General features: G+C 39.2%; 3 protein-coding genes across 7 annotated transcripts in view; all 3 read left to right on the top strand.

The window, feature by feature from the left end:
- The window catches only part of LOC131301732 (two-component response regulator ORR21), an 8388-nt gene extending 2859 nt beyond the window's left edge, over nt 1–5529 (top strand). For 2 of the 5 annotated variants that reach the window (XM_058328129.1, XM_058328128.1), the window contains exons 5-7: nt 1435–2176; nt 2342–2595; nt 5039–5529. In XM_058328129.1, coding sequence (XP_058184112.1) covers nt 1435–2176; nt 2342–2595 — 996 coding nt within the window. In that variant the 3' untranslated portion in view covers nt 5039–5529. Of the gene's footprint in view, nt 1–1434; nt 2823–3634; nt 4304–5038 lie in introns of those variants that run through there. The other 3 variants (XM_058328126.1, XM_058328127.1, XR_009191414.1) reach the window with 2 other exon arrangements.
- A 7379-nt stretch (nt 5530–12908) lies between these two features.
- Nucleotides 12909–23787, top strand: LOC131301731 (uncharacterized). The gene is made up of 7 exons (XM_058328124.1): nt 12909–13744; nt 16208–16294; nt 16419–16463; nt 16575–16670; nt 16845–16946; nt 23156–23310; nt 23398–23787. The coding sequence occupies exons 1-7, from the start codon at nt 13178–13180 to the stop codon at nt 23477–23479; spliced, it is 1134 nt and encodes a 377-aa protein (XP_058184107.1). The 5' UTR covers nt 12909–13177; the 3' UTR covers nt 23480–23787.
- A 10058-nt stretch (nt 23788–33845) lies between these two features.
- Nucleotides 33846–46025, top strand: LOC131301682 (probable RNA-dependent RNA polymerase 1). Its single transcript, XM_058328062.1, has 5 exons — nt 33846–33902; nt 38786–39335; nt 41820–43696; nt 44432–44582; nt 44969–46025. The coding sequence occupies exons 2-5, from the start codon at nt 38805–38807 to the stop codon at nt 45788–45790; spliced, it is 3381 nt and encodes a 1126-aa protein (XP_058184045.1). The 5' UTR covers nt 33846–33902; nt 38786–38804; the 3' UTR covers nt 45791–46025.
- The last annotated feature ends 26064 nt before the right edge of the window (nt 46026–72089 follow it).

Here is a 72089-nt window from a genome sequence, read left to right as displayed (position 1 = left end):
TCATACATCGCCTGTCCATGTAGCACCAAGCCCAACGTCTTTTTGTTTCTTTTCATTCATTGCTTGAAGACTGAGAAAATAAGAACGGTAAAATCCTCCACCAGGTGGATTGAGCTGCACTCGAAATGGGACAATATAGATACTGTCTAGCACCTTAGACCTGTGTCTCTGGCATAATTTGATGTTCATGGAATCATGTAATGGTTAATTCCTCTTAACTGTTAAAGAGAAAAGGTCTATATCATAAGGAACTTGCCAAAGATGTATGTGATTACCTTTGGCATAATTGGATGTTCCTGGAATTATGTGTTGGGTGGAGATTTATATATTTAGGAACTAGTCAAAGATTTATAAGCGGGTTTTGAACTTTTTAATTTGGAGCAGGCAACCTGGCATTGGAGGACCTTTCCATGTTCTGTGGTGACCTAAAGTGTTTTAGAAGGAAAGGAATACAAACTGGAAAACAGGAAGGGGTTGGACTACCTCGAATTTTATAAGCTCATTGAAGAGAGTTTCTATCATGGGTCATATTGATTATGCTTCGCAGAATAGGCCTGTAGAGTAGTTTCTTTTAGTGAAGCTTATAGGATACATTCTCAGTATGAGAGGCAGAATCCTCGCTTCGGTGAGAGAGCTGATACTGACTGTGGCAACCCAATCCCACATCTGTGAAATATCGAAATTAAATTCGATATATAAGGAAACCCAAGCAGCTATTGTATAACCCGGGGTTAATCTTTTGAGCCACGTGGTTAGGCTAAGGATTGGCAGGTCAGTTGGCTTGGGCGCGGGTCGTTACAGTTGAAAAAATTAGAGCACAACCCTGGTCTACATGGTTGGGGCCACCTCTAGAATCTGATACGAGGCTGATGATGTGTTGTACATGTGAAGGTTGTTAGGCAAATGCAATGCAACGAGGACATTGCATTCTAAGGTGGAGAGATTGTGGCAACCTAATCCCGAAACGGTGAAATACTGAAACTGAATTCGATATATAAGGAAAACCAAGTTGTTTAACTTGAGGTTAACCTTTTTAGAGACATGGTTAGGCTAAGGGTTAGCAGGCGCGTGTCATTACATTGACCCTACCTGTTGTTATTTAGAAAGAAATCAAATACTGGTTTCCTAAGTAAATTGTTTGTAGTTCTAAGGCCATTAGAGATCTTAGTCACTATCTTAAAACACGATATAAGAGAAAAGTGTGGACCCTTTCTTTCTTTTTGGTATATTGGAGGCCGTATTGAGTTTTGAGGTTCCAACTGATTATTTGAGTTCTCAGCAATTTGAGAGGTTTTGCATTGTATGTTTGCCGTGATGTGATTGGTGTTATTGGGTTTTACAAATCTGCAACTAGACCATATGTAACTACTGCTGCATATAATGCTTAATAACTCCTTATGTTTGCATTTGTCATTTCTGAATCGCTGTATGCAGAAGTTCAGACTATATTTGAAGAGGTTAAGTGGAGTAGCGCAACAGCAAGTTGGGATTCCCAATTCGTGTTGTGGGCCTCTAGAACAGAATGGAAACCACAGTTCCCTAGGAGGATTTGATATTCAGGCTTTGGCTGCTTCTGGTCATATTCCTCCACAAACATTGGCAGCTCTGCATGCTGAGCTTCTAGGTCGACCAACTGGGACCCTAGTCTCCCCTGGAATGGACCAGCGACTACTACAGGCATCCTTTAAGGGACCTGCAGGAATTTCTATCGACCAGGGTGTGGCGTACGGTCAGCCTCTGATTAGATGTCCATCCAACATTTCTAAACAAGTTCCACAAAGCATCATAGCTGCTGAGCATGTTAATACAGCACATGGCGGATGGCCACCTAATGGCCCTGGTAATGTGGGACCCCTCACCAATCTTGGTGGTTTGGGTGCTCAAAGCGGTAATATCTTAATGGGTATGTTACAGCAGCAGCAGAAACAGACCTTACAATCAGAACCCAGCCGTTCAATTAATGTGCAGCCTTCTTGTCTGGTGGTTCCCTCTCAACCATCAGCAAGTTTTCAAGCAGGAAAGAACCCTGCTTCAATGAATCAGAACTGTAGCTTTAGTAGAAGTCCTGCGATCAATTACAGTCTTGTTTCTCCTCAGTCAAATAATATCTCATTTGGTGCTGGACAAGTATTGGATGGAAATCTGAAAACACCAAGTGTGCTGAATGGGTACTCAGGTGCTGGTTCCATTTCTCCTTCCATGTTATCTTGCTCAATAAATGCTGATAATATTCCTAATAGGCAACTTCAGAACTCAACATTAGCATCTACTGCTGCCGGGCAATTGCCAGGGTTTGCTCGTAATGTGTCTGATACCCAAGGTTCTTATGGCTTCAATTCAGGTCAAGTGCTTGATCAGGGCCCACTGAGAAATCTTGGATTTGTTGGTAAAGGCAATTCCATTCCGAGCAGGTTTGCAGTGGATGAAGCTGAATCACCAATGGGCATCCTGGACTATGGAAAGTTCCAAGGGGGGAGTAATGGGAACAAAGTGAAGCAGGAGCCAAGTATGGATTTCGTTGAAAATGGGAAAGTTTGCATCCCCATCATACAAAATTTTTCACCAAACGATCTCATGAGTGTTTTCTCAGAATAGGTATGCCTAGTTTGCTTTGGTATTTAACTTTATGCTTTAAGAATATTCTTTTAATTACTTTACTGTTACTACTGTACTACTTTTACTTGTTATGTGCTATATTTTATTAACCAAATAGCTCTAGATAATATGAAAGTCATCAGTTCATTTACTGTTGTAAAATTTGCAGATTAATGAGGTTTTGTTGTTTTCACCGGTGATAAAGGATGATTGGTTTGTTTTGGTAGGTAAGCAACTATGAAGCACGGATATGGATACGGATACGGGATACGGATACGACACGATACGGATACGGCGATACGTCAAAACCTAAAAAAATAGGATATGGATACTTCGGGGATACGGCTGTATAAATTATACATTTTTATAATTATTAGTCTTCTAGGCATAAAAGTGAAGTCATAAGAAATAAAAGAGTAGTTGAATTGCTAATACCAAGCATGAAGTACATGTCAATCTCAAAAGAGTAGGAACTTATCATCCAAAAGATTAGAATTTTGTAAAAAAGAAAAAAAAATACAGGTTAGTAGGCAATAGACTAATCGGTATGCATATAATATACTTCATATATATACACATATATCTATGTACCAGTGTATGTATTAGATATAATTTATTATATAATGTAAACAATAGAAACCCACACCAATAAAACAGAGAGAGAACCTTGTGATCAAAGGTTCAAGCGATCTAGGGTAGGAAAATATCGTTCGGTTCATGGAATGATCTATCGATGGGCATAATTTCCTAAGTTTTATATTTTTAGTGATGCTATTATTACAATTTTTCCCTTTTAATTTGTACTTGATTCTTTAAAAAATTTCATTTTAACCCCTGCCGTATCCTAAATGTATCCTGCCGTATCCCCACGTATCCCTCGCATATCTGAAACGTATCCGAAATAAAAAATATTTAATTTAAATGCAGGATACTTATTTGCCGTATCCGATACGTATCGGGGCGTATCGGGCGCGTATCCGTATCCCTCGCGTATCCGATACTCGTACGTGACTAGTTTCGGAGTATCCGTGCTTCATAGGTAAGCAATGATTGAGAACTTGATACTCTGTCTAATGTCAAACGAATGGGCTGTCTAATTTGTTATGGTGGCATTTGTCCTTTTTTATTTTTTGTGGATACAAACAAAGCAATATCAGTACCATGTAATCCCCACTCGATCAGGTGGGGGACCGGAAACAGACCAAACATTTGACAATATTATATGCACAAAGTTGCTCATCTCTGAAAGTTTTTCCCTGGAATATCGGTCTCCCTATAACTCCAAAAATTGAGGAACTCAAGGGACGTTATGCCGTGGAACCGTGACCCCAATTTCTGTGGAATGAAACATGGTTTCCTTACATGCCTAGATGCACGATCTGTGTGTTACGAAGGTGGAGGTGTAGTGGTGCCACTAGTGGATTTTGGCTTAGTAGCTATGAAGCACCGACACCTCTAGACGCCGAAGAATCGCAGTGTCAGGACACGGGGACACGGCGGGACACCTCGGAGATACGTACTATCATATTTTAATATTAAATTTTGAGGGGGACACGGTTGGGGACACGGCGGGGACACCGATGGGGACACGGCCGGGGCCAAACTGCGATTTTTTTTAAAATTTTGGGGGCCAAACTGTAATTTTTGAAAAAATTGGGGGTCAAACTGTAATTTTTTTTTAAAAATTTGGGGCCAAATTATAATTTTTTTAAATTTCTGGGTGTTAAACAATAATTATTTATTTATTTATATATATAAATAAATAAATATACACGTGGCGTGTCCCCTGCCGTGTCCGTGTCCCCATTTTTTTAAGAATTCCCGTGTCCCAGTGTCGGTTTCGGTGTCCGTGTCCGTGTCCGTGTCTGTGCATCATAGCTTGGTAGTAGTTAGTGCTGCCTCACTGGCCGCAGTTGTCTGTTATGGTGTTGGTGTGGTGGCCTGGTAGTGGTGGGCGTACCTCATGGGGTAGGTCTTTGGAGGGGCATTCAGTGGGGTGGGAGACTTTGATGAATATCTTCTTCGGAAGGGTGGTCATAACTTTGGTAGGAAGTTCAAGATTGGGAGGTGGAAGACTGCTGGTGCTCTAGGCTAGTCTTATGGTTTACAGAGGTTTGGGGAGGGGGAGTATGCACTGTAGTGGAGTCACTGGACTCACTTCTACTGGCATTTTTCAGTTGTAGTTCTTTCCTGTGAATTATGTGGAGGACATGATTCCTCTTTCTCGTGGAAGCTCTATCATGCCATCCATGAATATGTGGAGGATATTATTTCCCATGTTGATTAATTCATGTGGGTTTTGAGTTTTTGACACTGACAATGTTGGTAGTAATTAGGGACTCTTTAGTGAGTGATTTGACTGTGATATTGTGTCCATTGTGTATTGCGTGTATATTTTCATATCATTGGTTAATGGTCTGATTCTAATCCTTTCCAGTAACAGGCTTGCAGAGCAGAACTTCTGATTTTTATCGTAGGCGTGTATCAATATCAGCCAAAAGTCAGGAGAGATTGAAGTTAAAGTCAATTTTTTTTTTATGTTAGGACTAAAGTGCATCAGTGCTTCCATTCAGACTCAACAAAGAAGGGAGGTTAAACATTGCAAGAATGCCCCGTTGAGAAGGTGGTTGTCTGAAATTGCTTGGACAGGTTCTTTTTAATACTTCCATGCAAGTGTTATTGTCGTTTTAACTAGTCTTTAGGGAATAAGTTGTGTCAAAAACTCCAAGTTTCAACAGATTGAGCTGGTGCCGGACACAAAGGCATCTTGCCAACATAATTGTGTATTCTGGGGCTGGCCTATGTATTTATTTATTTTCCATTGAGTTGTGAACCTGGAAGGTTTAGTAGTAGTTGTAGGCTTGTAAATTGTTGAAGCATTTGTTCCATGTTGGATGCTTGTAGAAAATAAGAAACTATAGATTGCGATGTTCATTTGATCGCCCACCTTGCCGCACTTGGTTATGAACTAGTGCTCCGTCCCAAATTTTTTTGGTTATTTTCTCACTTTTTGATGTTTCAATAGTTTGTCTATTTTTAAAAAGGAGAAGAAAAAATAATTTGTACTGTATTTTGCGTTTGCCCTCTCCTCTTCTATTGAAGTGACAAGTCCAGTTTGAATTGATGGGCATTTTCAGAAAGATCAAGCAGAATCGAAGGGAATGGGATGGTGTTCCCTGAATAAGTTGGATTCTAGAATATGGGCAAATAAATTGGGATGGAGGTATTATGTTTATGGACCAGGGTACCCTTGTATCAGTGTATGTACGAGTTAGTTCTCATGTTTGGTAGATGGGAGAATATGTACATTCCTTGGAATGTTTTTGTTATTTCTAAGGGAAAATTTCAAAACGGCACCTGATTTTTCGCTCCAATGTCACAGAAACATCTAAACTTCACTTTATATCAATTAAACACCTAGACTTTCAAAATCTCCAAATTAAGATTCCTGCCTTTGTTTTCCGTCCAATTTGTCAACAAATGTGGTGACGTGGCATTTTTCTCTTGTTAACTGTCCCATTGGCACACAACAATCAATCATTGCAAAGTACACGATCAAAATCCCCTTGTTTTCTCTCTCTTCACGCCCCCCTCCTTTCACCGGAACTCGTTTTTCTACACGCCTCTCTCACTCTGGTTAATCAATTCTATTTCAACAGCTAAACTTGGTTTTTTTTTTTCACAAATAATTTTCCTCTTCTTTTTCTCCAATTTGTTCCACAAAACACAAAACTCAGGAACAGAAAAATCACAAAAAGTATCACAACTATCCAAATCAAAATCTTTCTCTGGTTATTACTGGAACCGGAGGAATTGACAAATTGAAACTGAAGAAACACTGAGCCATACCGTGATTGGCGGAGCCAAACCGGTTGGCGAAGGCAGCGGCGTAAATCGACGGGTACACGGTGCAATCAGAGAAGTTCCCGATGGATCTTCCAGTTAGATAGTACATTGGAGGCTCATGGTACACGATGCACACGGCGCACTGTTGTATAGTGACTGGGATTTGGTGGTGATGTACAGAGAAAGAAAGAGAGTGAGTGAGTGAGAAAGGCAATGGAGTTAACCGCTTCTACGGCAGCCTCGGAGGAGGAGTAGGAGTGGAGGGGAGTTGGGCGGTGGATGGGAGAGAGAGAGAGAGAGAGAGAGAGAGAGAGAGAGAGAGAGAGAGAGAGAATAAGGGGATTGTGTGCAATGAGTTTACTTCCTAACATGTCAAGTGGGCCCATTTAATGCCTGAAATGTGCCACTTCAGCAGATTTGTGAAGGAAATGGATGGAGGCTAAGGGCAGGTGTCTAGATGTTTTGGAAGTCTAGGTGTTTAATTGATATAAAATGAAGTTTAAGTGTTTCTGTGACATTGGAACAAAAGTTCAGGTGCCATTTAAAAATTTTTCCTATTTCAAATATTGATCATCGTGGCATGGTGCCATATTGTACTTCATTTCTATATGCAAAGCATGTGAGCTCCTATGCATGGTTTCACTTAGTTGGAGTGCAAAAATGCTGCTACCTCGTCATGTGTGAACTATATTCTCTTTGGCTAATGTCCGGACAAACAAGGTCTCTTCCTTTGCCCGATTGTTTCCCTTCCGCCCTTTGTACAATTTTGGTGACTTGGTATGCAAATATGCCCTCTTCGTATTGTTCCTTCGAAAATCTCCCCCGTTAAACCCTACGGTGCTAATCGAGACGTTTTGGCAAAGCGAATGAAACATGTTTATGCTTAGAGTTTGTGAGAACGTAAACCTGTCATTGGTAATATATGTTGACAACTTAGTTCAATTCGCGCTTGGGTTATTTTTTAAATAAAACTTAGACAAAAATCCTACAATTTTGAAACAAAATTTCTCTCGGAAACTCCCCCTTAACGCCACCCCCACTCCACCATCCCATCTCACATTTCCCATCTGTGGAGGCTTCGGTAATTGTCTCGATAATATAACCGGACCACCATCAACCGAGGCCTCATATTGACATGGGCCTGTGTATATCTTTCTGTTTACTCGCTCGGCGTCAAGTCTCCTGTTTACACTTCGGTTAGTTACCGAGGTGTGGATTCCGTTTGGGTTTTTTGGCAGAATGCAGCATAGCAGGAGGGGACCATGAGCGATACGTGGCGAAAAGGATCATCTGCCCATGTGCTTCGTAACCGTCTTATCCCGTGGCATCATCTATGATGTCACCAAGGGCGGTTACCTAATCGTGACCTCCACGCACTGGCTTGGAGCCCAAGTTAACCTAGGTCTATAAATACAAAGGGATATTCATCTTTGAGAGGTATGCCATCTTACCCTAACCCTAGACCTAAAAACATCTCTCCTTACATCTAACTTGATCGTCGGAGGGTCACTAGGCTATTCCAGCCTTAGTGACTTGTTGCAGGGTCAGCAGCGGAGGAACGGAGTAGCGGAAGTGAAGTACTAATTCAGGCGAAGGTCCCATCTCCTAAATCGAACCCCCACAATTGGCGACTCTGCTGGGGATCTAGCCATCCTTTCAACTTTCACCTCCCCCCATCTGCTCCGTTAAAACATCCAGAATCAAACATGGTGGAGATCGACGACGCACATCACGGTGGAACCGCCCACGGGCTCGGTTCCCTCGTGGACCACAGCCTGGCTTCTGGCGGAGCGGCGGCCCATGGAAAGAACCACATATCCATCGGAGTTGGCGCCGGAGCGTCAGCTCCAGACGCAGGCCCATCCTCCGAGCTCCACTCCTACATCCGCCATCTCGAGCGCAAAATCGACGATCTCACGACGGTTGTAGACCGCGACAGACACGTCCGAGACGAGTTGGCGGAGATCAAACACCTCCTCATCTCCCCATCTCATTCCTCCGGGAGCCGCGGCGGAAGAACAAACCGTCGCACCCCCCCACGCAGTCACGAAGCCGGTCACCTGCTAGAGCACAGATCCCGTCCTTCAGTCAAGGATCGTCTTGAGTCACCAAGACCGGTGGACACACGAGCCCCAAAAGAAACATCGCGCAGGGACCGTTCTCGCTCTCCTGTGCAACTTCGAAGGAGGCCATCGGCCTTTGACAGGCTCGGTGGTGGGAGCGTCTCTGCCTCCTCCACCCACTCCGTCCTTGTGGGCAGGACAGGCCGGGAATCTACCCCTAGCCTCACAAGGGCATCCAGGGGAGATGACGGCCTTGTCGAGATCCAGACTAGAGGATACCGGGAGCGCCTGAAGGGCCCCCGAGCCAGAAGTCCCATCGTCTCGCACCCCGGCGGCGCAAACAGCAGGAGCCCGGTCACCGAGCGCCTCGAGGCTTCCGCTCGGGATAGCTACCGACATCATCGCCAGGAGCGTTTTCCCAGAAAATCGGTTAGTATCGATCCAAAGAGAAAGGAGCACGAACGATTGGACAAACTCGTCCCCAAGAAGTGTACAGCGACTGAGCGTCCAAACGGCCCCGACCGTTCGATCCGACCTCATCGCGATGCGCGACTTGCACGACTCTCGACCTCTCCATTCACAAGAGAGATCGACTCGGTTACCCCCCCCAAAGGATTCTCCCAACCCAAGTTCGCCAAATACGACGGCAAGACCGAGGCGTACACTCATCTGGTCCAGTATAAAATCGTCATGTCTCTGTTTCTTCGGAATGAACCCTCGGACGATGCTTTCCTGTGCAAAGTGTTTCCAGCAAGCCTCGGCAACCTGGGCCTCACCTGGTTCAATCAACTCCCGGCTCGGTCAATCTTCTCGTTCGACTCCCTCTGTGACGCCTTCATGGCACGGTTCGTAACGAGCAACAAGCACGAGAAGGAGATCGACTCCCTCTTAGCCCTCCGTAAGAGGAACGACGAAACGCTTCGGCAGTACGCCGGCCGTTATTGAGAGTTGTTCAATGAGATAGAAGGTTGCGACGGTGTCATCTCTGCCCGAGGATTCAAGCTCGGTCTCACATCCCAGGACGAGCAAGTCTACGACGACCTCGCTCGCCATAAGCCGAACTCTAAAAAGGACCTTATGACTCGAATCGAGAACTGGTGTCAGCTCATCGAGTCCAAGGCAGAGAGAGGCATCGGGAAGCCTACAAGTTCAAAAGCGTTGAACACTTCGGTATCCATACCGGCCCCCGCACCTGTCTCAACCCCGAAGAAACACGTCAACACAATCAAGCAGTCGCCGAGGAGGGGGCCGAAGCCAAGTGACTTCAACGCCGAAAAGACCGTCTTCACCATTCCCATCTACCGGATCATTGATCAAGTGAAGGATCAGCCCTTCTTCTCCTTCCCCAATCAAAAGCTCGGAACCGAAAATGGGAAAATCAAGAATCCCATCGTTCGATGCAGCTACCATAGCGAGCAAGGTCACTTCACCACAGCATGCAAGCCCTTCAAGGCCTACTTGGAACAGCTTGTTGCTGGTGGCCACCTCGGCAACTTCATCGATCACGAGAAGACGACGGCTCGGACACAGAGGACCGAATCACATACCGAGGAAGAGGTACAGACAATCAACGTCATACACGGTCCCTTGAACCCCGAAGCCGCTCGAGTCATCCGGGCAGAATTGAATGAAGCCTCCTCCTCCAAGCAGGTCATGCTAGTTGGCCCCGAACCGAAGCGCCCCAGAACCGACGACGGCTCCAAATGGACGATAACGTTTACCGAGAAGGATCTCGACCGCGTCCAGCTTCCCCACAACGACGCCCTCGTGGTCACGCTACGCATCGGAAATTTCAACGTCCGTCGCGTCCTCGTAGACCAGGGCAGCTCGGCCGAAGTCATGTACTACTCCCTTTTCAAGGATCTGAAGATTCCCGAGACCGACCTCCGTCCTTCCGAAGTTCCCCTTATCGGCTTCAACGGAGCTCCTGTCTGGCCCATCGGTATGATCACTCTTCCTGTCCATGCCGGCTCGGTAACGCTTGAAATAGACTTTGTGGTGGTCGACGTCCCTGGCCCTTACAACGCCATTGTCGGTCGAACCTGGCTGCATAGGCTTAAAGCGATTGCCTCCACTTATCACCAAGTGGTACGTTTCATCGGCACTAATGGGCACCAGGAAGACCTGTACGGAGACCAGACCGCGGCCAAGCAGTGCTACGTCAACGCTGTCCGAAGCACCAAGCAGACCCCCCGGGTGAATCTCATTGAAGCACCAGAAGCCCCAGTTTTGGAGGACGTCGGCAGATCCCCCGACGACAAAACCGTCGAAGATGTGGCCACAATCTCAATCACCAAGGACGGCTCCCGCTTCTTCCTTGTCAGTTCCTCACTTAGTGACACTGATCGGAACGAGACGGTAGCTTTTCTCAACCGAAACATTGAAGTGTTCGCCTGGACTCCCTACGAGATGCCGGGGCTCGACCCCTCTTTCATCTGCCACGAGCTCAACATCGACAAAACCAAGCGACCGGTCGTACAGAAGGCACGACGGTCCTCTCCTATTCACTCCGAGGCCGTCATTGAAGAAGTCAACCGACTCCTAAACGCTGGGGCAATCAGAGAGGTCCAATACCCCAAGTGGTTGGCTAACACCGTTGTAGTCAAAAAGAAGAATGGCAAATGGCGTGTCTGCGTCGACTACTCCAACCTTAACGACGCTTGCCCGAAGGACTTCTTTCCTCTTCCCCGAATCGACCAGCTTGTCGACGCCACCTCTGGTCACGAGCGACTCAGCTTTTTGGATGCGTACCGGGGCTACCACCAGATCGCCATGAGCGAAGGCGATATCGAGAACACCGCCTTCATTACCCCCCACGGGATCTTCGGTTACCTCGTAATGCCCTTCGGTTTGAAAAATGCCGGAGCAACCTTCCAACGAATGATAACCAAGATGTTCGAGCAATTACTGGGCGACACTATGCTGGCATACATTGACGACATGGTGGTTAAAAATCTTCGCGCCGGTGATCATCTAACTCACCTTGCCGAAGTCTTTGAGATACTCAAGCGCCACAAACTCCGCCTCAATGCCGAGAAATGCGTCTTCGGCGTCAGCTCCGGCAAATTTCTTGGCCATCTCGTCTCCCGGCACGGTATTGAGGCCGATCCTTCCCAAATTCGAGCAATTGATCAGCTCTCGGCTCCCCAAATTCGAGCAATTTACCATCTATGTATAACCAGAAAAAACGTTCAAAACGCTAAATGGGATTGTCAATACCGTACTTCTCTTTCTTTTGAGGACAAATTAGCAACAAATCCGTACTATGCATGAACTAAATTAATGCAAATTAAGTGAATGGAAATGAGCAATTTTATATATTTATGTTTGTCAGGAATGCTATGAGATTCGTGGAATTTGAAACTAAAATGAGAATGTGTCGTCTTAATGGGATAATAATGCAACCTTAAAAATCGAAACTTTAAATTTTAAGATAAATATAATTGAATAACCGATGATTGTTAGACCAATGGAGCTCTAAAAGAGCACTCCTCACTAACAGACCGATGATTGTTAATAGTTTAGTTGTGTTAGTGCAAGGTCCGTGTTTAATATGTTCTTTTTGGTATAAATATTCTTGGCGAGTTCCCTAAAATGAACAAATTAGTTCATTCTGAAGTTGGGTTGGGAGTGGACCCAAAGCGTTTAATTCAGGAGTTCAGTTGAGATGAGAATTGAAATTTTTCGCACAAGACAAAATCCTAAAAATGTAGGCCGTAATCTTGTACCCCATGTAGCCATACTTCCAATTATGAATCAAAATAGTTCGCGAATTGCACAACCCATACATTTTTTTTTTCAATTTTCTTTATCTTAGCATGAAATTGCATCTTGTTAATTGTCTTAGTATTTATTTTAGTTGACCAACCACACGATGAAATTGATCTCATGCTATATTTATGCCAAGTTTTGGGAGTAAAGAAAAGCAGAGAGAGAGAACAAAAAGAGACGTTTTCTTTCTCTTAAAATTTCCAGTTTTTTATTTGACCTCACGAGATAAATTAGTGAAAAAATAAAAGGAACAGATACAATTTAATAAATTATTGATTTATCAAAAAAAATTGCTTTCATATGGTTTTTTTTTTTTTTTTTTGGTTTACAAATTTGATTTTGGGGAGGTTTCACTTTCACCTGGAGTAACATATTTCTTTTGATTCATTTTTATCTTTTGCAAACTTTTTATAAATTTTCTCTCTCTCTCTCTCTCTCTTGCTCCACTCATTATTCTCAAAAATCTTCTTCAAAACCTAAACTGAACAAGGCCTTAGGTACTTTGAATCAAATTCTTTTAAAAATCTATATAATTACTTTTCATTTTTCCATTTTTAATAATCCTGTGCTGACAAATAAATAATTTAAAATCTATTAAAAAAAAATCATTAATCCAATTCAAAAGTTGGTTCCACAAAAGACAAGTATAGCCGAATTCTTCTCTGACTGCAAAACCCTACCAACCAAGTCAAGATACAGCCGACACTGCACTCAGCCGCCCAGCCTCCTCAACTCTTCAACCCCCACTCCGCCACCCAGCGCCGTCTCCCTCTCTCTCTCCAGATTCCTCATACATTGCTTTGTGCTCGAGTGGAACCACGTAAAACTTTGTGATCTTGTTCTGATCGTTTGTTGGTTTGTTTATTCTCTTCTACTCTGTGGCTGTCACAAGCACCACCACCATGAATACCTCAACCATCCCTCACCACTGCCTCCTCGCCCGCACCGCAACCTTCTCCCGCCTCCCCGCCGCCCTCCGCCCCCACCCCTCCCCCTTCACCGTCCGCATGTCCCTCAGCGAAACCGCCCCCTCCCTTGCCGTCGTCGGCGTCACCGGCGCCGTCGGCCAGGAATTCCTCTCCGTCCTCTCGGACCGCTCCTTCCCCTACCGCTCCATAAAATTGCTAGCCTCCAAGCGCTCTACCGGCAAGCGCATCACCTTCGAGGACCAAAGCTACGTCGTCGAGGAGCTCACCCCCGAGAGCTTCCGCGGCGTCGACATCGCGCTGTTCAGCGCCGGCGGATCGATCAGCAAGGAGTTCGGGCCGGTGGCGGTGGAGTGTGGGTCGGTCGTAGTGGATAATAGCTCGGCGTTTCGGATGGATGAGAATGTGCCCCTTGTGATACCGGAAGTGAATCCCGAGGCTATGGCGGGGGTTAAGTTGGGGAAGGGGGGTTTGATTGCTAACCCTAATTGCTCGACTATTATTTGCTTGATGGCCGCCACGCCTCTTCATCGACGTGCCAAGGTAATTGAACAAAAAAGCATATCCAGAATTATATTGATCTCCTTACCCGTTTGGATTGAGGTACTTGATAAGAAAATGAAAGAAAGGATTTGTGTTTCTAGCCAAATCAATTCATTTGGGTTGAGTGATTTGGTGAGAAATGGTGAGACAAGTACAAAAGTGATACTCTCTCCGTTCCTAATTGTTGGTTCATTATCCTATTTCGGGATGTTCCAAATTAAAAATCTAGAATTGGTAAGTTTCCAAAATTATTCTTATTAATATCTATCGCTATAATTCTGTAGGTGAGCTACAATGAAGGGTAATTTGAAAAATGACACCTTGAGATGTGATGTAATTGTAATGATTGCATGTACTTTGGGAGTATTTTCTATTGGCTTCTTCTTCGTTCTTGTCTCACAATCCGAAGGGGCTGTTATTAACGGAATGAATTGAGCTTTCTCACAAGCCAAAGGTGCTTTTATTAACAATTAAGAATTGGGCTTCTCACAAAATGAAACCTATATAGTGAGATTGATGGGAAAGAAGAAGGAATCAATTTAAAATAGTTCGTTAAAATTTGTGTGCCTAAGGTATAAGATTATCCTTTCTTTGTATGTTACGTACCATCTGAGTTTTAACTTCTCAAACGAGTTGTCCATGTAAGAAATCGTAAAATCCATCCAATGTACTTAAGAACATGAGAGGAAAGAAGAATACGAAGAAGACAAAGGAGGTGGAGGTTTTGAGAGTCTTTAGGAAAAATGACTTCCAAGAGAAACATCTGTACTATGAGTGATGGACGTACAGCTAACTTTTCTCATATGCGAAGATGACAAAATTGCTTAAAGGTCTTCCCCTCTCCTACCTTGCAAAGGTTCTTTTCATGCAAAGGTTCTTTTCACATCATCTTAGACCCCTGTGTCTCTAACCTTGTTTTAGGGGCCCGTGTGTTTCTTCCCATCCCTAAGCTCAAAGTGCCTCACATTCTTAGATTGTGTCCAGTATCTCTTCATCCAATCCTTCCTACTTCGGGCCGGCTCATAGTAGTGTCTTCTTTCTTACTGGTAGTTTATGCTGCACCGACGCGGACACGACGCCTACACTCTGACAGTAAATTTTTCATCATTTATGTGTGTTTATGATCTATAAACTATCATCAGTCACCCAAAAAACATGACGTCTCTAAGTTTTTCATTAGCTCTACTTATTGCAGTTACCACCCCTGACTTGTTTTGCGAGTCTCCCGAGTGTGTTTGAACCATTTTTTAAACTGTCTCCAGAGTGTCCATTCGAAAAATGTTGAGAAAAAATGGTACACGTTGGATTAGAGTTACGGACAAAGTGTCAGTGCTACATAGCAGGTAGTTATTTCATTCCCCCATTCCTTTAGTCTTTTCAACAGTACTTTGAATCTTAAGTCGCTGTCATGTCTCGCCCGCTCCCATGAATGCTTGTTATTGCGTAATAGGAACTCTAGATATTTCTCTCTTAGATGAAGAGAATTCTGAAAATAAAGATTTGTTTGAAGTAGACCCCGAATCTTAGTGGGTCTGCTACTTATTAACTCCTCAAGACAAAAAGTAACTATACTCGTCAAATTTACAAATCTGAATATTGGAATATCATAATCTTTAGAGTTACTGATAAACTTTGTATTATGAGAACGAAGTTCTCCTGCGCGATTCTTCCTGGGATGTTTTGCATCCCGAGCAAGTTAATTTTTCGACTTTACACAATAGTAACTCTAAATTAACAATTGATAAAAGGGAAAATTTTAAATAGTTTGATACAGAGAACACAAAGAAATCAGGAGCACAGTGAGAAGTTGTTATCCGATTGTTACCTTTTTATATATGACCTCGGCATATGGAATAGGAATAACCGTCTCCAAAAATAGGAGAGTCCACCTTAAAACCAGGTTTAGGGCTCTGATGCCTCTCTGTGCTCATGAGCTCACCTCCTGTCTCGACCTTTTCCTCCAGTGGAACGCTCCCTTTTCTGCAGTTTGAAATCCTCAGTGCCCCTTGAAGGCGATGTCTAAGCACACATGGATCCCCTTCTTAATATCTTGTTTCCCTCCTGCTTGTTGACTTCGACATCAATGGTAAGCTTGGCTATAAACCTGGCTGATGTGTCCAATCCTGGCAAGCAGACACTAGAAGGTGGCGTGTGCCGTGATGTCCTTCTCGGATCCGACTCTCTTCAGACACACCCAACACTTGTCTTGCAACTCTTCAAACGTGTCTTATTAATGTTATTTGTTAGAAGTAACGAAGCAAACTTTGCAACCTAGGAGGACAAGTGTCCAGTAGATAGACTACTTCAAGCATGACCCACCAACTTCTTCTTTGCTTCTATATGTGTGTGTAGGGAAGTCTCAATCAAGAGAAATGTATCTATTATTATGATGCCTAACCCTACTAGTTGTTTGAGGCTAATGTTTTACTTCATCCATCGACTATCACATACATGATGATGCAGGTGTTGCGCATGGTTGTGAGTACATACCAAGCAGCTAGTGGTGCTGGTGCTGCTGCAATGGAGGAGCTCGAACAGCAGACTCGTGAGGTGCTTTTTTGTATCTTAAGATCTTCTCTATAGTATTCTATTAACTTTTGTATTTAGCAAATTTGGGATAAGTTGGTTAGTCGGCTTCAAAAAGTTTGATTTCTTTTCTGTGTGTTGTGATAAGGTCTTGGAAGGAAAACAGCCAACTTGTAAAATATTCAGCCAACAGGTTGGTCTTTGTTCTTTTCTTTTCTTAAGTTCTCATTTACTATGAATTTGGACGATTATCAGTTATTATTGATTTGTCTAATTTTCCTCTTCATACTTCAACTACCTGCAGTATGCTTTTAATCTCTTCTCACACAATGCACCTGTCCTGTCAAATGGCTACAACGAAGAGGAAATGAAATTAGTAAAAGAGACAAGGAAAATCTGGGTAAGTGTATGCCATGGTCTTTCAGATTTATTTCTAAATATTTCAATTAACGGTGTTTTTTTCCCTTTTCCTGGAGCTTTATGACTAAAGTATGTGTCCAAATTTTGGTCAATTTCTTTAGTCTGCATGGTGATTCTCGTTTTCAGTGACAAATACTTCTATCTGCTGTTGTAGAATGACATGAATGTCAAAGTAACTGCAACTTGCATCAGAGTTCCAGTTATGCGTGCACATGCTGAGAGTATAAACCTCCAATTTGAGACGCCCCTTGACGAGGTATTATTGCATTTCAACTCAATTTTCTGTCTGAAGTTTTCAGTCCTTAATTATTGTTCCTATGCATGTTTCGGTAGAATTTCTATCCTTAACTTTTGTCAGTGGTTGATGGATAAGTTCTTGAGACTTGAGCTATAGATAGCTTTCGTGACAATTTTAGTGTTCTAACTCAGTAGTTCTTGCTGTTTGTTTTGAATCACTTCTAGGCATAAATAAATAAATTACGCAAGACGAACGTGAGGCGACAAAGCCCTCATTGAAGCGAGGCGAGTGTTTAAAAAAAAAGAAATATAAACTACATAAATGACCAATATTCACTCCTACCATCAAAACAAGAATAAACATCACCATATTGCATGATAACCAACAATCCAACATACGAAATACGTAAAATATGCTCATAAAATAGGATTGATTCTATTCGACATCTACAATATATACACAAACAAAGGAGATAAAATATGATCAACAACAGTAGTATTAATATATACAAACTGATTATTCATTACTATATATAAATATATATATATATATATATATATATATATATTATGTGTGTATGTATAAAAAAAGAGAGAAGACCCAGCATGTGTGAGATATATATATATCTATATATATATATATATATATATATATATATTATGTCTGTATGTGTAAAAAAGAAAAGGAAAGACCCAGCATGTGTAAAAAAAAAAAAAGAAGACGACCCAGCATATACGTGTGTATGTGTGCAGCGGTTGCAGCCCACTGATGAGAGAGAGAGGTGCGTGTGTATGTATTAGAGGTGGCAATCTCAATTAATCATTACTATATATAAATTTATATATATATATATATATATATATATTATGTGTGTATGTATAAAAAAAAAGAGAAGACCCAGCATGCGTGAGATATATATATATATATATATATATATATATATATATATATATTATGTGTGTATGTGTAAAAAAGAAAAGGAAAGACCCAGCATGTGTAAAAAAAAAAAAAGAAGACGACCCAGCATATACGTGTGTGTGTCCCACTGATGAGAGAGAGAGGTGCGTGTGTATGTATTAGAGGTGGCAATTTCAACCCACATTTTTTGAACCCTCCTAAATCCGCCCGTTTATAACCCAACCCAACCCGCCCATATTATAATATGGATTGGTATAGGTTGAACCCATATCAACCCCTATTTACATGGGTTTAGATGGGTTAAAATGGGTTTTATATGGGTTGAAGTTAAAATGGATTACGAGCTGAAGTGTGAAGGAAATCTCCACTTCATTGCTTCCGTTGTGCTGTCGGTCCAATAGATCTTAGATCCTCTGTGCAGTTTAAGCAATCTCCACCTCTTTTTGCCAACTCTCTCTCTCTCTCTCTCTCTCTCTCTCTCTCTCGTCCACGCTGCCAGCCCCGACGAGGACACAAGCCGCTCATCACTGCCTAGTACTCCATTTGTTAATTGTTAAGATGGTCTATTTTAATATTTTCTCATCACCGCCTTGATTTTTTCACAAAGCTGGCTTTGAAGAGATTTTTTCAGAGTCGGGTGGGTACCGCGTCACTAGGTTGACGTGGTGTCTGAGCAGGCACATCCGAGCCGTCCAAAAATGTATTGGACGGCCTAGATTGAACAACACCTAAGATATAATTACAGTTGAGGCTGCATTTTGGGTAAATAAACTAATTGGCTTATGGCTGGATTTTGGGTAAATAAACTAATTGGCTTATTTTTTGTCCTTATTTAAATTTTTTTTGCATTTATTAATTTTTCTTCGATTTTTTGTGAATTATCGTGTTTTCGTGATGGGAGGAATCTAAAATATAAAAAATTACGATCGAAATTCTGAATTAGGACAAAACGGAAAAAGGGAGAAAATGGAAACGGGTTGGGGGGAAAAGAGAAGGGAAAGTAGGAAAGGAAAAAATGGGAAGGGAAAAAAAAAAAGGAAGGAAAATGGGTTTGGTCGGGCAGGTTTGACTTGACCCATATTCGACTCGATCCATTTCAAGCCGTTCACTATTTGACCTGTATTCAACCCGCCCATTTGCCACCTCTAGTGTGTGTGTGTGTATAGGGGAGGGATCTAGGGACAAAACTTTTGCCAAAACAATAGACACTAAATCCTAGCCATTAAAATGGACGGTTGAGATTACAAATTAAAAGGCACACTCTCTCGCTTCCCCATTCACATCTCACGTGTTTTCCCCTCTCTCTCTCTCTCTCACTCATGTTCTCTCATTGTGCTCTCTCTCTCTCCCCTTTTTAATTTTAGTAAATCTTAAAATGTGTATAACTTTTGTTGTACAAATTCAATTTTCATAAATTTTATATTTCTGTAATCTACTTGACAAAATCTACAAAATGAGATCTATAATGAATGTAAAATTATGTAAAACCAATTTTTTAATTTTTCTGTGGCAATAATTTTTTTGGGATTATGTAGAGGAATTTGTTGGGAAAACTATTTTTTTTATATCTTCTCAATGTTCCTATTTTTCCATGAGAATAAATGAAAAGGTAACAGAAAAAGAGAGAACAATATAAGCTTCTATTTTCAAAGAAACAAATTAAGAAAAAAACATTCTCAAGAAGTGAAAATTACTTCAAATTCTGAGGGACTTAGAGATCGCAAGAAAATTAAGGATTCAACATTCACAAACAGACGTGGAATCGGACAATAGTCAATAGAACACATAATGGTTTTTTTTTTTTAATCGGCAAAGAAAATTTTATTAATCTTTGCAAAGATTAAAAGAAAATGGGGAAGCGGCATCAAAACAAGCAAATAATGGAGCACTCTCATCATCTTAGAGCCCAGCTTGCCTCAGACAAAGTATAGCGCTATGATCGTATCAAGCCTGATTGGCACTTGGAAAACTTAACGATAAGACTAGCAACCCTCTTGACAATCTTCATCCATCATGTACTGCTAGAAACAAGTAAAAGAGACAGCATGATGTTTTTTAGGTTTCAAATCAGTGAAACTCGATCTGGATTCAAAATACATTAAGGTTGTACATACACCAGTACAAACTATGCACATCCACTGATTCTCATGTACCCAAAGAACAAAATGTCTCGAAATTCAATATGAAAACACCAATGATAATAAAAGTTATCACATAACCATGACATTGAGATACATATTTCTCAATCCTCCACCGAATTTCAAGAGGAAGCTCGTGCGCAAACAAAAAATAAAAAATATTCACACCAAATCTCAATCCTCCACCTAATTTCAATTTTAACTGGACTCAAAAGTTTGCATTAGTATCAATAAGCAAACCACTTTGTGGCCTTTCCTTCGACTAGCATGCTTCAAAATCTTGCAATAACAATTGACCAACTTCTAGCTCTTTTCTTTGGTATCCCTTTCCCATCTTCCTCTGTCTCATCATTCTCCTCCACGACACCATTGTTCTCAATCTTCGCAGCATACTTTCCTTCTTTTGCGCAAACCAATAGCACACTAGTCACTTCATTAGACCAATTTCGTCCTTTGCATGAAGTCCTAGTACGAATCCAAAAACCATTTTGCCTACCATAATCTTCATAATACTTTTGTGCTTCTTCAATTGTCTCAAAAGACATCCCACTTGATGGGGCTTCTAACCCTTTGTCTACTTCGAAATCATTTAATTCAAAAGGTTCTTCCATTGCTCACCCTTCATAAGGAGCAAACAAACTCTTTTTTTTTATTGTTTTCAATGTAATCCCAATGAACTTTTTTAATGTAAAATAAACTACAATCATATGTCAATAAACTATATTATAGCTCTAGATTGGAAGCCGTTGGATTGCATATAAAAGCTATCGTCTAGATTGTTTGCATCTGACGAGAATCACCCAGCTTGGGATTACACTGTTTTGAAGGAAGATAGCCAACAATTTAAAGTTTTGAAGGAAGATAGCAAACAGTGTAACCCGACCCGTTGGGTTGTCATATAAAAATTTGCATATAAAAGCGTCCAAATTGTTTGCTTTCAATTTTTTTTTGGGCCATTCTGTCCTTCAAATTGAAACAAAAAATCCCCAAAAATTACCTCATCAAGAATTCGAATCAAGAAATTACCTCAGTGTCGACAATAATTAGAGGTATTCACAGGAAAAGCTATTGTCGCCGGAGCTATTTCACCAGAATTAGGGCTTCGATTGGGGTTTTGAGAGGGGTGAGATAGAGATACAGTTTCCGGAAATAGAGAGCACTCAGGCGGATTTCATTCGTTGCCGGAGGCCGGAAGGTCAGCAGAAGATGCTCGATTGCCGACTGTGGGAGTTTCTGGGTGAAGGAGCTTGAGGGAGTAGTGTAGAGATAGAGGGAGAACAGAGAACCGTAGAGAGAGAGAGTGGAAAACACGTGAGATATGAATGGGGAAAGTGAGAGTGCGCCTTTTAATTTGTAATCTCAGCCGTCCATTTTAATGGCTAGGATTTAGTGTCTATTGTTTTGGCAAAAGTTTTGTCCCTAGATCCCTCGCCATATATATATAAACTTCTTATAAGGGCGCCCTTACCGTATTAAAGTGAGGACGACCCTTTCCTGACCAATTTGTGATGATCCGAGTCGGTCAATGTGTTTAGAATGTGATTTTAAGGGTAACTACTAGAAATCAACAAAAAAAAAAGACCGGGAAGGGCTTCATCCGAGCAGTTTTTGTTTGTTTTTTATTGAACAGTTCAAATAAAAACTGTTCGGATGAAGCCCTTCCCGGTCTTTTTTTTTGTTGATTTCTAGTAGTTACCCTTAAAATCACATTCTAAACACATTGAGCGACTCGGATCATCACAAATTGGTCAGGAAAGGGTCGTCCTCACTTTAATACGGTAAGGGCGCCCTTATAAGAAGCTATACACACACGCTGTCGGCAAAAGAAGAAAAGGAGAAGAAAATAAGAAGAGAGAGGCGTTCGAGAGAGAGAAAGAGATCTGATCTTACCTCTGAGATTTGAAGAAGATCTGATCGCATTTGACGCCGCAGAGAAGAGAAGCAAAGAGTTATGTCCTGATCGTGTTTTTGGAATATAAGATGTCTTTAGTTTGTATTTTGCCCTAATGACGCCTAGGCGCGATTTTTAAGTCGCCTCGCGACTAGTCGTTTGTTCAACTCACGCCTAGTCGCCAGCCTCTCCCAACCTCGCCTCGCCTCACACCTGTGACGCCTCACAGGCTCGCCTCACGCCTAGGCGCGCTTTTTCAATCACTATTGGCTTAAACTTACAACTTGTGTCTGTGGCTAGAAACTTTTTATCCTGCCTTCCCTTTCGAATTTGCCTGCAACGTTGCGAGCATGGTCATGGCTTTGTTGACTTGATAAAAGACTATTTGTTTCCTCAAAGATCATAACATGAAAGATCCCACTTGGTTTCATTAGTTCTTCTGCTTCCACTTCTCCCTGTCTTCAGTTCTAATGCAATTGCAGTTACCCACCCAAACCTCTGTGGTCTGGAGGATATAATTGGAACTGATAATATGGTTTCCCTTTGTTAGGCTTGTTGTGAGTTATAACAAGGAAAAGGTCCATGGTTCTTTTGCTAGAGCTAAAGTCAAACATCTGTTAATCCTAGTTATAACAAGGAAAAGGTCCATGGTTCTTTTGCTAGAGCTAAAGTTAAACATCTGTTAATCCTTTTTTACAATGAGTCTATATTTTCACAGTACAGTACGCTCACATCAAACTTTGACTGGGTGACTCGTGAGTGTGGTTTCTTTCATAAGCGAGAAAAAATTGACATGTTTCTTTCGTTATCAACGGAGGATACTAAATTGTAGAAGCCCCTTGTACTGTTTATGACCACATGTTATTCATTTAGCCCAATCTAAATTCCCATTGTTGGGCTCTTCTAGACCTCTTTCGATTCCGTTTGTTAGTTTCAATTAGCCCCAACATCTGATTATTAATGCTCTTTTAATGAGGAAAACAAAACAAGTAATTCCATCTCCGTTTTGGACAATGATAATACCACAGTACCACTGATGTGTCTTCTTGACTGGCTAATTACTGTAAAACCAAATATTGACTACACAATGTTGCAATGCTGAGTAGTCATTCAATTGTTTTATCACAACGCAATTGAGTGAAGTCCTTAATCATCATGATGGGTACTGGTTTTTTTTGGCATTCCAAATGTATCCTTGAAAGGCCTCAAAGAAATTTTTTTGTTCTTAATTCTCTCTGAAGAGGACTGATTCTCGATTCAATATTGCGTTTTTCAACCAGGACACGGCAAGGGATATTCTTAGGAGTGCTCCTGGTGTGGTGGTTATTGATGACCGGAATGCCAATCGCTTCCCTACCCCCTTGGAAGTGTCGAACAAGGATGATGTTGCAGTTGGCAGAATACGCCGTGATGTTTCTCAGGAAGAAAACTACGGGTAAATTTTGACTACAGTACCAACCAATTGTTTCTCCCCCTTGTAATCATTTTCAAACCCTCAATCTTGACTGGGAACTTTGAACAGGTTGGACATTTTTGTTTGCGGTGATCAAATAAGGAAAGGAGCCGCTCTTAATGCTGTTCAGATTGCAGAGATGTTGCTATAGTTCAGGTCTAATACTGCACGGCATGTTATATGAAATAGTATTTATTTTCGAGAAGTAGTGAATTTGGCAAGGGTACACCATGTTAGCGGAAGAGGAAAAAATTGACCACTTGTAGCAGAAGCTGTTAAGGTTGCGAAGTTGTGTTTGTTAGTCCTAGTTTACCATATTCTTTTGAGGCGCGGTCGTCCATAAATAGCTCTTATCGAGACAGTTTTGTAACATTAGTTTTTTTCTTTGAAATAATTTTATTCCCTTGTATGTGAGCATTATGTTGCATTCTTTTCTTGAGATCAGAACTTTCTGTTGCATTCGACGATTTACCATATGATGATGATGAAAGGATTGGAGTCCCTAAGTAGTCCAGTATCGGCCACGCGACGTCTGTTACTGTGTTTAGGTAGAGTTTATTGGAATAGGGCAAAATTTTGCTAAATCATACTCCAGTATATTAATATTAGTATTTACTTTTAAGAGATGATAATGAAATCAATAAATCTTTATCGCTGTTTAATTTGTACGCAGTTGTGAGAAGGATGATGTCCTTCGCACTCCAAAAATTACCTTTTGTGCCGCATTGTTTGGTTCTAAGAAAATTTTTTGCGAATTGATTCTAGAAAAGGAATTGATATTCACACTTTTTTTTTGTTATCCATGCTCCCTTTTTTGTCTTAACAAAAAAAGACAAAATAGGGAGTGTGAATATCAGTTCCCTTTTAGAAACTACGACAAAAACATACTTAGGATTTACAGATTCAATTTTTGAGTAAACTGGTCAAAGAATATATATCTCTGTGCTGCTCATCTACCATAGTATGTTTGGCCAGAAAGAAGTACTCTACCAGAAAAGAAAAAAGAAATCCAAATTTGGTCCTAAACTCTATTGGGCTTATTTCTTTGTCACAGGCTAGATTTTTCAAGTTCACACATTTTACTTGTCATCTGCCTTTTAGCTCATGGGTTCTCTTATTGACAGTTCACTGAGTTACCATTAAGCAGATTAAAATATCCCAATACACCCTAAATGCATTGTTTATACTTTTCAATATATTTGGACGCATTGATGTATAGGTTTTTACAAATTGCAACGGATTTTTTTAACCTCAATTGGATTGTTTTTAGCATTTTACTTGGGTCTTGTTCTGCTCAGGGAAATAAGTACTTGTTTGAATTAAAGGTGATGTATTATAAGAGAATGACCTATCTAGTAAAACAAAAAATAAGTATGTAAAAAATAAGAACTTCAACGGAACGGAGCCTTAATTACTTATAATGGGGGAATTCTCGGTAGAAAACTTTCGAATTGGTTATTCAATAAAAAGAGATTGGTACGCCATCTATGGATTCTTTTATATCCAAAGCAAGAAATGCAGAGTCTCATGAGATTTGTGACCAAATTACTTGTCTATTTCAAGTGAATCCTTTTAACTACTCTCCTTGTTTTTACTCCCAAGTCCCAACTAGCCAAACATGGCCTATTTACATGTCCTGCCAACCCCTTGTAAAATCAATTAGTAATATATTTTTATGGAAATTATGTCTCTTGAAATCATGGTTGTACTGGATGTGGTCCTCCACCACGTAGGAGTAACTAACTAAGGTCCCGTTTGATAAGGGTATTAGCCTTTAGGATTGGATTATCAATCCCAAGGGACTATCAATACTTTGTTTGGTAATCCAAAATGGGTTGAGACTATTACTCCTTTGGACTACCAAAGTGGGCTTTAGGGGTATACACAATACCCTCTCACACTTGGTATTAGGGGCTCGTTTGGATGCCACACTATGAAGGGATATTGTCCAGTCTCCCATTCTAATCCGTGGGATTGGTTCTATGGTGAGGTTTGGGAAGACAAAAACCGAGGGATTTGATAATACCCCCTCCTCCATAAGCTCCCCTAATACCTCTTGAGGGGGGCTTACATATGGCTAGGGTTTGAGCCGGCATTGTGAAATCCCCCTCCTAATACCCCATATCTCTTCTATTTTAACTACAAAACAACATTATCTCCACATTTTATCCCTCATCCAAATCAAGTATTATTTAATTCTCTCGTCACATCAATATGGGCCCACCCTTCTTATATAATACCCCTGACTATCCAATCCCTCATTTTTACATAATACCTCCAAATCTAATCCCGCATCTAATTGAGGTATAATAATCCAATCCCAACACAAGCCATACTAAATTACTTTCTTATCTTTGTTAATTGAATAAATCAGTTTTTCATAAAGGCAAAATTGGAAATGTATACCATCAATCCAATCTAATTCCTTCTAAAACAAATATGATATTAATAATTTCATCATCTAATCTCATGTCAAACAAACATACTCATTAAGGAGGCCTAAAAAGATTCCACCTAAGAGCTATTAACAGATGTGATGATGTGTCTGCCAATTGTACTATCCAATCCCCACTCGTTCCTTGGGAAGCAAGTTCTATAAAGTATTTACCCAAAAGTTCTATAAAGTAACTAGTAGTATAACTAAATTTTCTATATTTTATATTTTAAAATAAAAAAAATGTGAATAACAAAAAATAAAGTGTGAAAATTATTTTCCTTTTAGAAACTAGTTACGACCATCAATTTTTGAGTAAACTGGTCAAAGAATATATACCTTCGTGCTGCTTATCTACCACATTATGCTTGGCCAGAAAGAAGTACCAGAAAAGAAGAAAGAAATCCAAATTTGGACCTAAACTCTATTGTGCTTATTTCTTTGTCACGGGCTAGATTTTTCAAGTTTACACATTTTACTTCTCGTCCACTTTTTAGCTCATGGGTCCTCTTATTGACAGTTCACTGAGTTTTCGTTAAGCAGATAAAAATAACAAAAAATACACTCTAAATGCATTGTATATACTTTTCAATATATTTTCACAAGTTGATTTATAGTTTTTTTGTTTTACAGATTGTAACAGATTTTTTTAACCTCAATTGGATTGTTTTTAGCATTTTACTAAGATCTTGTTCTGCTAAGGAAAATAAGTACTTATTTAAATTAAATGTGATGTATTATAAGAAAATGATCTGTCTTGTAAAGCGAAAAATAAGTATTTAAAAAATAAAAACTTTAGCAGAATGGGGCCTTAATTACTTATAATGGGGGAATTCTCGGTAGATAACTTTCGAATTGGTTGCATTGGTTAATTCATGAAAAAAATTGGTACTCTATCAATGGATTCTTTTATATCCAAAGCAAGAAATGCACTCTCATGAGATTTGTGACATTACTTGTCTATTTTCAAGTGAATCCTTTTAACTACTCTCCTTGTTTTAACTCCCGAGTCCCAACTAGCCAAACATGGCCTATTTACATGTCCTGCCTACCCCTTGTAAAATCAATTACTAGTACTAGACTACTACTAGTATATTTTTATGGAGCCTTGGTCGAAATACATACATGTGCGTACATTCCCAAAGTACATACACCTTTGGGACCCATCTTGTGCTCCTCAAACATGATATCCAAGCAGCTAATTTTGTTCAAAATATGTTGTTTAAGGTCTTTGTAAAATATCTGCTCAACCCGATATCGGTAAATGTGTCTATGAAACATCCAACTTTCCTTCAATTTTTAGAATAAATTCTAAAAGAAGTTGAATATTTTGTAAATGCTTTTACCTATATCAGTTTGAGCTGATATTTTTTAGGGGTTCTAAACAAAGTATTTTGAACAAAATAAACGGCTCAGATCATATTTATGAGACTTGAGATGAGTTTCAAAAGCGTATGTACACGGGATATGTATGCACATGTCTGTACTAATATTCATTTCCATTTTTTTATGTCTCTCTTGAAACCGTGGTTGCACTGGATGTGGTCCTGCACCATGAAGGATCGGAGTAACTAACTAAAGGGATTCCAGTACCCTAGAGCTAGATGTGATGATGATTGATGGCCCGTGCCTGTCTGCCAATTGTACTATCCAATCCCCACTCGTTCCTTGCGAACCAAGTTCTATAAAGTGACTAGTAGTACTACTAAATTTTCTTCACTTCCTGACAAGAGATGAAACCAAACAAAAGTTTATTTGTAGAATAAATATTTTACAACCACATCCAAAATCACATACCCAAATACATACTCTTTCAAAAAATAAAAGGGTCCCACACATATTATGTGTAGTATGTGTGGGACCCTTGTGTTTTGCACATAGTGTGTGTGAGACCCTTGTATTTTGTGAGAAGGCGTGTATTTGGATGTGTAATTTTAAATGTGGTTGTAGCATCTCTCTTTGTAGAAAGTTTGTCCATACAGATTTTCAGTGCACAGATTATGCATAAATTGTGATGTGGGACTTACTACGAGTCCCACACAAAAGATTAGCGCTGTTTATTAAATTTAAAATAGTTTTTTTGAGGGCTCACGCCAGAAATTATCTCAATCTTATACCTATAAGTGTTCAATCAAATCATTTAACTTTTTATTCAGATTACAATATCCTAAAATTAGAATAAAAAGTTAGATAATTAGATCGATATCGAATTGAACTGATTAGAGCTCTTAAATAAATGTTTTAAATTTAATGAACGGCTCGAATTGTTAGTGTGAGACCCTTAGTAGACCCCATATTACAGTCTGTGCACAGAAAATATGTGTGAATAGCAAAGTTGGTTTATTTGTGTCTGATGTCTTCCACATTTTTCAGTTTTTGTGGGGTTCAATCCGAAACCAAAAATATGATCGGAATCTCTCATCTGCATAACTCATCGAGAACAATAAATCTAATCGGACTTCATTATCTATCAAGATGATTTGTAACTTCAAGTCTAATTTTTTCTTGCAAAAATGTGATTCATTCAAATAGAAGAAGAAGACGAATCAAACTGAATTTTTTACATTGATATTTTTTTTTACGAGTTTTAATTATAAAATAAACGATTTCGATCATTTTTCGAATCCCACAAATCAACCCCAAAAAAATCGAAAACTGGACAGCACTGACGCAAATGAAATTGGGTAGGAACTTTCATTCCCTTGGGAAGGGAAGGAAGAATGATTGGGATTTGGAAAAGCAGCGAGTAGTAAGAAGGAACGTGCATTGACCAAGACCTCTCTCAAGTCGTGTTTTATTTTTGGTTTTTTTCTCGGAAGAAGACCTATAGCTCTATCTATCTCGTCGTCTTTTACTGGGTCCTTGTTTTCTGTTATTCTCTCTTTCTTTTGTGGTGGTTAATTAAAGGGCAAAAGAAAAGTAAAGAAAAAGGTAAGGGGTGATAATTATTGCCACGATAGCTGGGGAGGAACAGCATGGCCCACCATCTTATCTAACAGTCCTTTTTTTTTGATCCTATCTAACAGTCCTTTTCATTTTGTCTTTTTTTATGGAGTAGGAGTATTAGTTGGTTTTAAAGAATTCTACTAGTACTAGTTTTTTATTTATTTATAATAATTATAGGTATATCAATTATATGAATATGAATACCATAAGAAAGAGATTTTGTACTCTATCCGTTCGTCAAGTTTATAAATGCTCTATGAAAATTTGGCGAGCCAAGATCGAGATGTGCTCGCCTAGATTTGAGTCGAACTCAAACTTAGGCCTCATCTGCTAAATAAGTCATTTGGTTTTTTTTTAATTTCTTATTCTAATTTTTTTCACATTTGTTAATTTTTTGTCGATTTTTTGAGAATTATTGATTTGTTATAACAAGAGGAATTTAAAAAGTAAAAAATTACGATCGAAATTTAAAATTTTTAAAATAAAGATAAAAAATTGACTTTTATTGGCTTATTTTCATCTTTATTTAAAAAAATAGATTTTGATCGTAATTTTTACTTTTTAGATTCTTCTCATCATGACAAAGCAATAATTCTCAAAAAATTGATGAAAACATAACAAATGCAAAAAAAAAAAATGAATAAGGACAAAAAAAAAACCAAATGATTTATTTAGCTGAATGAGCCCTTCAAGAGTTTTAAAAAGTCAAAAATATTAAATGCTTATGCTCTTATATGGATCTAAAACTGCAAACAAAATTTTTGTTTTGCACGTAAATAAATTCATACATATGTGAAATTATAAAAACATATTACTCCGTCCGTCCCTAAATAAATGTATGTCTTTAAAAAAATGCATTTTTCGTAAAACAAAATCAAATTTTTTCCCCCACAAATCAATAGATATCAATAAGTTCTTTTAAGTTGTGAAAAAAATTTTGATTTTTTTAATAAAAAATGCATCTTTCTAAATGCCTAAGTTTGCTGGCTAAACATTTATTTAGGGATGAATGGAGTAAAATTTAAGGTTTATCTAACTTTTAAAAGTTCATACATGTAAAAGTTGGATTATAAAATTTTCATTATATACAAGGTTATACATATTCAAGGTTATGCGAAATTCTTATGAGATTATATATATACTCCAAGTTCGTGATTTTAATCGAGGCAAATACTAGCAGGTTTAGGTTCAGCCTATTTATTAAACGAGCCTAAAATTGAGGATCAGATTCGGTTCGTTGGGTAACCGAATCGAACTCAAACAAACTTTTACTGAGTCAAGTCTCGAACAATTCATCATCAACTTGGTTCGGTTCATCTGCTGCTCTAATTATCTCAAAGGGAAGATTCTTTTTCTGCAGGCACTTTGCTTTGTTCACTTTTGGGGATTCCCACCTCCTATCTTTGTTCTCAACAAAAAATGGTTCTCCACTTATTATAACACATTGTATCTATCTACTACGGAGTATCTATTATCACTTATTATCTCAAAAAACTTCCTCAAAATATTTACCAAACAACTCTGAGAGGATAATGGCAGTTTTGTTGAATAATTCTTTTTTTTTTAAATATTCACCTTTGTTAGTTTTGTATTAATTTTTATAGATTATTAATAATTCGTCTATATAACTTCTGTTGGAATATTGTCCAATGCAAGCCATTGCATACAGACATGATGGTGTTAAGAAAGAAAACAAATTAAAGAATGAAAACTTGAAAAGTAAAGGAAGGAAGGAAGGAAGACAGAAAAAGGAAAAGGAAAAAGACTTAATTTGCTCTTTACCTACGTTAGTTTTTTTCAACATCAAATTGTACGAACTAGGAACCTATCGAAGGAGGGAAAGATCAATATAAGGGGTGTTTCCACTGAGCAACAAGTTATGGATCATAACTTATTGGTTTTGTCCTGATTAAATTTTTTTTCGTGTTTGTAAGTTATTTGCCAAACTTTTATGTATTATTAGTTCGTCTCGACGAGAGAGAACCAAAAAAATAAAAATAAAAATGACTTCTACACTATTATTGGATATTTCCAAAAAAAAAAAACTTGTGTTAAAATCATACTTTTTTTACTCATCCAATAGGAGTAGACCCTTTTGAGAGTTTGTTTCATTTTTTCAATTGATTATATCTCATTATAATTTATATTGGTTTATGTGATTTTAAAAATGTTGTCTTGGAGTAGAACTAATTGAGATCCATAAAATAAGGACTATATTAAATATAAAATTTATTATCAATTTTAAAATATAATTAATTTTTTACTCGATTACAATAGAACAATCCACTGTTAAACAAGAATGGAGGGAGGGAGGGAGGGAGGGAGGGAGGGAGTAGAGTTTTAGGGAGCGTGGGATTGGGGTTGTGCCTTCACGACTATGGCAAGCAATTGCAAAACGACACGTGCCACCAAGTAGAAGCCTCACGTTAGATTTTGTCTTTGATTTGATGACAGGAGTACTACAAAAGCAGCGTAATCTAATTGACATTAGCAGGTTTATTTTTCCACATTCTTTCTTTTAAAATTGTGTCATTTTAGAGTAGCCGCATCAACCTTTTTAAATTTCAGATCAAATTATATCTTAAAATTTCATTTTATTACTTTAGCTAGTCATTTTTAAAATGCATACTGCATCAGACTCTCTATTCTAACTTGTGATCTATTAATATATTATTTCATTCTTCTTTCAAAATATTGGAATGATATATATATTTTTATTTTTTCTCAAATGTAATACTCTATAGTGGTCTATTAAAAAAATTAAGTGCTCCAATTTTAAAATTATTTGAACCGGTGTGAAAATTTTATTTTTTTGATCATATTATTCTAAAGAGTCATAATTAATTTTTGTTTCTAGAACTCTCAAAATTAAGTATCTGCTCTTTATTTCGGACCCTGTAGAGCAGAAACTTAATTATGAGAGCCCTAGAGAGACAAAAATTAATTATGACCCTTTAGAATAAAATGATCCGATAAAATGATTCAAAAAATAAGATTTTCACACCGGTTCAAACTGATTAAAAATTAAAATATTTAATTTTTTAACCATATGTTTTAATATATAAACAGTCTAAAAAAATTAATTACTCCAATTTTTAATCCGTTTGAACCAGTGCGGAGATCTTATTTTTTTAATCATATTATTTTAAAGAGTCATAATTAATTTTTGTCTTTAAGACTCTCCAGGGTCTCAAATAAAGAGCAAATACTTACAATACTTCTACCAAATAGAATAGTAGTAAAAGAAGAGCAATGCTACGTACATTACTTGTATTGATCACTTCTCTCTCACGTATGTGTCGGCCTCACATATTTAATTGTAGAATGTGCCCCACACATATGTGAAAGAGGAAGGGTCGAAAGGTGATAGATAAGAGTGTACATATCGGTAAAAGAAAGAAAAAGTGGGGAGAAGTTCACAAATAAAATAATAAAATATTAAGAAAAGGGTGAATAGTGGGCCTCTTATAAAAGGGAACTGTAGCAAAACTACAATTTTTGTAAAATGGCGATGAAGGCCACGAGACTGGTGCACCTCCGCTTTCAAAATTTTACCCGCTACTTTAGTGGAAGGAGAAGGGAAGAGAGGAAAATGTGGATGCTCTTAATGGACTGTCAATAAAATAAAATAAATGACATATGCATACATACCTCAATGTAGGAGTACTACGGAGTATTTTTCAACACATTTCAAATATACTTCAAAACATTTTTTAAAATACATTTTTCATAAAATATCTATACGCTTTTTGAACATTAAAATTAAAGAGGACCACAAAATAAGTAGACTATGTTCGTTTTTGGTCTCTAGACTCAACCCCTCCCTCTGTGCATAGGGGGCTCTACATGAGCCAATGGTAGTCAAACGAACACCCTAGTTTTTTTCTTACACATGATGTTCATATATTTAAAAGGTTAGTTTATTATTTGAACACCCTATTCACTCAACTTTGAACACCAAACTCATTTAACTCCGCACACCTGATAGTCGATCTACTATCCAATCCAAAGCCATTTAGTTGAAAGACTGACAAATTTTCAGTTCAGATAAACAACTAAAGGAGTAGAGTTTGTGAAAAAGCAAAAATATATGTGAAAAATTGATAGCTTGTTTGTTTCGAGTCTCTAAACTCCTGCGCACAGTTTTCAATAAATTTTTTCTATCTATCTCTCTCCCTCCATTTATTACTCTTAAAAACCTCTCTCAAAATCCGAACGAATAGGGTCTGAATGTTTAGTGTCAAAAGAAATATACCAAATCATTAAGTTCGTTATATGTGTTTTTATTAGAATTGATAGCATTTAAGTTACTTTATTATGACGACCCTAAAAAAATATTTTGGAGCCACCACTACCTATGCACGCAGACTCCAATAAGTTTTCTTTACAATTATTACTCGCATTTCTCTATCTCTACTTATTATCCTAATTCCAAAATCTTCCCCAAAACTTAAACCAAACAAAACTTTAACAGAAGATAGGATCCTCTCCGGTCTTCAATGTAGACTGAATGAGACCGTCCAAATTTGAATTGTCACACGCTGTCACTAGTGATTCAAATTTCCTCAATGACTTGCTCAATGACTTGTATTTGCTCATACTATTGTCAGTAGTAACTACTAATAAGAATTTCAAAAAATTGCAACCATTTATTTATACGGTCCATACGGACATATGATTATACCGTCATATGAACAAAACTTGAGTATCCAAGCCACTTTTTCTATACCTCCCGTCATAATCGATTTTCCTTTTTTTTTTTTTGTGCTATACAGTTTCCAAACAGAGCGTCGGGCATGATTGATGGTAGTAAAATAAAAAACCAAAAAACAGAGCTTTAGCTTAGTTGAGGGCCAAACGGCCCCTTAGAATGAAGGTCCTACGTATAGTGGATCATATTTCCCAACGTTTTCGCCTATATTTATAGGGGGAAAGGGAGGGAAACAAGAAGAGAGAGAGAGAGAGAGAGAGGTTAGTTTGATCGTCAATCCCTAGTCAACTTTCTCTACTGTGAAAAGAATGCATCTTACTTACAAAATAATAAAAAAAAAGAATGCATCTTTCTCCCTCACATTCTCTGTAATCGACTTAAATGGGTCTTTATCTCTAATATATATTTGTGTTACTCTGTGAATTTTCTCAGGTTTTGCTCATGTGATTGAACTAGTAGCGGTTGAGGTTTCTGTATCTTCTTGTGAGTCTCTCTCTCTCTCTCTCTCCACTTGCATGAACTTTGATCAATTTTTTATTATATTTCTATCTCGCGAATTCTGTCTCTATACCACGCATGGTTCACGCAATGTGAACTCTTATTTAGTTGCTGATAATTTTTTTTTGGTAATAAATTTATTGAAAAGGCATTAAGGGAATCTTTAGTTGCTGATTTTGCTTCTTTAAGCTTTACTTTTTGTGGGTTTTCGCCGAATGCAGTGTATTTGTCCTGATTTAGTGATTTTGATTGATCCTATGGTTTCGTTAGCTGGAAACGTTAGAGAAAGAAACGTAGAAAGTATAAGAATTTCAGTTGGTAGAATGCTAGAAATCCACTCTCTTATGTGACATGAATTGAACTTGTTATTTTGCATTGACTTCATGGACAACTGAAAAATTGATTTCCCTGCATAATTAACTGGAGCAGTGCTACGGACACGCATGTCTGGATAGATGTGTCCGCAACTAGGGGCGGCTCCAGGATTTCTGTTTAGCCGTGACAAAAATGTAAAAAAAAAAAAAAAAATTAATGTACAAAATTGGATTCTCCCTAAAATAAACATATTTATTTGGTTGTAAATTTGTTGGGCCTAACTTATTTTGTTCTCTTGAGCTATATTATCTACTTACTCACAAATTTAAGTGAATTTTCTTATATTTTTGTTATGTTATATTAATTCAGTGCCGAAATATTAAAGAGAAGTCAAATTATATATAAGAAAATTACAAATTTTTGGTGCATTTTTTGAACCCGAGGGCAACCCCCTGGATATAAGGCACGGCATGATGCACGTGAATTGCACAACTATTGGACAGCTCTGAACACATCTGTATCCAAAACATTTTCAAGTGTGCCGACAGGAAATTAAGGAATTTAGATGTGTTTATATTTGAGCTTTTAATCTTTTTTCTACTTTGCTTTTGCAAGTTGGGTTTTGATAATTTTCAAGAAGCTAATCCATACGCAGTTGTATTAATGGAATATTGTGAACTATGGATTTTCTTCTTCTTTTTCTCTTGTCGATGGATCTATATATGTACACCTACTTATTAATCTCCAGTTAGTTTTTGTTTAGCTATAGTTTTTCTCCTCTTGCCAAAACCATTCTTCGAGGTTTAGTCCCTTTCTGTTATTTGAGTATGCCTTGGCAAATTGGCTGCCTTTTTTTATTTGCGAAATTTGTCTCACACGTACATGAAGTGTTAGTGATGATTTTGGTCACTTTCTGGCATTGTTACCTTTCTATATAACATAAGAATATTTTGATTTTTTGTTACATATATTGGAAGTCCAATTTTTACTTCACATTCTGGCATTGTTACCTTTCTATATAACATAAGAATATTTTGATTTTTCGTTACATATCTTGGAAATCTTATTTTTACTTTTAAGGCATGATTTGCTTGTGCAAGCAAGGAGATTTAAAACCCTCATGTATTGAATACGATGTTGTTCGAATGTCCTCTCGAAAACTCTTAACATGGCTGATTATAGCACAGTTGCAATGACCGACTTGATTCCAGGTATTGCACATACAGTCTGGAGATGTTAATCTAAGAAACCCTTAGGAAGACCTTTAAAACTATTAAGTTCATCAGTATTGGCAGAGTATTTTGTTCAATGTTTTTACACTCTGTTTCCTTTGTCTCTTAGGAATGACAATGAACTTGGTTATCCAGCTACCTTTAATATTATTCGCCACGTTGGTTGATATGATTAGCTTCACTTGTTTGACCTGTCAAAAAGATGGGTTTAAAGGATGAAATCAAATTGGTGGAGGATACAATAATAACTAAACCAAACTGAGGTTTAAGTCCCAATGCATTAGGACCAGCTACATGAATCCGTTGTCTCCATTGTGTTCTGTCGAGGGTATTGTGTTCTGTGATATCCAAGTAATCTATGTCTTTTCGAACTTACCGGTTCTAAAGTCAATTTTTTATCTACCCTTTCCCTTGGGTTTACCATCTAACGTACACATACCACACTCCTCCTATATGTATAAGTGGTTAAATTTATCATTATGGTAGGGGTTGCAGTTGCCCCAATAGAAGATAAGATGATCCAAATATTGTACGTAATATAATATTTTGGTGACTCATGACATCATTGAACATATGGTGGCGAAAAAAATGCTCCAATGAAAGATGTCATTTGGGAAATGGATTTAAAACATAAGAAAAATGGTCGGTTTTTTTTTTTTTTGAAGTTTGGAGAGCTTGAGAAACATTGTGGGAGTGATTTTCTATAAGCTTAAGTTTTCGGAACATTAGGTGGTCTAGCATGGTATCGGAGCTCAGGTTTGGTTAGATCTTGGTTTAAAGTCACTCTGTTTACAATTGTTCAGCAATTGCATTTTGCTTGTCTTTATGTATGGATGGTTTGAAAATGGGCCGCAAGACCACAAGTGTTTTGTGACCGTTTGGATGTTTACCACGACTTGTTGCAAAGACTGTACTGGTGTGATTTCAATCATAGCTGTTACAGGCTTACAGCCTTTACGGTTAGGTAACATCTAACCGTTAGGGCAGTTATGACTCTGTTTTTCAACAAATTCTGCCAATAACACTTGTTTTTTTTTCACATTTTCATGTTTTCCCATTGATAAATTTACTTAGAAATCAAGTTTAAACATTGCTATTTTTATATGTACGTACTATGTCCAAACTTCATATTGTACAGTGCTTAAGTTGCTATGATGGTTACACGAGCTTAGTGAAGTGTAACAATATTTCCCAGTCAAAAGTGTTACATTTTTGTTTTTTCACTCGAACTTTGGTTCTTAACTCAGATCTATTTGGTTTGAGGATCAATTTTTTGAATATGCTTGGGCAGTGTGTCCCCCCTTTTATATTTGCACTTTGGTGTACAAGCGTTTTTTTTTTTTGGCCCGATGACTATTAACATCGAACATGCTTCAAGTTTTATTTCATAATAAAGCAGAAATTACCTGATGTACCTGGATTTTACAAGTCTCTAGGCGCAACAAGGCGGCATGATCCCCTAGAGCCTAGACGCAAGGTGAGCATGCGCCTCATCAAAGTGAGGAGCAAGTTTAAAAAAAGATAGTAGAATTCTAATATAGGCAAAATTTTCAACATAAGAAATACTTGTAACATTGAAAATATCATGAAACATAACATTTCATATGTTTAAATAACCAAATACTAACCAAAACATAACATCCATAAAAGCTAACGTATCACTGTGTAGCTTTAGAAACATAATTAAAAATCAAGCACGCCTTTTAATCGTCTTCAATACCAATTACTTCATTTTCTTCATCATCACCATCATCACATCATCATCTGCTTTACATCTGTACACATATGACAGCAGCAGCAGCTACGGCTCACAAGATCCCTTTTTCAGTTCACAATCTGTGCTCATTTGTTGCAGCTAAGGTTAATGATTGAAGCCCTTATTATAAGGGGGACATAATGTTGTGTTTTTCAACCCATAATACCTTCAATGGATGAGTTGAAATCTAGAACATGTCCGGAAAAAGTAGATGAGATCTAGAACATGTCCGGAAAAAGTCACTGAGGTTTACAATCTGGCTGGCATGTATGGTTAGGTTCCATTTGTGTACTTGGTGAAGCCCAGGTGGGCTCGATGCGCGCTTGTATAGTCTTGAGAGGCTAACTTGTCTTATAGTTTACTTGCTTTATCTTTTTATGGTTCAAAATTGATGAGCTATTATCAAATAGAGTGAAGTGCTATAACTATATAGATGATTTGCATAATATCTAATCTGCATAATATGGGTTATTTTATCAAGGAAATTGAGTGACTTCTTCTTTCTTCTAACTTTGAAACTTATTGCTTATTGGAATTCCCAAATATATTTTTTCCTTCTATTTTGTAGTTCTTTTAGGTTTGAAAAAGATAACTTAAGGGGATTTTACTTGCAATCACTTCATCGCCACTGGGACCACTACATGAGGTGCCATCGTTGTTTGGAATCTTGCACGGGAGGGAGGGTGTTAGAGAGTTTTTCATATATTGTTCAACACATTTTTTCTATCCGCTTAATGTTTTCAGACAACTAGATCTAACGAGTTTAATTGGGTGAAGTGTCTTGTTACTTGTGCAAGTGGGCATAATATACAGTACTGCCATATCCAGTGGCCCATTATATCAGATGGACGAACAAAAGGAAAAACAGCCAAACTTAAACATTGATGTTTAACATAGAAAACCAAATTAGATTTCTCATATCTCCATTTGCGAGTCGGGGTTTCTGCTGCGGGGTAGTGTTCATGTTTGTCCGACATTAGTTAATTATCACCTCCAAATCTAGTATATGAGTCTAGGTGACGTCTCTGCTCATAGCTAATTGGTTTTGAGTTGGATGTTTTAACAGTGATGAATAATGCTTCATTTTCATGTTTTTGTGGTTGAAGCAAAAGTCAACTAAAAATTCTAAAAAATATTTGGCTTTCTGCTATATACTATGAACAGTTTTTCATTTTCCCATTTAGTGAAAAAATTGTGCTGTTACTTCTCCCATCGTGCTTGGAGCCTTGGCACTTGGGCTCCAAGCGCGAGTGCTAATAACTATAGCTTGCTTGGGCTCCAAGCGTGAGTGCTAATAACTATAGCTTTTGAGAGCAGTGATCTAACTGAAGCAACTAAAGAATAAGGGGACTGCAAACTTTGAACAGTTCCTTACATTTGATATGTTTTTTCTGTCATTTTGGAATGAATTTTTTTAATATACAGCCTTTCAAGTGTCTCAGAAATAGGTAATTGTTTGTTTTCTTGCATTAATTTCCAATCTTCTTTTTATTTCTTTATGTTCGTTTTTCTTTCTCTTTCCTTATTTGCAATTGCTGACAAAGTATTATACGATGAAACTGCAGTTAAAGCCTCTGGAACTCGATGGGTAAGAGTAAGACAATTGAGTTGTTTGGGTTTCCTGACGTCTTGCCTGCGGAAATAGTTAAGGAACTCATAGAGCGACACACAGGCAGAGATACAGTAGTTGCTTTAGAGGTTAGGGAGCCCAGAAAAAAGGGGTCCAGAGCAAATGCTTTAGTTCAATTCACAACTACCGGAAGTGCTAGTCAGATTCTCTCCTTGTCTGATCAGCGAAAGTTGTATTATCAATCATCTTATTTGAAGTGTTTCCCAAAGAAAGCTAATTTAGTACACAAGCCGAAGAAATGTGAACATGATATGGAAGGTGTAACTATATATTTTGGATGTCAGATCTCAAAGGAGAAGTTTTCAGTGCTCTGGAAAAGGGAAGATATCTCAGTAAAATTTGGTTTTGGACTAAGGAAAAAAAAACTGGATTTCTTCATGTCCTACCAAGATCTTGAGTACAAGCTTGAGCTATTTTATGAGAACATCTCGCAAATTGAGCTATATTGTCCACATGGTCAAAGAGCAAAGTTTCTGCTTATTCAGGTTTGGTCCCACAGAATCTTTACCGTATGCATTAAGTTATTTACTTTCATCTGTACTCTCTTTGTTCTGACTTAGATGGATATTTTTCTAGCAGTTTTAAATCCATTGCATAGGTTAAATAATCTGTCTGTTCAGGTTGTGTGCTGATTTGGCTTCTAATTAAGCAAAACTATTTGTAATGTTCCTATCTGACCAGCAAATTATCAAGCATCACAGCTTGTCAAAAATCTTTTTTCAAAAGGAGAGCATCACAACGTCAAATGTGCCAACTATTTGGAAAGGCTAAAGCTTACAATTTTTTGATGCAAGTCTATTAATACTGATAAATTGCTGATGAAAATTGAAATAGGTGAGTTAATTAATTGTTTCAATGTGTCATATTAGTTAATAGGCTTGGCTGAGGGAACAACTTTCCATGGGCACTTTGCGGTATTGACCGGTCATGGGTAGTCCACTCTCCTGGACACTGGGGAAGCATACTTAACCAAATATGATAAATTTTTTCGGTGGTCCCTGAAGATATTTAGACCATCCTTAAAGGAACAAGAGAATATTAGTGCAACTCCAAGCTTGTGCCTTACTAGGTATGCCCCTTAGGATGAGGGCCAATAGGCCTTGCTTGAGTGCGTCGGTTATCTTAGAACCTGCATTACAATGGTTGGTTACATCTCTAAATCAATGATGGTACATGTGGAAATTGTCACCTGCAAGGCTTTTGGACATGGTGGCCTTGGACCTGCTATACCTTATTTTGCAACAATATCGGGTCACTGGAGACTAGTTATTGAGGCAGAATTAATTGTCCAAAGAATTAGACTACTCTCCTCCGTATCTGCTAGATGAAGTTGTTATCTCACGTTGTTTAAGGAGGTTGCTTTCCCGTATTGATCTATTTTACCTGTGAAGCCATTATTGGATCGATTAGAGGACTGCAAAGTCTGCCATGAGTCATGCGGTGGCAGCTATAATGCTAGGGCTTGTCTACAACACTCTAGCTTCTTTTTATCCTAGGTGCTCATCTTATTTTGGCATGAATTTCTTTCAACATGCATCTGGCTTGATACTCAAGACTTCGTAAGAGATGCGTTGCATTTCCCTGGGAGCCGCTTGAGCCGGCCATATGCCATGGAGTCTGACATCAGTACATCACCTTGGTAGTGGAATTGACCTTTGCCGTAGCCATTTGATAGAGGGTAGATTTAGTTTAGAGGGTAGATTTAGTTTTGTTTAGAACTTTTTTTCACATCTCAGGAGTTTCCTAGTAAGTCAAATTGCCTCTGGTATAGTATAAGTCTCATATGCCGGCGGTTCTCCAAAGATTAGACCTCCCAAAATCCTTAATTTCATGGTACATTGGTACCTAGTCTTCGCCGACACAGACCCACAACAAGGCACTCCAACATGCAGATTTGTAGAAATTGGAGCACATGACATGGTGGGGAACCTTTAAAAATCATATTCATGTACTGTCATGAAGAAAAAACAAAACATAAAGCTTTCAATAGTTAATAAAATACAATTTATGCCTTGGTCTATATTAATCATTCCATTATTCAGAAGAGTGTCTTAACAAAAGCGTTTCACCATTGACATGGGTCTCTAAATCCAATCAATCATCATCTATCATTTAAGAAAGACTTGCCTACACTCTAACTAGATCTTGCTATTTGGTTTTATATCCCCCAATGTGTCCAGCAAGGGTCCTAGACTCCTTGTGTGTCTAGACTGTGATTTAGGTAGAGTGTCCCCAGAGTGTCCGAATACAAAACTAAACAAAATAGGGCACTTTTGATTTGAGGGTCAGACATAATTTCCTTTTTTGATCTCTCCCATGTGTCATTTGTGAAAGAATTTGATTTCCTTTGTAGTTCACTAAGAGGAGGGAGTTCACATCGGAAAGTGTCGGCACTTTTGACTTGAGGTGTTTGCGCTTCATAGCAAGGACCTGTATCCAAAAGATGGAATTCAGGATGTGGGACGAAGTATTATCTAAGTGTCTATATTTTGAAGTATGAAATGAGATGTTGTAACTATTTGGGAATTCACCTGAAAGGTTTAAACTAAATATGATTCAGAGGAATAAAAGGATTTTCGATCTCATTGTGATGGGTTATAGAATAAAAGGATTTTTGATCTCATTGTGATGGGTTATAATAAAGCAACCCTTTTACCAAGAATCAAACATCATTCACAACTAGATGGCGCTGCCACATTATTAGGAAAAACTAAATAATCATTTGCATAGTTTCAGAGTTGGAGAGTCAATCCGCTCCTTGATTAAGTGTACCTGTTTCAAACCTATTTCTTTTTAATCCGCTTATGTGTACAGTTAGCTTCTTTGCCTTGAAAATATGTGCCTGGTATGTTTAATGCATCTTATTCCATGTAGAGTTGTTCTTATTATTTTATATGTATCAATTCACAGTCACTTCAACTTCTCATAATTGCAAGGCAGGCTGATTTTTTTCCCTATTTGTATGCTAGTTGCTGGGTGCTCCCCGGATCTACAAGACAAGTAAACAATCTGCTTACAGCTATTTTATGGAAGCTCCTAAAGACCAATGGGTCAGGGCCACAGATTTCACCTCATTGAACTATATTGGCCAATCTTCGGCTTTTTGTTTGGAGCTTTCATGCGGTGTTCCACTTCTGGACTTCAGTGAATATTTCCCTTCTTACAGAGAAAATGAAAGGCCGTTCATTTTGAAGAAGGGGTTCCCTTACTCCCAGAATTTGGAGCTAGTACCCATTGTTGGTCCACCTAATGGTCTTGACTTGCCATATAAAATACTATTTAAGATCTGCATGCTGGTTCAAGAAGGGTATCTTGCGGGACCCACACTTGATATGAACTTCTTTAGGTTGGTTGATCCCCAGGTCATTGATATCGGATGTGTTGAACATGCCCTAGACAAACTATATCATCTAAAGGAGTGCTGCTATGAACCTGTCAGGTGGCTCAGGGACGAATACATAAGATACATCACCTTAAGAAAACTTCCTAGAACACCTACCATTAAATTAGATGATGGATTGGTATATGTACACAGGGTTCAAATAACCCCTTGCAAAGTGTATTTCTGTGGTCCAGAGGTTAATATGTCTAACCGGGTGTTACGCCATTATCATCAAGATATTGAGAATTTCCTTCGTGTTTCTTTTGTGGATGAGGAGGGGAAGAAGATGTTCTCAACCGATTTATCCCCACGGACACCCTTTTCAAGTGAGGAAAAAAGAACTCAAATTTATAGGCGTATATTATCGGTTCTTAGGGATGGCATTGTTATTGGAAATAAGAAGTTTGATTTTCTTGCCTTCTCGGGAAGTCAGTTGCGCGATAATTCTGCATGGATGTTTGCTTCAAGAAATGGGCTTACTGCTGCTGAGATAAGAAACTGGATGGGCGACTTTCATAGGATTAGAAACGTGGCAAAATATGCCGCAAGACTTGGTCAATCATTCAGTTCCTCCACGGAAACTTTGAGTGTTGGTAGGCATGAAATTGAAGATATTCCTGATGTTGAGATTTTACAAGATGGAATCAAATATGTTTTCTCTGATGGAATCGGGAAAATGTCTGCCGAATTTGCTCACAGAGTGGCCAAGAAATGTGGGCTTAAACGTTCAACTCCGTCCGCCTTCCAAATCCGATATGGCGGTTACAAAGGAGTTGTGGCTGTGGATCCCACATCACAGAAAAAGATGTCCTTAAGACCAAGTATGTGCAAATTCGAATCCATCAACACGAAATTGGATGTTTTGGATTGGAGCAAATATCACCCTTGTTTCTTGAATCGCCAAGTGATCACTCTTTTATCTACCCTTGAGGTTAATGATGACATCTTTGAAAAGAAGCAAAGGGAAGCGGTAGAACAACTGGATACCATATTAACCGATCCATCAAGGGCTCAGGATGCATTGGAATTGATGTCTCCTGGAGAGAACACAAACATTCTTAAGGAAATGCTTCTGTGTGGCTACAAGCCTGATGCTGAACCATTCCTCTCAATGATGCTGCAAACCTTTAGGGCAGCAAAGTTGTTCGAAATACGAACTAAAACAAGGATATTTGTTCCAAGAGGAAGGTATATGATGGGGTGTCTTGATGAAACCAGAACATTGGAATATGGGGAGGTATTTGTTCAAATTTCTGAGGCGGGAAACAGGTTATTTTGTGATAATTCCCTTCTTATGCTTAGTAGAAGCGACTCGAATCGGGGTTATCATATTGTTAAGGGTATGGTATTTGTTGCCAAAAACCCTTGCTTGCACCCGGGCGACGTTCGAGTCTTAAGGGCTGTTGATGTTCCAGCGTTGCACCACATGGTGGATTGTGTGGTTTTCCCGCAAAAAGGAATGAGGTAAGTGACATCATAATCTCTGTTATAGCTTTCCTGATCTTCGTCTTCTTTTTATGTTCTTGTTCGTACAATTAGATCACTTATGAAACCAATATGTGTATGTGCATAAGTTCATTGCCATGTGATGCTATAACACTTCCCGAAAGGTAACCATATCCCTCTTTGCCAATGGTTGTGGCTTTATAGCATATTGTTAACTAAGAAGGCATGCAATGTTACAAAATAGCATTTCAACTTTCTCTAGCGTTGCAATTTGGGATCCAGGATATCACATTCACCATCTATACACCAACTGATAGTGCCTGTTCCAATTAGTAGTGATATTTTCTAGTTCGCCTAAGCTCACACCTTTAAAATACGTCACTATAAAGGGATGTAAGCCCCTTGGAACTTATGAAACCAATATTTGTATGTGCATAAGCCCCTTGGAGCTCTATTTAGTCTGGGATCCCAAGAACTTTCTCTAGCCAAGCATGTGGTTTGCACTATAGCTTGTCATGGATGCCTTCTCATTCTTTCACTTGCACTACCGGTTGCCTCATTAACAATTTACTTTTCTACTGGATGATACATTGATAATGTATTTAGTCCTTCAATTGTTAAGTGTAATTAGTGAGTACTACATGCGTGATGCCGAATGTAATATTAACTTAGCCACTCATAATATAAGGGATGGGTATGGTACTCCTATATAATTTTTTTTGTTAGTTTCTAACTTTAGGTCTCTGGTTTCAGACCTCATCCGAATGAATGCTCAGGAAGTGATTTGGATGGAGACATGTATACTGTTTGTTGGGACCCTGATCTTATTCCACCGCGGCAAATCGATGCCATGGATTATAGCCCTGCACCAACTAAGGAGGAGGATCACGATGTCACGATTGAGGTACTACTTTCCACGCATTTTCGGTTGAAGCTATTCTCTTCATTTGTAAATGAACACTGTGCAGAAAGAGGACACATGCACGGTAATGCCATGTTGGCACACTTTTTGAACTTATTTCATCGTTCGTGGAAGTTTTGCTACATGGGTTGTGTTCTTTCTTTTTCCTTGCTTTCACAGCACAACATTACCAATTATTTTCATGTACACTTCAAAATTCACTTGGCACTGTTGTAATTACCATTACTTGCAAGTTGATTTGTTATCACCATAGTTTTATTTGTGAAGACTTGTAATCGTGGACCCATGTGCAGCATTGCCCAATAGCAGATTTGATAAATTTATTTTTCCAGATTTGATGTTGTTAAAATTTTCTGTTTGCCCTGCAGGAAGTTGAGGAGTATTTCACGAACTATATAGTCAACGACAGTCTGGGTATTATAGACAATGCTCACACGGCTTTTGCAGACAGTGAACCTGAAAAAGCCATGAGCGCTGCTTGTATGCAGCTCGCAAAGCTACACTCGATTGCAGTTGACTTCAATAAGACCGGCGTGCCGGCAGAGATACCTCCTCAATTACGCGTTAAAACGTTTCCAGATTTCATGGAAAAGCCTGACAAACCTACTTACAAATCAGAACGCGTGATCGGAAAGCTTTTCCGAGCTGTGAAAAACATTGCCCCGGAAACAAGCTCCACCAAGTCCTTCACGAGGGAAGTGGCTCGGCGGTCGTATGATCCCGATTTGGAAGTGGACGGTTTCAGGGATTATCTCATCGACGCTTTTGATTACAAGACAGAGTACGACTACAAGTTGGGAAATTTGATGAATTACTATGAGATCAATACGGAAGCGGAACTACTAAGCGGTAGTATAATGAAAATGACGTCATCTTTCGAGCGGAACAAGGACGCGGAAGATGTCGGATTGGCCGTGAGGGCGTTGAGGATGGAAGCGAAGGCATGGTTCAACATGGATGCTGAAGGTGAAGACGTTTATGCAAAAGCGTCGGCTTGGTACCATGTTACCTATCACCCAAGGTATTGGGGTCGATATAACGTGGGATTGTGCCGGGACCACTTCATTAGCTTCCCGTGGTGTGTCTACGATAAGCTGATCCACATCAAGAAAGTTAGAGCCAGCCTTACCAGGGCTCCCCATCTGTCATCGCTCGAACGGCAGTTCAGTCAGGAGTTGAACTTGGGGTAGAAAATCTATTTTCTTTTTAATTATCTAAGATTGAAGAATTTCAGTGTGGTTGCCGTTAAGTGTTCGATATTGTATTGTTTAAGTGTGTTTATTGTGAATTTTTTTGCTTATTTCTGTGTACATATATGCCTGAACTGTTTGATGTACATACAGTTTGGCAGTGATTAGAACTTGGTATTCGAGAATGCTGGAATTTGCTGATGAAATCCTGTAACTAGAAGTATGTTACTGGAAAGACATTTGTTTTGTTTGGTTTTTTTTTTTTTGCTATTTTTTGGGAATTCTGAAGCTCAAAATGGTTTCTTTTGCCGAATCAATTTCTGAGAAAACTGTCCAAAGAATAAAACCTTTCTGCTGCTTGACCAGAAATTGACATTTGGTCCTTCTAAACTCTGGTGTCTGTTTCTCGGTTACAGGGCTAGATTCTCGACGTTTGCACGTTTTACTTTTTAACCACCTTTTATCTAGGATATTTGTATTGACAGCCCACTGAGATGCCGTTTAGCTGGTGAAAATGATTAAAAAAAAACACTTTAATGCACTTTTGTATTTTTCGTACTTCCTTGAATCTTAATTGGATTATTTTCACCATTTTCCTTTTAACTTCTGAGGGGATTTTCAGTATGACAACATTAGGTATTTTGCGGGGAGAGTTGGTCTCTGGTCCACGTTACTGCTAGTTCCCTCCCATGAGCTTTCCTTCTTCCTCCCCCTTCGATGACTCTGCCGGCTTCTTGGATTTGTTGTAGATTCAGATTGTGATCACGGAAAAATTCGGAAATTCATTCTCGGAAAACACCCAATAATTCAAAAGTTAACTTCCGATTTCAGCTCTATAATTCAGAATTTAACATCCGAACAAGGTTTGGAACTCAGCTTCTGCATTATTTCGATTATTTTGGACGTTAACTTTCTATTTTGGCAGTGGTTTTCAAAATTGGATATCTGATTTACGGTTCCAAATGTAGAACTCGAAGTTGTTAGAACTCAACTTCCGCATTCTTTCGATTATTTCGGACGTTAACTTTCGATTTTGCTAGCGTTTTTCGGAATTTGATATCCGATTTACGTTTCCAAATTTAGCACTCGAAGTCGTCGCTGGAACTAGATAAAATCCCCATAGCCCATACCAGTTCGATTTTAGGCACAAAATCCCCATACCAAGTGCTCAGCTCAGATGAGTTTTTTCGGATTGTGAAGGAGAAAAACATATGACGAGTGGAGGTCGTCAAGATTGTGGTAGTGGTGGAGGTCGTGGTGGTGGCAGTGGTAGTTATGGAGGTTGTGCGGGTGGTGGAGGGGATTTAAGAGGAGGGGTATGTTAGAAAATGTAGGTGAATTTATTGGATTGTATGAAGTAAATTGTGGTAGTAGAAATGTGTCGTGGGTTATATGAAGAAATTGGATTGTATGGATTGCAAATAGCCAGCCCCTAAAAAATACCTAATTTACTGTCCCTGAACACAACCATTAATTAACTACGCCAAATTTTGGCTTTACCGGTAGTTTTATTATCGGCATTAAATAACTGCGACTAAAAGACACTATTAGCGGTTTTATTACATAAAACGGTGGTTTTTCTGGCCTTTTTAAGGACTTTTACTGGTGGTTTTTTAATTAGCGGCAGTAATAAAACCGCCAAAAATAATTACCCTAAAACGACAGTATTTCTGGCCTTTTTCAGGACTTTTACCGGTGGCTTTTTAAATTACCGCCAGAAAAATAGAATATACCGTAGTTTTTAATATCGGCGATTTATTACCGCCGCTTATAATAAAACCGATCCGTATAATATATGATGTAGAATACGTGGAAGCCCAATTCCATGATCAGCTAGACCGAACCAAGCCCCAGAAGCCCAAACGGTGTTTAATTTCAGATTACCCAATTTGGCAAAATTCGAACGAGCTTGGAAAAGGCCCAAACTTGGTGGGTTGACTTATTTTCGCGCTCCAGTCAATACTCATCAACCCTAGGTTGTTGCAATGGTGCTTTTCGACCTAATTTATTCGTTTAGGTTTTCTATTGCGTTATTTTGCCGTTTTAGGAAAGATTTGTTTCGTTAATAACTCTTAGACTGTAATTCCTTTTAAGTTGATTCTTTTGGGGAAAGTCTTGTTTTTCTTTCCCGTTTTCAGTTTTAGGAAATGCCCCAAATTCTGGGACTTTTTATTTTTCAAGTTTATTTTTAGGGTTTCTAGGGTTTAAGTCTATATAAGGGTTTGTAATCTAGAGTTTATGCAACTTTTTATCAATAATATTCCAGAGATTCTCTCTCTTATTTGTGCGCAAGATTTGCTCATTGCGACGAGTTGTTTATCTCGTTTGGACTAATATGCTAACTAGTCTCTTGTGAATTCCGCTGCGACAATATAACTATTATTATTTAACCTATTTGAATCAACATGCGGGTTAGCCCAGTTGGTAGCACGAGTGTGCATAGATTACAGCAGTTTTTACAATTACCGGCGGTTTTCTAAATATTTTTATAGTACTTTTTATTGAAACCTAAAATAAAATCAAAGCGAAATTGAAAATGAAAATCATTTGGTCTTCCTCTACACAATAATCTTGTACAGTGAAAAGAAAAGAAGAGAGAGCTAGAATGAATTAACGATCAAAAGTGTAAATTAATTAGAAAAAAAGGAACAAGCAAACAAAATATTCGTGAGAAGACGACACATAAGTGGAAGGTAGTAAATGAATCCTTGAGGCAACTTCCAACGTGCAATCTCTTACATGTATACTGAAAACCAAACGGTCGAACTAACAAAAGACTAACCTTTAGACCTCTTTCTTTCGATCCCATTTATACTGAAAACCAAACGGTTGAACAAATTTCTAATAACAAAATACCAATTATGAAACCCCTAATCACCAAACGAACACAAAGACACCATATATACCAAAGTCAAAAAACATACTTGCGGCCTTGGATGTACATTACAAACGAATTGAAACAATTCAACTATGGATCGAGCTCTTCTGGAGGCTGTGGAAACAAAAAATAGGCACTTTTGTTTTAATAAAGTCATTGTATGAGTAAAGTCCTTGTATGAGCGGGATTTTAGATGCAGTTAGGTGACTTTGAAATGGAATGAGATGGAACAAATTTCCAAAATGGAATGGGTTGTTTCCTCTAGCAAAACGTAATTCATGGAGTAATTAGATGGGAGCTGATAATGCCAAAACCCCTTTTGTTTCTGTCAAAACCATTTTTGTTTTTGCCAAAACTCAGTATTTACCTTTTATTGCATGACTTAATTGCCATCCACTACACCAATTACTTTACAAAAATACCCCATGAAATCCCTTAGGAGTACTTTTATGTTCTTTTGGCATTTTCATCATCAAAGCTTAAAAAAAAAAAAAAGGAGGAAAAAATCAGAGCTTCAACTTGAGAGGGGGGAGGCTGCATATAGAGCTTGCCTTTTTGGTTGGATGGATGAGTTGAGGTAAATTAATTATTCTTTTGTTATAATTTTGACAACTCTATTTTATGACTCTTCTCTGTCTCTCTCTCTCTCTCTCTCTCTCTCTCTCTGCAGGTAGTAATTTTGATAAGTCCGTCCAAGATATGCGTAAGTTGATTTAGGATATTCTGCTAAAAATAAAATGAAAGCTATCCTAAAATATATGCATAATGTGACGTCCGGAGTCAGTTTCATTTTCTATTACGACATTGACTTACTACATTTGAGAAGAATTTAATCGCTGCGAAACTCTCTCTCACATACACATGTATGCAGTTATTATACTAGTTTGCAAGAATCTTTCAAATAGTGATAATTTTGATTATCACAGCGCAACGGACACATTAATAAATTGGTCAATTACTGTTAAATTACTCTAATAATTGAAATTCATTGGTGACATTCATTTGTAGTAGTTTTTTGGGCAAGTGCGTCTTAAATGAGAGAGTGCAGGGGAGGGAGAGAGAGAGAGGAGGGGGGGCACTGCACATTTGCTGATGTGTTTGCCTCCAGGGCCGGCCCAGGGTAAATCCAACAAGCCCTCGAATTTGGATAACTTCTCACTACGGAGCAACCAAAAAAAATAAAAAAATATAACCATGATGTAATAAGTATAAAAGTTAGCGCATAAAAAATGGATATGGTCTGCGGCCCAGTGGTAAGGCCATGTATCTTCATTGAAAATGGGCAGATTCAAATCTTATCAAGCTAGCCTCATTTCCTATTTTTTTGATCCTTCCAAAGGAGCCCCCTTCATCTTTGTCTTTCCATAGGACATTTTTAAATTTTTTTTGCTTAAGCCTCCTACTATTACTTCTTTTCATTTAATTTTTTCATGTGATTTGGAGTATTAAAAGTTAAAGGGTTTGCTCCATTAAACTTTGTTGTAATAAATCTTTTTATGTTTTGGTCAAACTATTTTACTTTCATATTCCTTTTAATTACAATACCTCTTATAGACATTAAAATGTCTATATTGATAAATCTTACTCCTTTAATTTTGACTTTGGTAGGCATTTTTGCTAAAAAAGATTTTTACTTCTTTAATTTTTTGAGAGTAAGTGTAATCAAGTTGTTCAAATTTCATTCAATTGTGTTTCTCAATTGTGTGATTGTAAGATTTTGTTGGGAAGATGATGGTAGTTTCCAAATTGTATGTGGTTGCTTATCGACTATAGTTGAATATTCTTATTACAGTTGCTTCGGTGGAGAGGAGTTTTTCTTAGTTGAAGTCGGTAGAAACTTACATTCGGACATCCATCTCACATGAGAGATTAAGTAGATTGGCCGTGATCTCAATTGAAAATGAGTACATGAATAAGTCAAAGAAGTTGCTTCAAGAAATGTAAGGAAAAGTTGTTTACTTTGAATCGGATCGTGGTAATCATAAAGCAATATAACCGGGTTATATTTTGATTTTTTTTTTTTTTGGGTGTGTAATTCAAGCCAGTTAAAAGCAAAATATAACATTGATTTTTTTTTTTTTGACTTGTTTGTCTATCTAATTTTTGTAACTAAATACTAATATGTGAGCAAAACTAAGTTTGGGGTCGGACTTGTGCAACCTAAACATCAGGGCCGACCTTGTTTGCCTCACATTGGTGTTATTACGCTTGTCAATAGCTTCAAGGACTGTGTGGTCACATATAAGTGCATTTAAAGGGGAAACTTGCTGCCGAAGGAGAAAGTACCACTTTATGGTCAATTTTAAAAGAAATGTAATCAATGTCCTGCACTTTGTCCTATAGTTTAAGGGGGTGTAAAGTATTCTAAAACTCGCTCAAAGTACAAAGGGTGAAACTAAAATTTGCCCTACTTGTTTTTACTCGATCCCAACTAGCCAAACATAGCTATGGGACTCTCTTCCATGTCCTCTAGCTCTTGTAAAATCAATTATATGTCTCTTCAAATCATAGATAGAAGTACTGGAAGTGGTCCTCCACCATAGAACTACTGGCCATTTTTTTCTAAAAGAGAAAAGCCTTCTTTGTTTGAGAATAAAAGAAAAGCCTTAAAAGCTATTGGACTCTTGCATATTGTCTATTTGTGATAATTGTGGTGCCTATGTACTATCCAATCCCCAATCCTTGCCTGGCAACCAAGTTCGTCCTTTATAATTATTGTGAGGAAAATGGCTACATAAAAGAAACACTATTGTTATTTTGCATTGTCGAAATTATTCACCAGACTCTTTCCAACACACATTGACAGGAGATTTCTACAATTTGTTCCAAACATTTTTTGACAGCTTCAGAGTGCGCGAGTGAATTTATGTACGCCTTAATTAATTTTATGAGAACTGATCTCACCGTTCCTTGATGGGACGCAATTAAAAATCGGAAAAAACTCTTTGTTTCATAAGCATGCGCATTGACCAAGACCTCAAGTTTCACCCGACCTTTCTTTTCTGTTATTTTCTTGTGGTGGTTAATTAAAGGGAAAGAAAAAGGTAAGATAATAATTGGAGAAAATTTCAAAAAAAAATCCTGAACTTTTAGGAACTTTACAAAAAAAAAAATCTGAACTTTAACTAATGATAAAAGAACACCTGAACTTACCATTCCATTAACAATTAGGCCCCTACCATCCAATTCCATCAACTTGTAATGGATGGAGCTAACCTTCCTTTTTTTTTTTTTACTTTTTACTTTTAAAAATTACTTTTAACTCTTTATTTTTTAGTAGTAAATAAATATGTAATAAAGTTCTTTTTTTTTTTTTACTATTTATCAAAAATTACTTTAACCCCATTTTTTACTATTTACAAAAATAACTTTAATTCTCCTTTTTTTTTTTACTTTCAAAATTTACTCTCTCTCTCTCTCTCTCTCTCTCTCTCTCTCTCTCTCTCTCTCTCTTTTAAAACTAGAAATATGACCCCACACCACCAATCAATCCCACAACCAATCACCAAAGCCCAAACCCCAATTTTAGAGGTTGAATTTCTAAAAAAAAGAGGGCGAGAGAGGGAAAGGTAAAATTTGAAAATAAAAAAATGGGGTTAAAGTAATTTTCGTAAATAGTAAAAAAAAACGGGGGTGAAAGCAATTTTTGGGAAATAGTAAGAAAAAAGAAATTTATTGCATATTTATTTATTACTAGAAAGAGCTAAAAGCTAATTTTTGGAATTAAAAAGTAACAAAAAAAGGAGGTTAAAAGTTATTTCAAATTTCTTAAATTGGGGTTAGGGCTTTGGCAGTTGGTTGTGGGGTTGATTGGTGGTGTGGGGTCGAATTAATTTTTATAAATAATAAAAAATGGGATTAAAGTAATTTTTGATAAATAGTGAGGAAAAAAAACTTTATTGCATAGTTATTTACTATTAAAAAAAGAAAGAGTTTAAAGTAATTTTTGAAAACAAAAAGTAAAAAGTAAAAAAAATAAGGATAACGCCTTCCATTAGCTTTATCCATTATAAATTGACGGAATTGGACGACGATGGCATAATTGTTAACAAAATGGTAAATTTAGGTGTCTTTTTGTCATTAGTTAAAGTTCAGGTATTTTTTTTTTATAAAATTCTTAAAAATTCAGGGACCTTTTTGAAGTTTTTCCTAATAATTGCCCATAGTTGGGAAATACATGGCCCACCATCCAATCATACAGTCCTTTTCATTTTTCAATTTTTTGTTGGTGAATCAACCCGTTCCGATTTATTAAAAAGAGAACTTTTAGAAAAGAAAAGTAATTTCAAGCTAAAAAATTATATGTTTACACAAATAATTTTTCTATAAATATGGATCTTGTTTGATAGATCTCATTGAGATATTTTAAACGGTGTAAAAAAATTAAAATATTATTTTTCATTTTCGTTATATTTGAGTTTGAAATTACATTTTTTTTTTGAAAAAGAAGGTTTAGAAAGAAAGCGAAACGCGGCCACGTGTCAACGAGGAAGATTCTTTTTTCTGCAGTCTGTGGGCAGCGTGCCCTTTGGAAATTTCCGGATTTCCCAATACAAGAGCCCGGAATCGAGGGAGCGCGAGCGCGGACGGCAAGCGCTCGCAAAATACAGAGTCGCCACTTGGGTTTTGAAGGTTTGACACCCAAGGAATTGTATTTCGAAGCACTTGCCGCACTATTTGATTTGAAAAAGTTAAGGAACCAGTTCGTCATAACTATATTTGGGTTCGGGAGCCAGGTTACGAGAGGGTAAGGGTTTTATGGCACCCTTCTCGCCCAATCATGAGATCGGTCTATACTTAAGCATTTTGTGAAAATATTTGCGATTCTTCTTTTATTTAACCAATTTTTAGCCAATTAAGGCGGGAAAACAGTTAATCGGGGATTAAAACCATAACACTTTGCAGGATGTGATCGATAATAGCATGGTTGGCAGATATGCTATAAAATAATTGAGATAAAGCCCTCACACTGTGACCGAATATCAAACAGTGCATTGGAGTGAATTTGACACGAGTAGTGGCCAACTTGCATGCATGAAACTTCCAGCATGCAAACAAACCATCGCGCGTCGAACCCACTACATCGCGCGAGGGTTGACATCCTTCAAGCTGGTTGAATTCTGGGCTCTGGAAGGACCAGTGCACACCCAGGGGGCAAACCAAGCAGTTTATATATACTGAAATTAAATAATTATTACAAACAAGGATAACAGGAATAAAATACGACCCCTAAACAGTGGGGGTACCCAAAGCAGAGGTCATAGACCAAGTTGCCCATACAAGGGCAATTGCTGGAAACAGGCTGACCATCGCGCGATGCAATCAGTTCATCGCGTGAGTGTCAATGATTGGACTTCTAGGATTGCTTTGCATGCTTGGGCTCTGAGACATATTCAGAAGCGACCCAGGGACATTCCCAAATGAACAAACAAATAAGCTAAGTTAAGCTACAAATTTTATCATGCAAGGCAATGGATTAATTCTAATCATGCTTTAAGGTGATTTATTACACCATGGAAAACAAAAAAATAACTAGTATCCTATCCCCACGAGGAGCGTCGCGCGATGACCATAATAGTCGCGCGTTGGAGTGGCTCCATCGCGCGTAGGAGTGCCAGCCGACGGTTCTTGTAACCCTGCTGACTTTGGGACCAGGACTGGTATTGATTACAAGCCTTGATCCTGCCAGCCCCCCTCAGGGACCAAAACAGTAAACATGTAGTAAAGTTATACCTTTGCTTGAGTGATATGGAAATAGCTTGAAGAAGATGATAGAGCTTGTGAAATCAGTGTATGAAGATGGGTTGAGTGAGTAAATATCAAGAGTATTAGGGTTTATGTAGCCTTTCTTACTTGATTTCTTGTAACCCTTTCGAAGAAGAACGATGGGGGGTACTTATAGGGCAAGAAGAGGTGTATGGTGGGTGGAAGACTTGGCCTAACAACCAGCCTTGTAGGCTGGTTAGCCTTCCTTGGTGGAGAAAGAGGCCAACAAGGTGATGGGAGTGGTTGTGAGAGTGGTGCTACCCATGCACTTGCAAAACGCTGTTTAGTCGACGAAAACGGGGTTCTACAGATCAGTAGCCCCTTGATCATCACAAATCCAGTTGGAAAAAGGTGAAAGTGACAGGTGTTGACCATTGCGCGATGCGATGACTTCATCGCGCGATGGTTGAACTAGCCCCCCGCGATGGTCAACAGTCAAGGCTTTGACTTTGACCAACACCTGGCAGGCAAAGCATCGCGCGGGAGATTCAATTAAACGCGCGATAGTCAAAACCTGAGGTCAGGGTTTTGACTTAGGGTTTTGGGTTTAGGATATGTTCCACTCACTCCAAGCTCAAACTATTTCACTCTCAAGACAGTTTTTGATCTATTCATCATTGGAAAAACAAGAAACCGAAAAACAAAGTAAAACAATTAGGAAACCGGATTGGGGTGTCTACACATTCGTTCTCTTTCTTAGGGCCAAGGTATATTTTCCGAAGATTTGTCTTGGGGAGTGATTTTCACACTTTTTTTAAAAAAAATTTAGTGTAAAAAATTATATGTATTTTTTCCCCTTAAAGAAAAAAAATGAGTGAATATCGAAAGGAGAATGTAAAAATAATTTCCTATTATATTTTGGTGAAGAATCTTAAGTGATTTTTTGTTTTCTCTAGCTAGACAAATCGAGAAAGAAAAAAAGAAAAAGTGAGCAGAAAACTTGGAAAGATTATGATAAAAAGCTGAGCAACACTGCTACGGCCACCAACTGGGAACCAACGAGCACACACATGTCGGATTGAGCTTATTTTTTTAAAAAAACCCACTCAATTTTTTTTTAAATCATTGAATGGCTCGAATCATCTGTACATGATCCGAAGTGGGTCCCGCATGTCCATTGGTTCGATCAGTGTTTTGGCGGTTAGTGGCCTTAGCATTTTTGAAAGCCGAGTTTCTAAGAGATGCCAGCAAAGGGAGGCTTTTGGAGTGAAAATAAAAAGAATTTATAACCGAGTTTCTTACTAACAAATAACAATAGGTGGAGACATCATTCAATTTCACTAATGTTGGAAAAGAGTTATACTATTAGCCAGGTTTGGTTCTAGGGTTGTGATAGGTGCTGAAAAGCACCCATTTACTCCTTCTAATTTACGCATTGTTTATCCGTTTACCTTGTTACTTGATGCGTTTTAGTGTTTTATGGTGTTTGCAGACCTCAAAGACTGATGGGTGCGAAAATGTGCAAATTGGATTGAGTAATAAGAAGATTAAAAGAAGCTTGGGGTCATAGTGCAGATTGTCTAAAAGTTGCATAAGTAATCTATTATTACCCAGAGTCCAAAGGAGCTTAATGTAATTTAGGGCTTAAAAGTTAAAACCCTACAATATAAACTATAAAATATGATGCTACTGATGACGCGGAAAAATTCCAGGAGGACGTCAGGCGGAATTCTTTATTGGACGTGATCAGGCGGACTTCTTCGACGTAATCAGGAGAATAGTTATTGGACGTGGGTTCTCCGGATCAGAGAATTTTCTAGCATTCCGACTATGATTTCATCAATCCATACTGCTACGGTTTCCATTCCCATGGCCGGCTAAACCCCTTGTCCAGGGGGAAGATGAAACTTCGCGCCAAGTAACCTCTTTTATGCATAAGTTTTGGTTTGTTTTTCGGATCGATTGTAAAACTCAGAATTCTTTTTGTTTCAATTGAATGAATTGATTTTAATTCTTTCTATCGATTGAGTATTTGTATTCTAGATTTCAAATACCTAGTTTTGCAATGGTTTTCACTTATTGTGGTTGGAGTTTTGAGATAAATTATGCTCGTAAGACGGATCGTGCCGTTAGGTGGCCAGATCGTGCTATTGAGAGACGGTCCGTGCTATGGGATAGTCTATGCCTTTTAACAACCTGATTATTTTCTTGACGATTATCGTTAGGATTTGCAAGTCTTAGCGATAATCCCTTTTGATTCGAATAAATAAACCTAACCTATGCATATTGTTGTTATGCGGTCGGAGTGGATTCCAAACCCTAGATATTTTCCTCCATCGTTTCTAAATCTTTTAATTAAATTGTTCTTTAGTTTAATTAGCTCTTTAAAACAAATTAACCAATCAATCTTTACTTTTCCGAATTAATCTAAAAATCAATCGAATTTGTCGTAACTTAGCCATTCAGTCCCCGTTGGAACGATACTCGGTCTTAACCACTATTCTACGGAGTAGAAGTTAATTCTTGGTTTTTATAAATTTATTTTTGACACGGAACGACGCGGTCAGGTTGTCTACAATTTGGGCAGGACTCTCCATGCCAAAGTTGGTACCATTATTGCTGACTAGTCTTGGCAATGGCCACGTTGTAGGAATTCTATGACTAGGGACATCTTGAGGACCACCCCTGCTCATCTTGTTCCTCATCCTTCTCAAGAGGACACAGTTGTTTGGAATCTCACCCCTGACCACAAGTTCTCGATCAAGTCAGCATGGAATGCTATTAGAAGGCAAGATCCTAAAGTTAGTTGGTCCACAAATATTTGGTATAAGCATCATGTTCCTCGCTGGTCCATTATTCAGTGGCTTGCACATCTAGGGAGGCTTGCTACTAAAGATAGACTCCTTAAATGGGGTATGGCTATGAATGATCAGTGTGTCTTGTGTTTTGCTTCTGTAGAAAACCATGAACACCTCTTCTTTCAATGTCCTTTCTCTTCTCAACTTTGGAAAGCCTTGCAAAAAGGACCTGAGGCATCAATGTACTGTTACTAGTTTGCCTCAAATTATGGACTGGATGATTTAAGTTGACAGGGGTTCTCTGTTTTCTTGTTTGTTTTCAAAGGTTGCTCTTGCAGCTCTTTTGTACCATGTTTGGGGAGAAAGGAATAGCAGAATTTTCAAAGGTTATGGGATTACTGTGCAGCAATTGAAAATCAAAGTGCGAACTGATATCCGAGCTTGTGTGAGCTCCTGGAGTAGAATTAAGAGGTCAAGTCCTAACATAGCTCTCTGTACTTTGTGGAATATCCCATTTAGAGTTTTTGGCAGTCTGTAATTTCTGTTGTGTACTGTTTGTCCTGTTTCGTGATGTGGTAGTTCAGGCTTGTTTTTAGTGTTGATTTGTACAGTTTGTTGGCTTGGAGTATGCCCCTGATGGGTGTAATGTGTTTTCTTTTCTAATAAAATTTTACCTTACCCAAAAAAAAAAATCGTAAGAAATACTGTAAAAGAGAAAAGAGAAAAACTTCTTTGTGGAGCAACCCATAAACTTTGTTTGCGGTGCTCAATCGCGCATGTCCAAAAGTATTTTGGATGGTATGAATTTTAAAAAAACTATTCGCGTGATTAGTTAAACTATTCGCTATTAAAATCCGGACCATTAATTGCTGAAACGGACGACTGGAATCGCTCAGCTCCGTAAAGAGCCACTGCATCCATAAATAAGTTTTTCTCAAAAGATAATTATGTCCATGCGAGATACAAAAATGAGAAATCAATAGCATTTTGTTCGTGATATTACAAATGTAATTTCTCACACGTAAAGGGAAAATGAAATGTTTTGAGAAAGACATTTAAATATCTAACTAATATTACATGTAATATGGTTTATCGGTTATATAATTAGTATAGCGATCTCTAAAATTATGAATAATTTTGATTTAATCTAGCCAAAAATTAAGGTTATTTTACATTGTCAGGTAAAATTTTCTCAAATTCTTTCATAGTTGAAGATAATCACACATGTGCGTTGTAATTGTTGACAATAATGCATAAATATTCCACAAAGCTACATCATAAATTAAGTAAATTTTTGCATGAAAATACTTCTTTTATGTTGGCCTGCCAAAATTTTGGCTCCCCAATTATTATACTGGAATTGCGGGAATATTGAGAAGATAAAGTTAGATTATAGATAAAGATACGGTTAAAGTGGCATGGATAAAGAAAGTAAGAAATTCTACCAAGGACAGATTTTTTTTTTGCCAATATTGTTTACATCAACGGGGGTCGGGTGTTAGTATATTGGTTCATGGGGCTTCAGAGGTTGTCCATAGCCCTTAACCATGCCTCCACCGAGAAAGGCTTACCAAGGACAAAGTTTTTTTTTTTTTTTTTTCCAATATTGCAAAGTTAGTGGTGGGATGTTAGTTAACAGGGGGCTCAAAAGCTATCCATTTTTTTTGAAAGACAAAAAAAATTTCATTAATCTCTGAAAATTATACAAAGATTAATAGGAACAAGGAATGATGGCATCAAAACCGTAACCTGAGACCCATAATGATCTACAACGCTAAGATTAATCCTATGCCCATCTGAGACCCAATCCCCAAATTTGGCAAGAAACCAAACACGAAAATTCCTTTGGGACAAACCCACACCCGATGGCCTAATTGCCCAGATAAAGAAATTAAGACTAAACACTTAAGGGGCTAAAAAGCCCAAATAATGAGACACGCCCAAACCATTACAACTCAAACCAAAACCCTAGCTATTGTCAACATCTTTTGCTGCCAAACTCCATCACTAGCCACCACGACAAAGATAGCTCCACCGTTAACCACCAGCGAAAGACAGCCAACTGGAGAGCCGCCGCCGCCTCACAAGTTGTTAGGCTAAAAACTGAATGTTCTCAGGAGAAACACCAACGAAGATGCACGAAACCTTGCAACCCACCCCGTCAAACTAGCCTAGCCGTTAGGCACAACCGAAAATCCCCAACAGGAGGACCGGTGACCGACCAACAATAGAGAGGGAAGAAGGAAGTAAGGATAGACGCCAAAGAAATAAGCGGCAAAAGAGAGAAAACGCAGCAGGGGAGGGCGAGGATTAGCGGATTAGATGCCGAAGACCCATGTCAGATCAGCCAAAATAGCCCGGATTGGATTTAGAGGAGACGCAGAAGCTGACGCCGCCGTGAACCCGTTGTATGTCGCCAGTCCCAAAAATGACTGGAGAGATGCCGACAATGAGATCGGCCACCAAAGACCCACCACATCCATGCCACACCTATAAAAATAAAAAAAGATGAAGAAGAGGAGAGAAGGGACGAGAAAAGAGAGAATGCGGAGCCCGGGGGAGGAAGGAGGCGCCTCCCCCCCGGCGGTAGATCACTGAAGGCGACAAGAATAGGGTTAGAGTGAGAAGCTCTCAACTTTGCTCAAAGACTATCCATAGCCCTAAACCCCAAACTCCGCCCCTCGTGGAGCTCGAACCTAGGCCACCACAAGGGGGGGACATGAACTTATCAACTGTGCTAGCTTGGCAGTTCAACCAAGGACAAAGTTAGGTGTAGTTTGAAATGGTAAAGTAAATAGTCTGGGATGTGATGTTTTTAAGACAATAGAGCCCCAAATGTAAACGCTAATTCCCCATCTTCTTCTTTTTTGCTGGTCGATAAATTTCCATCTTAAAACAATTTAATAAAGCATAAAGTTACTCAAATTATCTCATGTGAGAATCAGGACTTAAGTATGGATGGCAGCGGTTTAGTTTTCGGATATTTGTGAAATCGTAATTAAAATCAAAACCTCATCGGATTTCTTTGATCTAAACCATAACGAAAACAGTCGATTATCAGTTTGGTTCAATTTCCTATTAAAATAGGTGGTTAACAGGTTTAGAAACCGACGGGAACCCACACCAACCAAATCAACATAAAACTACTAACTAGCTAAATTAGGAGCTAATTTCCCAATTAAAAGTCAACCTAAATGGTAGCCATACTAAAAACGAACGGTCAAAGAATACCTTAATCAACCAGATGAAATTGGCAGAAAAAACAAGCAAGATAATGGGATTTTCCAGCACCCCACCAACAACTATGGTTGATGAAGTGATAGATTGCCCTTGGGACATGTGTTCAAGAAACCCAACAAAATAATGTACACCATAGAGTTTACAACAAAATAATACACTACATAGTTTACAACAAAATCAACATAGGTGAAGTGCAAAACTGAGACGCAAACCCTAATTATTATCCAGTGGTCTTAAGATACCGCCATATGCTTTTACGCCCTTCGAGTCTGCTCTTGATGCTCTCAACCAGCGCAACGCTGTCTCCGAAGGTGATTTTTGTACTCTCTCTATGTGTGTGCATATGCGTGTCACTTTTTTAAAAAATGCTTTTGTGTTAAGTGTTACATGCAGCGGTTGATTTGTTATGGTTGGTCTGATTCTACGTGGAATCTGTTCATGTTTGTGGTCTTGCACATTTAGTTGAGGAAACTTGACAAGTAGTTGAGGGCCTTGAGACATATATGCATAAGTGTATTATTTTGATGTCAGTTTCGATATGCAAAGACGACGGGGAAGAAAGAAAAAGTGTAGGAAAGGTCAGTGGATGTGACTGTTGATCGGTTGACCAACCTATGAACATGCGACACTTGTACTCATCCTTCGTGGGGTTGATAGTTTGACCAATGAATCTTAGCTTGCCACGTAGCGCCTTAGTCGCATGACACGTGGTCCCATGCGTGGGAGCCACGCGCTACCCACCGCTACGCATGTAATTAAGACGCTACACCCGTATAAGGGTCGTGAGCCCATGTGTCTCCTTAAGGGAAAGGACTATCCTTATAAGATAAGTGCTTGGCGCGGTTCCAATGTAATGGAGACGAAAACACGGTCTAACCAAAAAACACAAACATATTGCCCAGACTCTCACGTCTACTTCGGCTTTTAGGCAGAACCCGAGAGGCCCCTTGAGGCTTGGCATGCAACGATACTGGCGCGAACGAACAGGTCACGACCTTGCCCCTACGGGAATGAAAGGGGATCTAGTGGTTTGGTGGCTATAAAAGAAGAAGAGGATCATCTGCGAATAAGAGGATACATCCGCCTTAATATTTGTGGTCATCGTAAGGGTGGCGACACCTTAGCGGTCAGGGGCTATGGAAGAGACACGTGTCATTTTATCAGCGTGTCACTCGGCGCCCGATCACTGGCTCGCGTGGTCTATAAAAATGAAACATCTCTTCATGAGAAATCCCAAATAACGAGCTCACAGTGAACATTCCCTAGAGAGAGAAAGTTGGTGAGTACTAAATCCAAAGGGGATCTTATCCTCCTTTCAGGACTCTATTATCTTTCCTCCTAAGGTTCTTGGGCTAAGGTCTCCATTGCCTTATTCCCTTTATTCACCCATACTCTCTTCTTCACTCTTCTAGATTACTCCTCTCATCCCTCTTCCATTGATTATTCTAACTTCTCCGCACATCTATTCTTAAAGGAATATTTGTCCAAGTTAGATTTCGGACCTATCCTACAGAAAGTAAACACATACTTGCTATTTGATTTTTTTTTTCTTCTCATTTTCTTAATTGGGATTTAGTTCTTGGACTGTTAGGATCCACCACAGTTTTATTTGCACGATTCAATCGATTCATTCCATCGGCACTTATAATCTCGATGCATAGATCACTTTAATTATATGTGGAAAAAATTGATCTGGTGACACATACCTAAATTTATGCCTAACATATTCTTTTCATTTGATATTATCTATACAAATAGAAAATCAAGACATAAAAAGATGACAAGAAAACTAGGGCATTAAAAAATTTAGATATAAATTTACGAATAGAAAAGGGAAAAAAAAACTTAGATGGATTGAAATTGAATTGAAAATAACTTTTACCAAAACACATAGATGAAACTCTAAGGAAATCAATCGATTATTTACCTCTCCCTTCTACCAAAATCCTTAGATGAAACTTTAAGGGAATCAAAGGCCAAAGCAACCCATGAATGTATCAGAATGGGAAGAAGATGAATGAATGAATAATAACCTGGAAGTGGAACCGACTCCAATAGTGCTTGAACCAAATTATACTTTCATGTATGTCCTTATCCTCAGTAAAAGATCTAGGAGACTGACAAGCAAATTATATGGGGAGATATTCGTGAGAAAAGTTAATTGTGAAATGTCCAAAACCACCTGTTGTTATTTGTGATCGGAGTGTAATTAATTATCAATACTCTCTTTCAACAAATGCTAAAGGCGCCCATGAATGAAAGATAACAACAAATCTGTATGGTCATGACTAATTGTGTAAAGAGGTTTCTTACAAGGGCGATCATTTCTTATTGTGTTAGTTTGGAAGAGGCATAGGATGAGACAAGTATTAGTTGCAAGTGTTTGGGGCATTTGTGGAAAGAAAAAAAAGTAGAAAATACCTTTGTACATTTAAAAGTAGTATAGATTTTCACACATTTTTTTTGCCAATCAATCGGAGAGATCATTACATCATGTATAAAGTACAAAGTATAAATCACGGGACACTACATCCATTATGTGAGATTCCATGAGATAACCAAGCCCAACAACTGAACTAACATGATAAATAAGCCCATCAAATAAACTTTATTGGGGAACTTTCTGGCCGATCCTGTTTGGGTGAAGAATAGTCTATTAGGTCCTGCCCAAAGAGTCTATAGCCCAATAAGTCCTCTTCATTATTTTGTTGACAAAAATACCCCTCGTAAAAAAAAGCGATTGGCGAGAGATGATCCAGCCACCACCATGCCACCACCACCACCACCACTCCACCCCACTGCCGCCACCACCACCACGACGTCGCCGCCATCGCCACCACCTCCACCACCACATTGCCACCACCCCCACCACCACCCCACCACAACCACATCGCCACCACGCCACCGTGTCGCCACCACCGCAGCCACCATGCCACCACCACCACCCACACCACCACGCCCCACCACCACCACCACCACCATAACGTCGCCACCGCCACCATTACCACCACCACCACCACCACCACCATTTCACCATCACCACCACGTCGCCACCACCATTGCCACCACAATCAACACTACCACGCCGATGTCGCCGCCACCACCACCACAACTACAATTAACAGTGTTAATTCCTATCTAAATTAACAGTGTTAATTCCTCTCTAAATTAACGGTGCTAATTTTTATATAAATTTCTACCACAATTAACAGTGTTAATTAACAGTTGGCTTATATAACCTCCTATACCACCACTCCACCACCACCACTGTTGCTGCCACCACCACCGCCGCCATGATTAACAGTGTTAAATTCTGTCTAAATTTATAAATAATAGTGTTAAATTCTTTCTAAATTTATAATTAACAGTGTTAAATTCTTTCCAAATTTACAATTAACACTGTTAGCTGAAAAGGTGGAGACGGAGAAGGCGGTCGCCGTCGAATGGCTGGCGGTCACGCGCAGGTGGAAGAAGGGCATCTTGCTGCCTCCAGATGGAGTGATCCTGGTCGAAGAGACGGCGACGGTGGAGGGATGGGCTGGGAGATTTGAAACCCTAAAATGATAAGATGGGGCATTCATTTATGAACAGCGGCAAGAACGACGATTGCAGTTCCAGACGGAGGTGGCGGAGGCATCAACGTCCATGAAGGCGGCGGACGGAGGTGGCGGTGGAGGCATCGATGTCCATGGAGGCGACGGGGGTGGAACGACAGGAGGAGGAGTAGTCGGCGGTGGAGCTAAGACCGGCGGAGGAGTAGCCGGTGGTGGCGGGGTTGACTGGAGGAGAGAGAGAGAGAGAGAGAGAGAGAGATGAGGGGAGGGGGGGGGGGGGGGAGGCGTGCTGCATTCATTTAAAACCCTAAATGATGGACTGTGTTCATTGGTTGCTATTTAAAATGGGGTAAAGAAGTAAAATCACATCCACAGGACTTGATGGCCTATGGAATCCAATAGTAGGACTGGCCCAGAATTACTCAACAACAAGTCACTATAAGCCAACTCAACTACAAACTCCATTAAGGGGAGAAATAATCCTAACAAATACAAAGGAAAGAATACCCACACGGAGGTGGAAAGACTCGAACTCTTGACCTTATAGTAAGATGTAAGAATCCTGATCAAATAAGCTAGCCCCAGTTGGTATGTAGTTTTACACATTTTAACATATTTTTTTTAACCTTAATTGAATTTGTTTTTTGCATTTTACTTAACTTATAATGGGGAAATTCTCAGTAGATAACTTTCGAATTGGTTATTCAGTAAAAAATTGGTACTCCATCTCTAGATTCTTATATCCAAAGCAAAAAATGCACTCTCATGAGATTTGTGATCAAATTAGGGGGTTGTTTCTACTGTAAAAGAAAACACTAAAAACTTAATGTATTTTGTCATCTCATTTTCACTAACAAAAAAGTTTCAGCATTTTACCATCTCGTTTTCATTAACAAAAAAGTTGTCAACAAATTTTTTTTTGCTACAATAACCCTACTCACAAACTTATCAACTTATTCACTAGCGAAAACAACTTAACATTTCTCGACAATTTATTCACTATCGGAAACATCCCTTGTCTATTTTCAAGTGAATCCTTAACTACTATCATCATTTGTTTTTCAATAATCCCAAGTCCCACCTAGCCAAACATGGCCTATTGGATAATGGATTGGACTCTTGCTTGTCTTTCATGTGATCATGATGGCCGCTGCATGTCTACCACTTGTGGAGTACTATCCAATCCCCACTTCTTTCTTGGGAAGCAAGTTCTACAGAGTAAGTAATACTGGCTTTGTTCGTTTTTCATTTTAACTTTGTTTTATTTTTATTTTTTAATCATTATTCTATTTTTTTCCTTCAATTTGTAGACACCTCAATCCGGACCTCGGAGGTTCTTTGAACTTCTCGATGATGAAATTAAGGAAACAATACCTTTGAGAGCTTGAATAAGGGACTTCCTTAGCCCTAAAACCTAGATAAAACCAAAAAGCCCTGGACTGGACCTAGAATACCATACGGAACACTTCTACACCGCGCGGCGTAATAAAACTTATTGCGCCGCACGCGGGCATGAGTTTAACCGCATGGCATGTTATGGAAAAGTTTCGGCTAGCTCAAAAAGCTGTCGGCCATGCTCACTTAAGCAACAGCTATAAGATGGCTTAGTTGAAAAATGCACTTCTAGCCCGCCTAGAAAAACACCTCCCCCATTTGAATTCAAAATCCTTGGCTCTTGCCTATAAATACACCCCTCCACTCAAAAGAAAGGGGTTCGAAGGTCTCAAAAGAAAGGTTTCAGGCCATGCTTCATAACCTTTCTCTCTTCTTCTTGACTTTATACCCACTTTCTACTTCCAAGCCTTGAGAATATTATTCCCAAAAGACATTCCTTAAGCATTTTACTCCATTTTTCTCCTCACCATCAAAGTTAGTCTCTTACTAACTTTGAGACCTAATCCACCAAAACACCTAACCACCCACACCTATCTTTTCTTACTTGACCTTGTCCACCCACATCATTCATCATCCGCTATTATTTCTCATCGTTCGTCCTCATTCAAGCTCAAGATTAGAGGTAAAAATCAAGTTTCCTTGGGCTAGGCTCTGTCCTGGCCCTAAGGGGGGCTTCCCTACCGTCAGGCTTAACCCCTTTTGGTTAAGTTTTGACTTAAAAATCGTTTCCAGAAAATAAAAAACCACTGTGCTGAAAATACCATGCCGTGCGACGCTATGATGCATCGCACGACATAGTATGTTCAAGCGCACGGCCTTATGTTAGCTGTTGCTTTTTTGCTCAAACTGTCTGGATCATAACTATCCTCCGTTAAACTTGTTTTTGTTGCTAATATGTCTGTCATTAGCACTCTCAGAACAAGACCATATTTACATCTCAAGCGATTAAAAAAAAAGGTCAAAAGTTGTATTATGTTCAAGGCTTGAGGAAATGGTACTGTTCCAAGACAATCCAGTATTTGTACACTTTCTGATATTTCTGAAAAACGGCGCACGTGGTTTAAAATATGTCGGGCGATGTTCTGGATGCTGATGATAGTCTGGTAACAAGACAAGTACCCCGCACGGCGTACCATGATGCCTTGCGTGGTATTATGGTATGCCGTATGATGGGTGGCCATAGTCCAGGCAGTTTGTTGAGTAGTTCTTTTTTTTCTTTCTTCTTGGCATCATTCTTATCATTCCTGTACAGTAAGTACCACGTACACGCCAATGTGATATATGCCCCGTGTCCCTTCCCCTCTAACTTGTTTTATCAAAGAACTTGATTTTCTAAAAGATATTTAAAATTCCCCCTTTTTGAAAACGCTTAGTAGAGACCGGTTTACTGGGCAAATGGGGTGCTTTTTTTAACAAAACCTTCATCATTCATAACGTGGCTCCCGGACCCAAAGTCTTGACGTTTTTGCTAGACCAAAAACCTTTTCCAAATGAGTTCTCGGTTTCTCGGATCATCCATCTCAAAAACCCGGGTAGCGACTCTTCGAATGCGCGCCGAGTGGAAAGCATATAGTGAAAATGTCGAGACTTTGGGTCCGGGAGCCACGTTACGAATGAGGAAGGTTTTGTTAAGAAAAACACCCCATTCGTAATGTGGCTCCTGGACCCAAAGTTTCGACGTTTTCGCTAGACCAAAAGCTTTTTTCAAACGAGTTCTTGGTTTCTCGGATCATCCATCTCAAAAATCCGGGTGGCGACTCTTCGAGTGTGCACTGGGCGGGGAGCCCACAGTGGCGACTCTGTTGGGGACTTTTAGTTATTCAAAACTTTGGAACTTACTTTTATTTTCAAAGAATCGAATAATTGCGAGAGCCAAGCTTGAAAGGTATTTTCGAAAAGGGGTTTTTTAATATCTTTTGGAAAATAAGAATCTTTATTCTGTACACTCTGCGCTGCACAAGCCTCGCTAATGTGTTCTGACAATCTTGCCCAGTTCGCCGGTGACAAGCTCTCCTGGGATGCCTAGCAACCCTTGACGATTATGAGCCATCCTGTTGTTCGACCATTGTCTTGAAATACACTTGACATGAGGAGTACATCTTGACTCTAGTCCGGGGAACCCTTTTTGAGACCCAAACCGGCCTTTACACTTGTACATAACCATAGAACCATCCTAACTAAGACAGGAACCCACGGTTAGGACTTGCGTGATATATTTTGTTTACGTGCATTTCTTTTCTGTACATACACATCATTCATGCATCATTGCTTCCTGCAGGCTAAAGGATAAGGCTCCTTTAGGATCCGGTCAGTAGAGGAGACTCTAAATCCATGGAGTTTGAGATACCTCCGAAGTCTGTTGTGCCCGAACGGCTCCATTGATCTAGGACTAACCTTAAGGATGTGCGTATCTAGATTCCGGCAGTCATATAGTTCTACCTCGGATGGTCAAGGTAAGGAGATTGGCTCTGGTTCCGAAGCATTCGAAATTTAACCTGCCTGACAGCACCTACCCGGATTGTCGAAAATCTTCTGTACAACCACCTTAAGTGAGATCTGGATCACGGTAGGTCCTAGGCTTAGTTTCTAGGAAGTGCGAAGAAAGGTAGGACAAGTGTCTGCGATGAGTTGAGAGTTTCCCTTTTCGCTTTGTTGCCAGTTTTGAAACATTGGTCGTCTGCGAGAAGAGGCTGTACCCAATTGGTTTCGTCCGCTCCAAAGACTGGTTCACATAGACACCCTGGAAGACACTCAGTTGTTTGAAGTTCAAGTAGTACATGAAGGACAACCGTCAATAGAAACACCACAAGAACCTACAATAGAGATACCACTTGAAAATTCTTTACCAATGGCCGTCCAAGGAAATGGGGTAGAGGAGCTTAGGGAAAACATGGCCGCTTTAGATACTCAATTTAGACAGTCCATCGCCAATGTCGATACATAACTCAAGACTTCCGTTGTGTCCATGAAGAATGACATGATCATGGTAATGGAGGCCATGCAAGAAATTAGTGATAAGCTTCAAACCAGACCTCCTCCACAGTATGAGCAGCCCAAAGAAGAAGTACCAACTACAGATCCTAAGTTAGCTGTTCTTATTGCCAAGATCAGCAAGCTAGAGGAGTCTGTTCAAGAGACTAGGCGACTTGGGAAGGTAGATGTCGACATGAACAAGCTGTGCTTATTCCCGAACGCAAAACTCCCAGAGAAATTCAAAGGTGTGGACTTTGCAAAGTTTGATGGCACTGGTGATCCAAAGGCACACCTCCAGGGGTATGTTGGCTCTCTCACCATGCGAAGAATTGAAAAGGAAGCCATGGTGCAACTATTTCATGAGTCTCTGTCCAGTCCCGCCTTACAATGGTTCCTTACTCTTGAACCATCCAAGAAAAGGACTTGGGAAGATATTGGAACGGCCTTTGTAGCCCAATATGACTTCAATGTTGATCTAAAAATGACCACCATGGAACTAGAAAGTACTATGATGAGTGAGAAAAAAAGCTTCGCTGATTTTGTGAAACGCTAGAGAGCCAAGGTCGCTCAAATGCAAAACAAGCCAGATCTCAAAGAGCAAATACGAATCATTACAAAGAACTTGCCAAGCTCCTTTGCCCCTTACATGGTTCTTTCCCAAGCCGCCCTAAATTTTGAAACTTTCTATGACTCTGGGTTGGCTGTAAAGGAAGCTTTGCGAGATGGCACCTTGGAGAAAAAGGAAACGGGGTCAAAATCCAAAAGAGCATATTCTGGCAACAACAACGTTTTTTTCGGGAATACCAATCAGGCTGGAACCTCATCCGCCAAACCAACAGAAGTTAACCAAATTTTTGAAAAACCAAAATCCGAAAACCGAGCCTTCTCCCAATTCAGCACCCCTAGATCTGCATTACTTAAGAAGCTCACGAAAATCGAGGTATTGAAACCTCTCTCACCACCACAAACCATTCCACCAAACCTAAACCAAAGTGTTTACTGTGAATTCCACCGGATGCCAGGCCATACCACCGACAACTGTATTCGTTTTCACCATAAGATCCAAAATCTCATCGATAATAAGGTTATTGATACCCCTCCTCAAGACAAACCAAAATACCATCTCAAACCCTTTACCACAGCATAATACCCCTTTTCATGTCAATCAAATCACCTTAACCCCAGATCAAACCACCCAAGATTTTGATCCAACCCTCTTTAATACCCCAGATACCGAACCTAAGCCGATTGTGAAAATTCCTGAGGAAACCGCTCTTTGCTTTATGTGGGAATGGGAAAATACATGGGGAGACCTCATTTCTGATTGGGAAGAATTCGAAGCAGCCAACTTTCCGAGGGATACTTAACCACTATTCGAGCCTGAATGGGAAGTTGATTGGCAGAATATTCACGCTGATCCTCTCGATGGACTTTCTCTATACATGATGTTCGAAGTCCAGAACGAGAACTATCAGACCCCTCAAGAAGTTCCCGAGTGAGAATGGGACCCAACCCTGAATGAGTACCAACTTTTAGCTAGGGATGACCCGCTGGATATGTTTTCTCTACCTACAATGTTTGCTGAAGAATACCAACCCGAGATGACAGCCTATATTTGGTCAGAATTTGTTCCAGACTTCTACCATCTCAATAATTTTGATGACGTCATCGGCCGTACCTCATGGCATCCGAATCTAGGGCTCCCAGAGCCAGAGGAAGAGGTGGCCAGTAGTGAGTTTAACCCCATGGATTACATTATGGAGGAAACAGAATCAGAACCATCGGTCACCTTCTCGAAGGACGTTGATGTCGCCATGATGAACTTATGGGAAGATGAACCGAGAGCCAAAGCAAGACCATGGACCAGCTCCGAAGTTGTCAACATAAAAGTAGGAAATGAGGAATGGACTATGAACAAGGCAGTAATGGAGGCTTAGCAACGGAAACCAGAGGACCTTTGGGAAGATCTAGTTATCGCTGATCTAGCATCCAACCTCTAGGATACCACCATTGGAACCAAAGGCTCCCATTGACTTATGGAGTGAAGAATCAAAGTACCGTCAGATTGACCACCTGACCAGGAGTGACAGTATCTATCAACCTCCCAACCTCCAAATCGGAGAATCCTCTAACCCCGCAGCTCCATCAGCCAAAGAGCCCTCAAACCCTTTCATTACCTCAACCAAAAACACTTTCCAACCTTTTGCTCCACCAACCAAAGAGCCTTCCCGTCCCGAGAAAAACCCTGAGAGGATGGTCAAGCAACATCTCGAACAGACTCAAGCTAAGATGTCTGTTTGGGATGTACTTATTCATTCCACTCGCCATCGAGAAGGGCTCATCCAAGCCCTCTCCCATCTGAAAGTGCCCTCCGGTATATAACCCCAGATGAACTCGTGGCGCTCATCAAGACCATACCCATCAAGCATGCCATAACCTTCACCGATCGAGATCTACCCGCCGAAGGGACAGACCATAACAGGCCACTCCATGTCACTCTGAAATGTCATGGTAAATGGGTCCCAGTAATCTTAATTGACAATGGCTCAGCCATCAACGTTTGCCTGCTCCGTGTTACTTACTGCTTGGGGTACAAAAATAAGGATTTCTCTCCCTCAGAAGTCAAAGTCCGAGCATACGAAAACACTCGCCGTGATGTGGTTGGAACCCTCATGCTCTCTATGACCTTTGGATCTTATCAAACTGAGGTGGAATTCCACGTGGTGAGCATCCTTACCTCCTTCAACTTGTTGCTAGAAAGGCCCTGGCTGCATCGACCAGACATCATGGCTGTACCTTCCACTCTTCACTAGAAAATCCGTTTGGGACTTGAGACAGGAATGCTCACTATTCATGGAGACTTTGGGATCCGCGCACCTACTGAAGATAATGCCCCACTTTTGGAAATCCAGCATGGGGAAGAAGACATTGCTCTGGGAGGTTTTTCGTTGCATACTTTCAATGCTGTCTTTTCGGTCAGGATTGATGATGATTTCATTATTAGCAATGTCGCCATAAAGATGATGAAGAAAATGTCCTACACGCTAGGTTTAGGATTGGGAAAGAACCTGCAACGACCTGCAAAGTTTGAAGCCTGTGGAACTTTGATGCGCACTATTGGCCTTGGCTATTTGACTTCAGGGGGCAGTAAGGTGAAAAAGGGGGATAGACTGGAAGACTACTTTGTTAAGGAGAAAGCAAAGCAGGTCTACCAAGGTCAGCCAGAACCGTTTTGGGATAAGGAAACTAATACTCTACTGCCAGGGTTCGAGATATTCGCCAACGATGTTTGGCTAGAAAATGAAGAAGAATTCGAGGTTGCCAAGGAGCAAGAGAGACCAACTGATTGGATTGAGGTCTTTAACATGGGGAGTCTAGCGGTCTTGTTCAAGGAGGACGAACCAATGGGTACAGTTATGGAAGCTCAAGTATTGATGCTGGGACAGGAGGCCCCTAAGGACCCAACTTTGCTCATCATGGATGCCGCTGGAAATTACAAGAATTGGATTTTCATACCCAGTACAACGTGCCAGGGGTCTGATTATGAGTTTGAACTCGAGTCTTCTGAGTCTGTTGAATCTGAGTTGGTGCCTCTTGGCCCCACTCCTCATGGTCTGTACTTTGAATTTGAGTCTATTCGTGTGTATGGTGCCCCCGAGGCTTTTGCTAATGGTGAAATAAATGAACCTGATTCCGCTTACCTCCTTGATTTCGAAATAAATTGTGTCGACCCTGATGATGAAGAGATCGATTTC

The sequence above is a fragment of the Rhododendron vialii genome, chromosome 9a (genome assembly GCF_030253575.1).
Source record: "Rhododendron vialii isolate Sample 1 chromosome 9a, ASM3025357v1".
Classification (NCBI taxonomy): domain Eukaryota; kingdom Viridiplantae; phylum Streptophyta; class Magnoliopsida; order Ericales; family Ericaceae; genus Rhododendron; species Rhododendron vialii.
Note: the sequence above shows the minus strand (reverse complement) of the source record. Positions and strands in the feature narration are given on the sequence as shown.

Coding starts and splice junctions, on each gene's coding strand:
- LOC131301731 (XM_058328124.1), top strand. CDS start 13,178: ATGAATACCTCAACCATCCCTCACCACTGCCTCCTCGCCCGCACCGCA. Junction 13,745..16,207: donor CTCTTCATCGACGTGCCAAG/GTAATTGAACAA, acceptor ATGATGATGCAG/GTGTTGCGCATGGTTGTGAG. Junction 16,671..16,844: donor AAGAGACAAGGAAAATCTGG/GTAAGTGTATGC, acceptor CTGCTGTTGTAG/AATGACATGAATGTCAAAGT.
- LOC131301682 (XM_058328062.1), top strand. CDS start 38,805: ATGGGTAAGAGTAAGACAATTGAGTTGTTTGGGTTTCCTGACGTCTTG. Junction 39,336..41,819: donor CAAAGTTTCTGCTTATTCAG/GTTTGGTCCCAC, acceptor TTTGTATGCTAG/TTGCTGGGTGCTCCCCGGAT. Junction 43,697..44,431: donor TTCCCGCAAAAAGGAATGAG/GTAAGTGACATC, acceptor CTCTGGTTTCAG/ACCTCATCCGAATGAATGCT.